The sequence below is a fragment of the Abrus precatorius genome, unplaced genomic scaffold, assembly GCF_003935025.1.
Source record: "Abrus precatorius isolate BTA unplaced genomic scaffold, Abrus_2018 Scaffold5, whole genome shotgun sequence".
NCBI lineage: Eukaryota > Viridiplantae > Streptophyta > Magnoliopsida > Fabales > Fabaceae > Abrus > Abrus precatorius.
In genome coordinates this window covers 18,886,628-18,958,716 of record NW_020874395.1, presented here as the reverse complement: position 1 = coordinate 18,958,716, position 72,089 = coordinate 18,886,628, and the positions used below count along the sequence as shown (strand labels likewise).

At 30.1% G+C, this 72,089-nt stretch overlaps 3 protein-coding genes and 1 pseudogene across 4 annotated transcripts; 3 read left to right on the top strand and 1 right to left on the bottom strand.

Annotated features, from left to right (window-relative positions):
* The first annotated feature begins 37,030 nt into the window (after nucleotides 1–37,030).
* On the top strand, nucleotides 37,031–41,360 carry LOC113867732. The gene is made up of 3 exons (XM_027503179.1): nucleotides 37,031–37,353; nucleotides 38,160–38,240; nucleotides 40,588–41,360. The coding sequence occupies exons 1-3, from the start codon at nucleotides 37,195–37,197 to the stop codon at nucleotides 40,969–40,971; spliced, it is 624 nt and encodes a 207-aa protein (XP_027358980.1). The 5' UTR covers nucleotides 37,031–37,194; the 3' UTR covers nucleotides 40,972–41,360.
* Nucleotides 41,361–53,314: 11,954 nt separating this feature from the next.
* On the top strand, nucleotides 53,315–60,766 carry LOC113867922. 2 transcript variants are annotated; one of them, XM_027503431.1, is made up of 3 exons: nucleotides 53,315–53,461; nucleotides 54,304–54,893; nucleotides 60,252–60,766. In XM_027503431.1, the coding sequence occupies exons 2-3, from the start codon at nucleotides 54,349–54,351 to the stop codon at nucleotides 60,319–60,321; spliced, it is 615 nt and encodes a 204-aa protein (XP_027359232.1). In that variant the 5' UTR covers nucleotides 53,315–53,461; nucleotides 54,304–54,348; the 3' UTR covers nucleotides 60,322–60,766. The 2 variants fall into 2 exon arrangements, with proteins under 2 accessions (XP_027359232.1, XP_027359233.1); XM_027503432.1 differs by having other exon boundaries at nucleotides 53,353–53,461; nucleotides 54,315–54,893.
* A 3,101-nt stretch (nucleotides 60,767–63,867) lies between these two features.
* LOC113867927 lies at nucleotides 63,868–65,313 on the top strand (annotated as a pseudogene).
* Nucleotides 65,314–69,599: 4,286 nt separating this feature from the next.
* LOC113868020 lies at nucleotides 69,600–70,200 on the bottom strand. The gene has a single exon (XM_027503571.1). It carries the CDS (start codon nucleotides 70,144–70,146, stop codon nucleotides 69,886–69,888), a length of 261 nt encoding a protein of 86 aa, XP_027359372.1. The 5' UTR covers nucleotides 70,147–70,200; the 3' UTR covers nucleotides 69,600–69,885.
* Between the last annotated feature and the right edge of the window lie 1,889 nt (nucleotides 70,201–72,089).

Sequence of the window (72,089 nt, the reverse complement as noted above, 5' to 3'; positions counted from 1 at the left end):
AGCACTTAAAAGGAGTACCTGAGACATGTGCAATGTATGTGGCAACTTTAAGTGACTAAAGTACCAACTTAATAGCTTTTGACCTTTGCACATGGTAACTTTAAGTGACTAAAGTACCAACATGGACATGGAACAGTTGCGTGTAGCAACTTTAAGTGGCTAAAGTTGTAATGTGCAGTTGCGCGTAGTAACTTTAAGTGACCAAAGTGTTAACGCGTAAACTATTTTCAAAACTTTTTCACTTGAATGTAATGCGTGTAAACACTTTAGGTGCCAAAAGTGATAACGCACAGGGTATAACAGTTGCGCGTAAACACTTCAAGTGCTGAAAATGTTAACGTGCAAGTCTTGGACTTGTAGCTTTAGGGAAACAGCTTTTCATAGCCACTTTAAATGCATAAAGTGTTAACTTCAAGGCAAGGTGCATAGTTATGAGCAATTGCGTGTTCACTTTGACTGCTTAAAGTGAACACTTAAATGGTGAACTCCATAAAAACAGTTTCTACGCCTCAACTTTGCTTCCTCAAAGTGAATACTTAGATAGTGAATACTCCTTTAGACATAATTGCACTTACTTTGTCTTATTCCTTGCTACTTAAATCAACACCTGCAAAACTTAAACTCAGATTATACATAATTATTTCTATGAAAACTCAAAACCAATTACTCCAACAAACTAAAAATTCAGAAGCATGCATAATTTTAAAAATTTAAATCTATACAAAATCAAAAATTCTAATCTAGTTTGTAATCACATGAAGAAATATACAAACAAAATATTTACTCAAAAATCAGAAACAAAGAAATGGAAGAAGGAATCTAAATTATTCATCACAAAATGAAAAACAAGAAGAACCTAATACACAAATAATTATGAATATATACATATTTTTATGTTTTCTTTGTTTAGTTAAGTAGGAAATATGATACAATGCAGCACATGAATCAAAAGGTAAACCACTAAGAATTCAATTTATCAAGAATTGACGGAATTCATGTATGAAAATTCCATGTGTTCATCAATTTCTATCAAATTCAGAAAACATGTTCCCTATAATCTCTCACATTCTCAACCAATTGCCCAATTTTAATTTCAGACATCATGCACTCAAGAGCAGCAATGAACATTTCTTTAATTCCCAAACATAAGAACTCTAAAATAAATAATGCAAGATTGGGTAGACATTTACCTGGACTGATGTAACGCCCCAAATTTTGGTAATATTAATTATTATTGTTCTTATATAAATGTAAATGTATATTCATGTGTGTATTTGACTTTGTGTGCGCTAGATATGATCCAAAGGCAAAATGAGCAGATCAAAATGATCAGAGATAAAATGAAGGCTGCACAAGATAGGCAAAAGAGCTACTATGATAAGAGGAGGAAACTGTTGGAGTTCCAAGTGGGGAACCATGTGTTTCTGAAGGTCTCGCCTGTGACCAGAGTTAGGAGGGCTCTAAAGTCTCGAAAGTTGTCTCCTAAGTTCATTGGGCCATTCGAAGTGCTAAGTAGAATTGTTCCTGCTGCATATCAGATAGCATTGCCTCCGAATCTCTCGAATCTACATCCGGTGTTCCATGTGTCACAGCTTAGGCAATATGTGTCAGATCCTTTCCATGTGATTGATCTTGACTCGGTTCAAGTGAGAGAGGACTTGTCGTATGACGTATACCCGGTGAGGATTGCGGATCACCGTGTTAAGCAACTGAGGGGCAAGGACATCTCATTGGTGAAGGTAATATAGAGCTCAAGTGATGAGGGAGATGCCACATGGGAAACAGAGAGTAAAATGAGAGAATTGTATCCGGGGTTGTTCTTGTAACTATGTATGTTTGGGTTAATTTCGGGGACAAAATTCCTTAAAGGTGGAGAGAGTTGTAATGCCCCGAATTTTGGTAATATTAATTATTATTGTTCTTATATGAATCTAAATGTATATTCATGTGTGTATTTTTAAATATATGTTGTCAATATGTATATATATATGTAGATGGGTGTATGCATGACTGATTAGGCTGAAATAGGCTAAGTACCTAAGTACAGGGCAAGATATTGGGCTGTTCTCGCTGCAGCAAGAGAGCCCTGGGAAGAAGGACTGGAACTGTTGCTTTCTCGCTGTAGCGACAGTTTGGGGTGCATTTTTTGGTACAGTCTCGCTGTAGCGAGATTCTGCAGAAACCAGAGTGCAGTTTTCTCTGGTTTTTTTGCTGTAGTGAGAGGGCGTGTTGCTGCAGCTAAGGGACCTCGCTGCAGCGAGAATATCTCGCTGTAACGAGAGTGTCGCAACCAGAAAAGGATTTAAAGGGTGTTAGAGTTCGGGGAGAGTTATTTCTCCCTCTCCTTTCAAAATTCCTTTGATCCTCTCATTCACTAAAGCCCTTTTTCACCGATTAATTGCCTCCAAAGTCGTTCGGGAGCAAGATTGGAGCTCGGATTTGTGTGGGGAACGCTTGTAGGTGAGTTTTAAATGGTTAGGGTTTTCGTTTTCCTTCCCTTTCTCTGTTCTTGGTGATTTTTGGGATTCTCATGGAATTCTTCCATGTGTTTAGGCCAAAATTCGTATGAGGAGCATTTCTGTGGTTGAGTTCAGACGTGGGTCTTCAATCCAAGGTAAGGGGGACTCTACCCTACTCCTTTATGTGTGATTTGCTGTTATTTTGTGTGATGTTGTGATGTGGCTGAGTAGAGGATAGGAAATTGCTGAGATATGTGGTGTGGGCACTTGTGCCGTTTGTACATGTGTGTATATCTGAATGTATATTGTGAAAAATGTGGGCCCAAGGGCCGTGTAATATGAATGGAAATAGGCTAAGGGTCATGTGTCTTGAATGAATTATGGGCTATGTGCTACGTGTGCTGTGAAAATGAAATGTGGGCCTAGTGCTGTAAAGTTGAACAAATATGTGCCTAGTGTCAGTTATTGTTAAATGTGGGCTATGTGCCATATACTGAAATGTGTGTGGCTGGGGCGTGTAATGCCGTTGTAATGTGCTGTGAATGGTTTAGCGATACACTGGGTGTGTGGGAGATGAGAACGGTAGAAATACCTTGGGGAAGAGAGAGTGGTGGTAACATCGACTGTGGAACGGGTGTACTGCAAGCCACACACTCTTTTTTTGACTAGACCTCTAACCATTATCTTTGTTGAATGACCCGTGACTGCCCACGTGGTATCCGTGAGGTGGGGGTAACTGGCAACCATTCATGGTGTAAATCTGTAATCACAGTGCTACAGTGAGTGTGGCTGGTGTGCGTATGCATGGATTTGTGTTTTGTAATTATGAATGTGAAATGTTGCCTGTGATTGTGATTGTGTAATGTGTTGGAAATGTGCTGGAGGTGAGACTCTATGTTTGATTGTGTTTTGGTAGCGTAGAGTACTCACCCTTACATTCATTTTTCAGGTAATCAAGACAATCAGCACTAGACTCAATGAAAGGGGTGGATGGAACTGCTATAGGACGAGGAGTTTAATTTGAAACTAATGTATTTGAATGGGTCCTGTAGTAGTGACTTGATAGAAATTGTAACTCCTTTCCTTATTTTAAAAATATTTGATGAAACCAAGGGTTGAGAATCTTATTTGAAATGAAATTTATTTTATTTCGAACTTGTGAAATTTTGATTTAATTGAAATTAAAATTAAGGTGTTACAACTGAAGGTAGAGGTGATGCAATTGATTTGACGCCTAAAAACATTTGGAATTAAATGCTTAATGTTAAGGGAAGAAATTTAGAAAGTAGCAAAAAAATGATGATGAAGTATCTTGGCAAGAAAAATGGATGTTCCAGCAATTATAACAACCCTTCCAGACCCTTTAAGCTTGTGCCTAACCACTTTTTAGGCTTAGAGTGGAAGTTCCAGCAAAATATAGCAAGCTACCAGTTTCACTGCCAAAAGAAATTGCAACCAGAAACTCAAATTATGCAAAAAAATAAAACTAAAATCTAGAAAATTGAAAAGAAATGAAAAGGAAAGAAGTGTGAGTTGCCTCTCACAAAGCTCTCTTTTAACGTTACTAGCTTGACACCTATTGATCTTTATCCTATTTGCATCTCCATCTTCTTCGTGGATGCCTCTTGATTCTTTAAACTTGATTGAGTAACTTCCATTAATTGGAGCAATTTTCCTTCAAGTTCATTCATTCTTTTTGGAAGAGTCTGTGAAGGTTGTTGTCCTTTTTGTGATTGAAAATATGATGCTTGAAAATAAGGCTGTGAAAACTGAGGACTAAAGAATGATGTTGTTGCAATTGACATTTGTTTATTCCAATCATAATATGGCTGACTCATACTGATATATATGAGGAAAGGTAGATTGAGGTCTTTGACAATTTTCTCCATAATTTATTTGTTCTTGAAATTCTAGTGCAACCACATCATAGGTTCTATGCATATAGTTTTCACTGTAAAAATCACATACCAAAGGGTTAGTTTTGACAACTCCAGCTCAAAAATTATTAATTTAAGGTTCAAAAGCATCTACTTCATAAGCTTCTGCTCTTACAACTTGGCTTTGGTGAAAATTCTGATACATGTTGGTTGCCATCAAACAATGGAGCAACTTATTTTTCTAGTTTTCTTTGCATACAAAAAGAAAGTAAATAAAATTCAAATGAAATCAGTAACAAAGAAAAATGAAATCTAAAATTATACAAAAAATTACAAAATAAAACATGCAAAAAATATAAAAAAAAAATTATGCTAAATGAAATTTACAACTATGCAAAAAAAAAAAATGCAAAATGAACTTATGCAGAAAATAGCAAAAAAAAAAAAATAGTACAGAAATTATGTAGAAAACTAGAATAAATGCAAAAAAAATTAGAAAGCAAAACAACAAAAAGAAATGCTCAATCTAGCTATCTCTCTGCTACTAATGATATTTAAATTAAATAATCTTCGACAACGGTGCCAAAAAGTTGTTACGCTTTTATTGCAGCAAAATGCTTTATGTAAAATCATTAACTAGCAAGTGTACTAGGTAGTTGTAGCAAGTAATAAAATTTGGAAATCAATGTGAGTACCAAGTATCATCCTCAGGGATTAAATCTATTAATTACCACTTCATAAATCAATAATTAGTTAAGCTAAATAAATTTGGAGAGATTTTGAATCATTTAACAAACAAAAGTAATAAAGTGTAGAAATAAAAAAATTACAATAAAATAGAGTGATGAATTTGGTAATGGAATGATATGTAAATGAAGTTAGGATTGATTTCACCTCTTTATCAGTTGCAAAACTGAAGTAGATATGAACTCTAAGTTCCTTAATTGATTGATGATTAATTTTATTAGATTAATCAAAGAATAATTTCTTGCCTCATTGATCCTAATATATAACTAAACTACCATAATTCCTTAGGTGTAATTTAGTCAAACATTGCATTAGGCATTAGAAACGAAGAGATCACAAATTCTTATCCCTAAGATATCCATAACCTTGACATTTAATTCAGAAATTAACTCAACTTCCGTTGATGAAAATCCTCTAAGATTAATTCAATTGAATAGCTAATTCAAGAATTGCATTAAGGAAAAAATTAAACTTTCAATACAATCAAGATCTTAAAATCCAAATCCACAATCAATTTACAGTATCAAAATTGGATCCATCAATCCTTAACAGAAAGAAATCAGAACATATTCCTAAAAGAAAAAGAGAAAGAGAGTGGAAGAAAAGGAGCTGCAAAATTTCTTCATAAATCCAATCTCAAGCCTGATTCCTCAAGGTTCAGGTTTGGAAGTCGTCCCCAATCTCCCTCTCTAATTCTCCTAAGGTGTAGAAATGAAAATATGAGAAAAGATCCCAAATCTGAACTTCCAACCACTTTTTATAATTTTTCCACCTTCTTCCACGTTGGCACTTTAATCACTGAGAGTTGTAACGTAAAAGGCCTTCCATAAGCTTCTAAGGCTGAAGTAGAAACTTTAAATACCCAAAGTTGACACTGAAAAGCAGTTTCCCAAATTCTGATGTTACGTGTAGACACTTTCAGTAGCAAGAGTTGCTACGTGCATGTGTTCTGTGTGAATTTGCCTTGCGCGTAGCTACTTTCAATAGCTAGAGTGGTTACGCGCAACTGCGTGTTGGTACTTTCACTGCCAAAAGTTGTTATGCGCAAGTCTGTTATGTGTTTAAACCTTGCGCATACCTACTTTCAGCACCAAGAGTTGCTACGTGCAGGCTTTCTGTGTGAATTATCCTTAGGCGTTGATACTCTCACTAGGTAAAGTGCTTACAACAAGTACCTTCATGAAATTTGCTGCTGGAGTGATAACTTTTAGTATTTAGAGTTGTTACGCAATTGATTTTCATGGATTTTCTTCTTCAAAGTGTTAAATCTATGGACCCAAAGTTGCTACGCCCGACACATATCACTTGATTCTTGATCTTTTAAGCTCAATTCTTTCACTTTCTTCTATTTTCTCTTATTCAATCTTTATTCTCAAGACTCTTAGCTTAGAATTTCTTGCAAAACTAACAATATTACATCAAAATTCTATTAAATTCACACAATTTGAATTACTAAAGACAATAATTTACTTTATTGAAAATTTATATATTTTTGGGCAATTTTTACTTTTCAAATTATATTTTCTATCAAAAACAACCTATTCCACTACCAAAATTAAAAAGAGAGTATTCACTTATGCACTGAATAAAGCCATGAGATTTCAAGGATGTAGAGAATCTCTTAAACCACAGTCTTGAGGCTTGCTTTAGGCCATATAGGGACCTATTCAGCTTGCACCCAAGATTAGCTTTATCCTATTGATTTATCTTATAACCTTATGGTATCTTTATATAAGCTTCTTCATTCAGATATCCATTCAAGAAAGCATTTTGGACATCCAGCTAAATGAAAGACCATTTCTTAATGGTTGCTAAGGATTAAAGGACTCTGACAGTAGTTATAGTGGCCATAAGTGAGAAAGTGTCAAGGAAGTCTATGCCAGCTTCTTGTGTAAAGCCTCTTGCAATAAGTCTAGCTTTTCTTTTGGCCAGAGTGCCATCATTGTATTTTTCCTTATAGATCCATTTCTAGCTTATAGCCTTTTTGTCTTTTGGTAATGGTATAATATCCCATGTGTTGTTGACATCTATAGCTTCTAATTTTGTAGCCATCGCTTCTCTCTATTCAGGGAATCTAACAGCCTGATGGTAGTAGGTTGGCTCATATACATTGCTAATTTGCATAGTAAAATCTCTGTGTTGAGTTGACAAGGTGTCATAGGAAATGAAGTTTTGTATAAAGTGTGAGGACTTGAGGTTAGGAATGGAGACTTGGTAATTGTTGAGGTATGATGGAAGGTTGGTTTGTCTAGATGATCTTTTTGTAGTATTATGTGTCTGTGAGTTGGATTAGAAGTGTGGGTCTTTCATGCTTCTGTGTTGGCATAACACAAAGAACCAAAGACTTTGAAGTTACGGTAGTCAGGTTCTTTGTCATAAAGGAGTTGATAAGGGCTATGCTTGTAACATCCTTATCTCAAAATCCGTATAATGTATGAATTATTCTTAATCATTTTAAAGTAATACATCTTTATCTCATAATTCAATGAATTTATTATATGTAATTACTAAATATTTTCCTTTAGTTTTGTGTGTAAACGAAAATCTTAAAATCTTGCAATACTTATATAACAACAATAATAAATATTAGAAAGAGTAAATAAATATCACAAATACAACTTAGTAACCTTCATAAGAAGTTTCTTTATAAGATATATATTTTGTTAACGTCACTTTTATTGACATATCTTTTATGACATTTTTTTTATTCTTGGACCTTAGTGGAAATGATATTTATGTTTCCTTTATCTATATTATGATTGAAATACAGGTTGTTTGTAGTGTGTGATATATATTCCTATCAGATATAATTGTATACTATTGAGAGCTTACTATTTTTTTGGTGATAATTAATAAGTTGTTACAATGACATAATTTGTGGATTTAGTAATTTAATGATACTATCCAAGTGGGAGAATGTTAGATTTTCTAACATTAATCTTAATATTTATATTAATTTTTGGATTAGCATTATTAAATTATTATAGCTATATTGTTATTAATTATGGCATAAAATAAATATGTATAATTATTTTTATTTATATAGATTTTGTGATTGGGCTCTTAGTGTGAATGACTCGTGATGAGTTAGGCTATTCTACGTGCTCAGTGAGAGGTTTCTGCTCTCATCTGATTAGACTTATATATAATAGCAATCAGAGAATAAAGTAGTACACGCTCACTTGAAAACAAAGATTGCTTATGACTCATAAATTCTCATCAGGTACACATTTAACGCAATTATTCAATTATATATCATTGGAATTATATTGAGATATTATGACGTGTGTTATATATGATCACTTGTACCTTTAATTTTATATATAAAATTTTGTAATTGATATTGGTATCTTTAATTATATATATAAAATTCTGCAAGGTCCTCAAGTGATGTTGGTACAGTGATTGCTCCATGATAGAGTTGCGGATAATTTTATTGTTTCTCATAGGCAACGCCAATGATGTGTATCAGACAATCGATATAGGATTCCTTTGGTACATGTTATCTTAGGTGGTTTTTAATAAAGCTATTTGGTTGTGAGTAAATTCCAATGGTCAGTGCACTTGCAAGAAATACCCTAACACCTAAGTTAGATGAAGTTTCTCAAGGTTATGGTAGAATATGATAGAATGTATACCTGAGTCATGAGAATTCCTTCCTATTGTATGGGATGTTTTGGAATTTTGTCGATTTGTACACTTGTCAGTGTGGTTGTTGGGTATCCTTCCCTTGTATGATACTCCATGATATGCCAATAAAGTTGTCATTCATCAAAGATGTAAGAACATGGCAATATACTGAATTATATAAAGATTAAGCACTCTTGGAATGGATAATAATCTGCGTCCAAGATCGCTTAAGATGTCTATTGTTTGTTCACGGTGGGTCTAGATTAGTATAAACAATTTTGATTGTTTAACTGCATTCTTAGGTTTGACACTGGATCAAACTTAATCTATCTAAAAGAGAATTAGAAACATTATAGATAAATCTATTGACTATTTATAGTTAAAAAAATATTTAGCCTTTTCAATACTTAAAGATACATAAAATTTTATCCAAATTAAGATTTAGCACAACTGTTCTAGTTAGTTATCTAAGTCATCAATCACTAAGGGAGTAATTTCAAATCAATTATATCATGCAGTAGTGTTTACAGTGAAATTTTTAGTAATTAAATAAATTCAAAAGTAATCTTAGATTGAATTTTATATTCTCTTTTACATGTTCTTTTATAGTAAGTTCTTAACATAATTTACTTAATAACATCATATAAAAAGGTTAAAATAAAATGAAAAGGGTAGAAGAAAGATTGCAAAAGAACCTTTAAGATAGAAAAATAAGAAATTGAAATGAATAGATGGATTGAAATTAAATTGAAAATAAATAAATATATAACTTCAATAATTATCAGTGCACTATTGATATCTTTTTTGTTGGGTTTAACTTGTATAGAACTTTGTTAATATAGAGATTTTGAGTAAAAATGTTTTATTGTAAAATTCATAACTCCTAAACTATGTTTTGAAATTCTATTTATAGATACAACCCCTTAGCAACATCCTAAAACACATTAATTTAAAATATAACTGCTTAAAATATGTTCTTGTAACAGCTCTTGCATGTCATTCAAGATCTTTGCCACCTAGCTTGATTTGCAACAACTCATAACCACTCTTGACACTTCAAATCTTCGAGACAAAACTTCAATTCTCTTTAAAGCCTTTGAATCGGAGACACTTTGTAAAAGATAACTTGATCTAGTTTTTAACATACCAGCCTTCGACAAATATTGCATTATCAATGGCTAGTCTCTAAAATATCTTGAAACATCATTTATTTATTAACTTTTGACGTTTTTATATCTTATAATTTTATTTGCCAACAATTCATGATTGTACTAAAAACTTGAAGAAATGTTATTTTTTGACTAAAAAATTATATTTCTTTAGTCATTATTTTCTTATAAAAATTAGTTAAAAATATCTCTTTATTCTGACTAAAAGCTTTACTTTCTCTTAGGACATAATTTATTCAATTTTTTTTTAAAAAAATCACTTCTTTTTCAACTAAAAGTCAACATTTTTGTGGCCGTTACTTTTCTGTAAAACTTGTCGAAAGAATGAAGAATCTTATAAAAATCAAGTTATTCAAAGTATCAGTCAAAATACACAGTTAGGGTATTTAATTCATACATTTTCACTTTATGCTTTTTTTATACTAAAAACAACTCAAATATATTTCCACTTATTTGAGAACCTTATGTTAGAATTTTCTTTAATCCATTATGTAATTTCATTATGCAATGACTATTATGAAATTACCTTTTCCTTTCAAGATCTTGAATTATGTTACTCTCACAACACAATATACGGTTCTCATACAATTAAGGGTTTAGAGAGCACTAACCTGAATCAATTGTTCCTTGATGTTACCTCTCTCTTTGATGTCGTTGATTCCTTGGTAATTTTCCCCAACTCTTCCTTCCTCTTTCAGCTCCTCTCGGATGGTTGAGAGAAAGTTCCTTTCTTGCATTTATCGTGAGCTCACTCAAAGACCATGAAAGTGAGAATAGAGAATGTCGTAACATATTTGGTAACCGCTCTTTAATTTATATGAAGGGAGAGGGGAGGGTTTCCTTATAATTATATTTACAATTATACCCTCAATGACTCTATATTTTATATTTAACCACCATTATATTAAATCATTAATTAGAGTCATGTTATAAGTTATATAGGCCACTATAATAAAATTATTAAAATAATCTAACAATCTCCCACTTGACCTATGTGATGACTTGAAGATTCAATGAACTGTAAGTGTGCATATCATTGATAATATCAAGTCATCATGTTTTAATGATTTAAGTTGATCGGATCATGGCGGTCACAAGTCATTTGACGACATAATTCCTTCCAAGTATCACAGAACCAACCCAAATCATAATAGCTTTAATCAGTCATACTACAGACTTTGGATTTTGAATCTTAATATGAGCAGGGCCATGTATCAGTGAGCAGGGCCAGGCATCAGGAACAAGCACGGCCATGCTTCAACGAAGCACGGCCTTGCATATTGTAAGCACGACCATGCTTCATCGAAGCACGACTATGCATTAAGTAAAAGCATAGCCGTGCATAGGAATTTTACGGCAGAATAAGGAATATAATTCATAAAATATATAGATAATTTTAGAATTACATCAAAGTAAATTTTACTCACCAAAGTGATTAAATTCTCAAGTTAATTAATTCTAAATTACATTATCATAATGAGAACTTCACAATTTAGTGCTTAATTTTAAGGGTAGCTTGTTAGTCACCAAAGTGGCTTAGCTTTAATTAAAAGTTCTTTAAGCATTTAATTGTGTGTTATAAATTGTTCAAAATTGTTTGATGCTATATGGAAACAAAGAGTGAACAATTTAGCTCATTAATTATAATACTAGGAGATCGCCCAAAGGTGTATCATTGCATATGATTAATGACATTAAGGAGACATGTAAGCACTTCATAATACATTTGTATATCCAAAGATGACTTGCATATTGGATTGAGTTACTGGTTGTCAATTAAAGTTATTTATTAGCATCATTATAGATAAATTGTGTGTTTAGGTGTTACCCAAAGGTAAACTTAGATGCATAATTGATGATAGTTGACTGTCAGAATCCATTAAGTTTATTCAAAGCATAAATGTTTAAGCATGTGTTAAATATTTCAATCTCTATGAATACGTATGGCATGAGCAATAGCGTAGTCAAGTTCAATGGGCTTAATTATGATGATTGGGCTGAACAAGTTCGATTCCAGCTAGGTGTTATGGACTTAGACCTAGCAATCATTATGGAACAAGAGCTCGCAGCCATCATAGAGACCAGTACTGAAGAGGAAAGAACTCTTTGTAAGGCTTGGGAAAGGTCGAATAAGCTAAGCTTGAGCTTGCTGAAGATGACTATGGCTGAAAATGTGAAGCCATCAATGCCAAAGACTAAAAAGGCTAGGGAATGTATGGCAAAGGTAAAAGAGTATGCACAATCAGACATTACTGACAAGTCCATTACAGGCACCCTATTAACTGAGCTAACTACTAAGAAGTTTGATTGGTCGCGGCCCATTCATGACCATGTGACTGACATGATCAATCAAGCGGGAAAGTTGAAATCAATAGGCATGGAAGTAAAGGAATTCTTTCTAGTACAGTTTATTTTAAACTCACTCCCTCCTGAGTTTGGTCAGTTCCAGGTGAATTACAACACCATTAAGGATAAATGGAACATACAGGAAATTAAGGCCATGCTGGTTCAGGAGGAAGGGAGGCTGAAGAAGGTGAAAGAATACTCCGTCCATCTCACATTTCATGAAGGGGCTAGTAGTAGCAAGGCTAAGCCAGGTAAGAAGGACAACAAGGACAAGAAGGATAAGGCCTTATTAAAGGTTCGTGAAGGCCGAATCCAGAAGGGTCAGAGGTGCTTCTTCTGCAAGAAGACTGGTCACTTCAAGAAAGATTGTCTGAAGAGAAAGGTTTGGTTTGAAAGGAAAGGTATATATTATGTTTCAGTATGCTTTGAATAAAATCTTATTGAGGTACCTAAAAATACCTGGTGGTTAGATTCTGGTGCAACTACTCATGTGTCACATGTAATGCAGGGATTTCTTTCGATCCAGCCCATAAGCAGAACTGAAAAGTTCTTGTACATGGGGAATAGAATGAAGGCACGGATAAAAGGAATAGGGACTTACAGATTGATCTTGCATACTAGTTGTTGCATAGATCTAGAAAAGTGTCTTTATGTTCCTGAATGTGCTAGAAATTTAGTTTCTGTTGCAAAGTTGGACGAATTTGATTTTAATTTTAAAATTGGAAACGATACATTTTCTTTGTATAAACACTCGTACTATTTTGGATCTGGTACATTAATTGATGGTTTATATCGTTTCAATCTTAATGTTAAATTTGCTGAATCTCTGTTTCATGTTGAGAATGCTATTAGTAGTAATTTGAATGTTTGTAATGAATGCTTTGCTTTCTTGTGGCATCAAAGGTTAGGTCACATATCCAAAGAAAGGATGATGAGGTTAATGAAAAGTGAAATTTTACCTCAATTGGATTTTGTTGACTGGGATGTATGTGTGGATTGTATTAAAGGGAAACAAACTAAACACACATCAAAGAATTCAGCCATAAGAAGCAGTCAACTCTTAGAGTTGATACACAGTGATATTTGTGGTCCTTTTGACATCCCATCTTAGGATGGTGAAAGATATTTCATTACCTTCATTGATGACTATTAACATTATTGTTATCTATATATGTTGCGTGAAAGATCTCAATCAGTGGATGTCTTACAGGTGTTCATTGATGAGGTGGAAAGACAACTGGATAAAAAGGTAAAGGTTGTGAGGTCAGATAGAGGTGGTGAATATTATAAAAAATCTGATGAAAGTGGACAATGTCCAGGTCTATTTGCGAAACTTCTGCAAAGTCGAGGCATATATGCACAGTATACTATGCCTGGTACACCACAACAAAATGATGTGGTTGAACGGCGGAATCGTACTATCATGGAAATGATTAGGAGTATGTTGAGTTACAGTTTATACCTATGTCTTTGTGGATGTACGCATTAAAGACCGCTGCGTATCTGCTTAATAGAGTTCCTAGTAAGGCAGTTCCAAAGACTCCTTATGAACTGTGGACAGGAAAGAAACCCAATTTAAGACATCTTCATGTCTGAGGTTGTCCAGCAGAAGTAAGAGTGTATAATCCACATGAAAAGAAGCTTGATGCTAGAACCATAAGTGGTTATTTCATCGGCTATCTTGAAAAATCAAAGGGGTACAGATTCTATTGTCCTAACCATAGTATAAGAATAGTTGAGTCTGGAAATGCAAGGTTCATTGAAAATGGCCAGTTTATTGGGAGTAGTGAAACACGAAAGGTGGAAATTAAAGAGACACGTGTAGAAACTCCTGTAGTTAGTGTCTCTTCTCCAGTTGCTGTTCCTCTTGTTGTATCATGGTCACACAACATAAGGAGACAACAAGTTAATGTTCCAAACCTACAAGAATAACATATAGAGGATGAACTAGCTGAAAATGCGCAAGTCACAAGTGAGCAAGAGGAAGGTGAACCACAAGAGATAGCATTAAGGAGGTCTGTGAGGCAGAAAAAACTGGCTATTTCGAATGACTATGTGGTTTACTCACTTGAGCATAAATGTGACTTGAATATTGATGAGGATCCAATCTCATTTAAGCAAGCCATGGAATGTTACAATTCTGAAAAGTGGTTGAATGCCATGAAAGAAGAGTTAAAATCAATGAGTGACAACAAGGTATGGGACCTAGTCAAGTTGCCTGAAGGTTCAAAACGAGTCGGTTGCAAGTGGGTCTTTAAGACCAAACGTGACTCAAAAGGCAACGTTGAGAGATATAAGGCTAGACTTGTTGCTAAAGGATACACTCAAAAGGATGACATAGACTATAAAGAGACCTTTTCTCCAGTTTCAAAGAAGGACTCTTTAAGAATTGTTATGGCTTTGGTGGCTCATTATGACTTAGAGCTCCACCAAATGGATGTAAAGACCGCCTTTCTGAATGATGACTTGGAAGAGGAAGTTTATATGGATAAGTCAGATGGCTTCTTGACCGCCGGTAAAGAAAGTATGGTGTGTATGTTAAAGAAATCAATGTATGGGTTGAAACAGACTTCCAAACAATAGTATCTTAAGTTCAATGATACCATCACGTCATATGGTTTTGTAGAAAACATTGTTGACTGGTGTATCTATATGAAGGTCAGTGGAGTAAGTTCATCATTTTAGTCCTGTATGTTAATGACATTCTTCTTGCTACTAATGATGTTGGGCTGTTGCATAATGTAAAGGAATTTCTCTCTAAGAACTTTGAGATGAAAGATATGGGTGAGGCTTTCTATGTGATTGGAATAGAAATATTTCGTAATAAATCATAAGGATTACTGGGATTGTTTCAGAAAGGCTACATCAACAAAGTATTAGAGAGATTCAAAATGAAAAAGTGCTCATTAGGGGTAGTTCCAATTCAAAAGGGAGACAAGTTTAGTGAAATGAAATGTCCCAAGAATGAGTTGGAGAAGAAAACAATGGAATCTATTGCCTATGCATCAGTGGTCAAGAGTTTAATGTATGCTCAGACATGCACTCGGCCTGATATCAGTTTTGCTGTTGGAATGTTAGGCCGATATTAAAGTAATCCCGAAATGGACCACTGGAAGGCTGCAAAGAAAGTCCTTAGGTATTTACAAGGCACCAAGGACTACATGCTTACTTATAGGAGATCTAGTCAACTGGAAGTGGTTGGCTACTCGGATTTAGACTATGCTGGATGTGTAGACTCAAGGAAATCGACCTTTGGCTACATCTTCTTGTTAGTTAGAGGTGCGATTTCATGGAAGAGCGGAAAGGAGTCCATTATTGCTATATCTACCATGGAAGCGGAATTTGTGGCATGCTTTGAGACCACTATTCATGCTTTGTGGTTGCGGAACTTTGTCTTAGGGCTTGGTATTATTGATAATATAGAAAAGCTGTTGAGAATGTACTGTGATAATTTCTCAGCCGTGTTCTTCTCTAAGAATGATAAGTATTCAAAGAGAGCAAAGCATATAGACTTAAAATACTTATCAGCAAAAGAAGAAGTGCGGAAATAAAAAGTGTCTATTGAGCATATTGGTACTGATTTAATGATAGCGGATCCGCTAACTAAGGGATTGCCCCCTAAAACGTTTTCTGGCCATGTTGGTAGAATGGGCATTATAGACAAGTCCTTGTTAGCATAATTGTGTGATTCATATATATGTATATATATTGTTTTACTCATATTATTGTAGACATTTTGAGAATTCAATAAAAGTATTGTTTCTGCTTGTTTACTTGTTATCTGAATTATGTTAATGTACATGTATGATTTGAGTATGTTAACAGGTTGAGTGTTAAAAACATATCAGAGTTACAATCTGTAGTATGACTGATTAAAGCTATTATGATTTGGGTTGGTTCTATGATACTTGGAAGGAATCATGTCGTCAAATGACTTGTGACCGCCATGATCCGATCAACTTAAATCATTAAAACATGATGACTTGATATTATCAATGATATGCACACTTACAGTTCATTGAATCTTCAAGTCGTCACATAGGTCAAGTGGGAGATTGTGAGATTATTTTAATAATCTTATTATAGTGGCCTATGTAACTTATAGCATGACTCTAATTAATGATTTAATGTGATGGTGGTTAAATATAAAATATAGAGTCATTGAGGGTATAATTGTAACTACAATTATAAGGAAACCTTCACTTTTTCCTTCATATAAATTAAAGAGCGGTTACCAAATAGGTTATGACATTCTCTATTCTTACTTTCACGGTCTTTGAGTGAACTCACGGTAAACGCAAGTAAGGAACTTTCTCTCAACCATCCGAGAGGAGCTGAAAGAGGAAGGAAGAGTTGGAGAAAATTATCAAGGAATCAACGACATCAAGGAGAGAAGTAACATCAAGGAACAATGGATTCAGGTTAGTGCTCTCTAAACTCTTAATTATATGAGAACTGTATATTGTGTTGTGAGAGCAGTAATTCAAGATCGTGAAGGAAAAAGGTAATTTCATAATAATCATTGCATAATGGAAATTACATAATGGATTAAAGAAAATTATAATACCTCGTTTTGAGCTCATGCTAAGGAAATTTTCCTTTTTCCAAACAAGCAGTTAACGTGAAGATTGTTATTCCGTTTATTTTCTCTTCATGTTCAGACTTATTTGTGTTCTTTTAATTTTGTAATTCATTTCCACTTAGATACTTTTTATGACATTACTGCTTCGCTGCATTTTTCACAACACAACCTATCTCAAATTCTATTTTGACCAAGAAGAATAATGTATTTAATTCAAGGTGGTTTGATAATTTGAAGTGTAGAAAAATTATTTCTCAATATCATAAATTCAATATGAATCAAGAATAAATTCGAAGTTTCAAACCAATTGCTCTGGTTTAGTAATTCTAAACAAGGAAAGCCTAAGATATTTTTGTCTTAGTAAAAATAAAATGTTCGGGTAAGCATAAGTTCAGTTGGGATTACCGATAAGTCAGGATTTAATATTAAGTCAAAACTTAAAAAAATTATAAGGATTAATATTGAAATAATATGCTAAGAGCATTTGGGAAGTTACATTTCCTTCTTATTAACAAAAAATTTGTCCAAAAAATTTCCTTACCATGTGAGAGAAGACATGGGTATAAATTTCCCTCTTCTTAAACGCTTAAATTCTTTTATCTTCAATATTTAAGGATTGTGTTTAATAAATTTTCTTTCAACTGTTCTAAGGCTCAATTTGAGTAAAATTATAAAGAAAATTCTATAGAAAAAAAATTCATATAAATTTGAATAAAACTTCTCTTATAAGTAAAAATAACTTATTTATTCAAATTTTAAATAAATTAAATGAAAAAACTTACTGGAACTTCTCAAATGTATATTTATTAACGAATATTTCATTTGTGTTTGAAGGCCCTTTTATACATGTTTCAATAAGTGATAAAAGAACTCATGGTTCATCCTAGTGATTGGTTGATTGATGGTACAAATTGAAAGGAGGAATATAATTATGATACGTAATTCCACATGGGTCTTCTTGCATGGTTTACTTATAATTCAATGATGAAGATATACATGGTTTATGAAATACCCTTATGTGCCCCAACAACTATGTGCAACGATTACATGTTACTTCCTAATAACATAAAAGTTGATTAAGTTGTTGTTTGACTTGGATTTTCAACTTTTTGTTTTCCATAATAATATATGTAGCCAAGCATCGGGCGTTTTGCTCTTCTTTTAAAAAAATTGTTCACATAAATAAACCCCTTTCACATGCATTACGAATCTCTAATTTCAAGTGAAACTCATTTCATACTACAAGGGATAATAATAACAATAGCCTATTGCCAGAATAATAATAATAATATAGTTCCGTTTGCAATTAATTTCGTAAATAAAACGGTTAAAAAACATAAAATATGCTACAGTCAAAAACTCGTATATTCTCTTTTCACATTATTAGTCTATTCTGATGAGTAATTATAACCGTTGCATTCACACGAGTAAATGTTATGCAATTCTAACATTGGAAGACAAATATAGATTGATATAGAGAAGAATAAATCTATCATTACATTATAAATGTAAATATAATATAATTTTGAATAAGAATATTTTGATAAATTACTTTTCATTAATTTATGCAATAATTTTTATTGTATTAAATATCTCATGTCATTTTTTTATTATATATATATATATATATATATATATAATTTTCTCAAATACTATTTCTCAATTTAAAATTTAATTTTGAAGCGGTATATCTCATTCTTTTTTATATATTCTCTTTCTTCTCATAAACAATTACCTTGAACATTAACTAGTAGCAGTCCTCTTTAATTAACGAAAATGTTTTTTAAACATCTTGAGAAGACATTCAAGGGGGACATTTTATGATGTCTCCGCTTTATTTTAGTGTAGATGTAAAAAGCATAGAGAAAAAATATATAAATATATATAACATAATATGAAAATAGTATTAGTAATCAAAATAGTAGTACACATAATGTAATCCTTAATTAACTGAGGATGAAAGCCACTTTCCACCTAACTTTCATATCATACAATGGGTGCCACTAATTTTTATATCTTTGAAACCATGTATATTTGTATGGGTTCTTTATTCCAAATTTTCTAGCTCTTATCAAATAAAGACACACAATTATTAATAAGTAATTGATTTAAATCATACAAACTTGATTTTCTTAAGTTTAATTTTTATGTATGGAAAACATAGTTTCATTAAAAAATTAAAATGCAATTAAAATGTAAAAGAGAAGGGGTGTAAAAAATTAAAAAAGAACAGACAAGACCGAGTCCAAATGTTGGTAGCATGATTCTTCGTATTATTATTTTATGCCAAACGAGTTGGGAAAACCACAAGTTGACTTGGGAAAGAAAAGGACCGGAAGTTTGACTGAACAAAAACTTGAGAATTATCAACTTTATAAATACCCACATGCTACATAAACAATAGACAAGAAAGTCTCAAGGTACAAAGCATATAGAACCATCGTCTTACAAAATGGTTTCATGTTTTGATTATTTTCTTTCACTCAACTTTGGCAAAATGGCAAAGCGTATCGTTTGGTGGATGGATAAGCCTCAATCTCACCCTCAAACTCAGGCTTCCAAGCCTCGTAAGTGCAACTCTTTTTATCAGCCAATTACTAATTCATTCACTTTTATAATTGTTATATTGTAGATTCCAAAAATAAGGTGTATAACTAACACTATTCTTTTTCTGCTTTAATTCATGGATTTTAGCTCATATCTCCAGCCATTTCGAACACTATTTCTTCTCGTCATCTTGAATATCTTTCAAAGTTCATTCGATGTTTATTCTTTTGAAATTAATCATTTTGTAGCATAAGTCAATTTCTATTTCAAGCCAATTTACGTCCAAAATTTTGAGTCACTAGTGCGTATTTCTGTAGTAAAAACACCCTAGTAGGTTTGAAAACAGTGATACTTGAAAATGTCTTATATAACTGATATTACATCGTGTTGAAATAAGAAAAGTAATATCTCAAATAAATAGAAAATATAATCCTTAGATATATAATTCTATGATTTTGAATAATATAAAATCAGCAATCTGAGATTTCCAAATAACAATCCAAAACACCATCATCAATACATATACATACATGCATGTGAGAGATGGGTTTCAAAATAATTAAAGTAATCTAAAAAAAGAAAAGAAAGGAAAAACGTCTAAAGCGTAATAAGCATTCAATTATATTTTGAAGTATTCGTTTGTTCCTTTGTTGCAGTTTCAATTGAAGAACGAGATCTTCCGTGGAATCACAATTTTAAGAGGAATTGATATCCAGCAGAGTCTATCATAATAATGACCACTCCCCGTAGTCAGTTACCATGTATTTCGTATATCTCTCTTCAAATGTTATCCTTTCTGTGATCGTTTAGGTGTTATAGTCACATAAGCTTTGGTTTCCTTTTTCCTGGTTTTGGTTTCTATTTGGCAGAAAATTTAGCTCACTAATGTTCAAGTGAAGTTGTATTCTGTTTTATCCATTGGGGTTTAGAAGTTGTGTTCTAAATTGTTATACCACACTAGTAGTTGTTTAGTATCCATTGGGCATCCTCTTCTTCCTCCAGCCCCATGTAACAATTAGTTTAACTATTGTGTATACGTTACTTCATTTGAATGTTAAGAAGATTTAGTGTTTAGCTTAGTTTGTATCAACTCTTTTTGTTAAAAGCATATGTTTCTCCATTTAATTTTTATGGAAGTTCCTTTGTATTAATTTTTCTTCATTAAAGAAATTAATTTATTGTTTGGAAAATCACGTTTGATCCAAAAGAGAATCAGGGTAAACATACATAAATTTATTTATGTATTTATAAAAATAAAAAATAAAAAATCTCTTTCTAAGTTTAAATAAACTTTTGTACCACATCTATTTTAAAATATTTTAGTTTAAAATTCATATATATGGAAGAAAAATATTATGTATTTTATTACTTTTTTTTCAAGATATTCTATTTCTCTTCAATATGTTTGTAAATAAAAAAAAAATATTTAAACAAGATTATATGAAATTAAAATATTTAAAAATACTAATAATAAATATAATAAATTTTTAGATTTATTTATTGAAGACACATGTCCTTTATCATAAAAGTCATTATACTTAAACTTTGAATCTTGTGAGAACTAAAAGATTAAATCTTTTTCTATAAATTATACTCTTAAATCATAACTCTTGATCGAACAAGTTAAAGTACAACTCACGTAATTTTATAATTTTTGGTAACTACATAGGTGATAGATATATAAAATACTAACTTAATTCCTTTTATCATGGACTTTTGGGCTAAAGACTACACTTTAAACAACACTAATCAATTATAGATATTCAAACCCAAACCAACGAATTACATAAATTAATTTAGGCTTATATATGAATTTTATTTAGATAATAAATTATCTTCTTTTTATTACAAAATAAAATAATAATTAATTTTAGTTCACAAATAATTATTAAATAATTCTAATATTCTCTCATTTAAACAAAATCAATTGCATAACTAATTTTAAAAAATACATTATCTATGTTGCAATAAGATGACACTATCTAATCAAAGTCAAATAATATCACATCATTGCAATTGTTATATCCTTTATTGATATAGGAATTTTTATGGTTACAAATATTACCAACTCTATAAGCTAGTCATTAATGCAAAATATAATGTAGCAAGAAAAATAACATGTCAATCAAAATTTAAATCACCATTTTCTTTTTCAGTTCTTATAATTTCTCTCAAATGCCTTAAAGACAAAGAAATTACATGGTCTATCAAAAAATTATCATGTCTCAATTCCAATTGACCACCAACATAGTGGTCCCAATGAAACTGAACTCAAAATTATAATTATGCATAAACTCTCATATAGTTTAGTCATAAGCACGGTAGCTCTAACAACATTGAATTTTAAATTTGATAATTGATATAATAAATATGCATGTATATATAAAAAAAATATGATAAAAGACGTAATATGAATTGTTCAAAATAAAGAATATATGTCAACCAAACATAAAAAGTATTCAAAATAAAAGGTCCAATATAATAAAACAATGAGATAAGAAATAAACTCCCACTAATATCTATTTTCTTAACCAGTCTTTTGAAGATAATGGGCATAAGTTGCTTGGCAATAAGATCAACCAACATGGAATCTGTGTCAATATGATCTATCATTATAGAACCATAAATCTCTAATAGTCAAATATTTCAATTTCAAATGCTTGGATCTATTAGAAGTTTTGTTATTCATTATATAAAATACTACAACAACTAACAAAGTTTACTATTGTAAATTTAATAAACTAGAATTTCAAATTTCAAGAACTAATTTTGGTCAAATTATATATTTTAAGAAATAAAGTAAATATTTATCTTTATATTAGGGGTTTATCCTTATATTAAAAAATGACGTCAACCACAACTATGATTTTTGCATTGAAATTTAATTTTTAACTAAAAAAATAATTTTTATTCTTGCTAATTATCTACTTTTCTTATGCAGCTTACATATTATAGGAAAATAATTATTTTTTTCTTAATTGGTAAATTTATTTATTTTTGTTTTAAACGCATTTTTTTAACAATTGCTTATACTCTTAAAGGATATTTTGAATTATGCGTCTTTCAATTGTTTTAAACTCACATTTGGCAATTGATTTTTTTTCATGTAAATATATTATTATTTTTACATTTTCTTAAATTTATATATGTTTGTCAATTTATCGTTCCTTTTTTGTAAGATGATATAGTAGAACATACAAGTACAACAAAAATTGTAAGAGGAAAAACTACTTGCTTAAATGCTGCAAGAAAGAAAAAGTGAATGCTACTGGTTAATTGTGTACCATTATTCAGACTAAGAAAAGAGTGACTGTTGGACCAGGAAATTCAATTTTTATTACTGAAATATCTGTTGTTATTAAAATAATACACCTTTGAATGTCATCAAGAAGAAATAAATCCTTCCATTTGCAAAAGAAGAAATAGTAATAAAAGATTTGATGATAAAAATATGTGTATAGACTAATTTTTATTTCAATATATAACATTATAATTATTTTCATTTTAATTGTTGAAAACAAGATTATTTTGATATTGATTATTAAGAGCATAATAAAGATGTTAGTATTGATGTCGCAAAGAGACTATATTGAAGTTGTAAAAAAAAAAAAAAAAAGACTCCATAATCAATTTTAACAATATAACATAAATGAGGAAGCTTTGCAACATAAGCTTGAATATGCAAGTGAAGAAGATTGAAAATACTTAATAAATTATTTTTGAAGCCCAACTATAAGGTACGTTGAGACTTAATCTAAAATAAATATAGATAAAAAAAATTATAAAATATTTCAATTTACTTATTATAAATATGGATAATTTTTTTCACTAATATTTTTTTATTTGTACTATCTTCAAGCAATTAGTGAGAGGAACAAAAAGCACAGAGCAAAGTAAGTCATTAATCATTGACGTGGAAGGAAATCATTTCAAGCTGTTAGTTATGATGTGGTAAAATTTAATAAATTATTATTGTTCAGAAGTATATCATCTGTTTAAGTAAATTTTATTAATATTATTTTTTTATCATTAAAAAATTAATTTTAGAGAGATCTTAAAACTAGAAATGAGTCAATTTTTTTAGAATTATAACAAATGACTCACATGAACAACAATGGTGCATGGGTAAATGAAGATTTTAGAGAAGTTCATATAAGTATTTCTTTACATTAGAAATTATGACTGAGTATTATTTTAAATTATAAAGTATAATTATTATTTTACATATTCCTCTTGGAAACAAAAATTCAAGAAACTAGTTTCTATAGAGATGTCACAAGGCATAGATGAAGAGGTAGAAAAGATTTTGTAATCAATGCAGTTTTTCAATTGTTGTAGGGGAGCAATCTAGATATTGTCATGGAATTGGAGTAAGAAATAAACCAACAAAGGAAAAGTCTTACACCAATTTGCATGAACAATTAACTATTGAACATTAAATAAGAAAAAAGTATAGAAATGAAATTATCGACTCAACTTCAAGTGTAGCTTAACATGAGAAAATAAATGACTATACAACTTGAAGAAAGTCAAAGGCAACTTGAAAAAAAAGGAGAGAAAAGCAACTTGAATAAATAATGACAGCTATATTTTTTTACAAGTGAAAATAAAGAAAAAATAATGGTTGAAAAATAAATAAATTTATTTTGTATTCTAAAATTCTATTATCTTCAAATTTAAATAATTAGTTTATTCCAAATACTTATTAGTTTATTATATTTATTTTTCACTATTTAATACTATGAACATTTATATAAATTGAGCAACTTATTGTTGGAATAAACATGACATTTAAACATGGTGTTAGAGTTGTAACATCTAAAAACATGATTGCAAAGAAATAAGTTTTGATAATGTTTTCTTTTTTGTTTTATTAGAATATAAGTTTATCAACTAGAGTTTTTATATTAAATGTTGTAATTAATCTCATCATTTTAATCTTGTAATTTTATTAGTTTTATAATAAAATACACGTTTCAATAATAAAATTTAAATTTGTATTTATATTGTATAGGTCTGTTAATGTTGTTTCAAGTATGTTACAAAGAAATCAAAGTAAAATTTGACAAAGAAATTAATGTTGGAAGTATATATTTTAATTTGCATCTATATTTGATTACAACTTTGTGCTTGAGAAACAAAAGCTTTTATATAATTGTATATTAATATCATTATTGTGTGACTTGTTTTAATATAAGCTTGATCTCTGCCATTTACGAAGGAAATAAGGATTAAGATGAATGATGATTTATTCGCGAAATAACACATTTGGCCTAGTAACATAAAATAATAAATGGCATGCACTATAGTGAATAGAACTTAAAAAAAAAAAACACTAATGTGACAAAGTTAACTTGATGATTAAATCTTTGACTTAATCTTTTTCTTTTAAGGTTTATTTGTTTACCAAAAATTATTTAAAACTTGTCACGTTTCAGAATAAAAAATTAAGTATATACTTTAATTTTAAATAATCATATCTTTCAAACTAATAAATATTAATAATATCAATTATAAAAAATATAATTTATATTGTAACAACATTAAATATGTATAAATGTTTTTAAAATGACAAAATTTAATTAAAAACTTATATAAAGTTAAATATTTATACCAACTATTTAAATAATTATAAAATAATAGTTTTTTACTACAACTTTTATTGTTGTTTAGAAAAATAATTTACAACAACAACTTTGATTATTATGATATATTAAACATGTCAACAACATGAATCATTCGTAAAAACTAATTATGATAATATTAATTATTATTGAAAAAACTTTTACAATAGTAAAATAATTTTCGATGTCTAACCATTAGAAATGACAACGGTAAGTATTATTGTGTTAATATATATAATTGCAACATTGCAAAACTTTTGCAACCATTTATCACCATGACCACGACATGCAATAATATTTTTTTACTATGATAAATAGTTTTTTTCAACGACTTTAAAATATTTACAACGATAAATATCATCACAATAAACCTTTAATCTATTGGTTACTTTTAGCATTTGTCAAACCAAAAATATTTCATAATCATTGTGCCTTTATTCGGTGGTGAAGGATGTTTTGGTTATATTTTGATTTTGAACTTTAATTTGTTAATATCCTCAACAGGACACTTCTTTACTATCTCATTATTCATTTATCAATAATATATGCAATCATTTTCTTTTCTTTAATAAAAGCACTATTGCTTCATAAGGAGAAACCTTTGGTGATGTATTGCTTGATTCTAATTAATTTTTTAGCATAAAATGTGACACCCATATCTCTAATCTAATAACTAGGCTTGTCTATTTAATAAAGAAAAGAATAAATCTTTAAATAAACATAGTGAAAAAAAGAGCTTAGTATAAATCACTCTTTCCAATGTTGATCACATTTTTGTTAAAATTGTTACGAAATACAAGCTCAAAAAATTTCTCTTTAAAACTCATTAACGCAAATCATAAATGCAAAAAAAATTAAAATTGTTAATTGACACCATTTTCATATAAACACCATACACATATATTCACCGTCATAATAAAGTTAATTATCATAGTAACCACCATGAACATGCCTCTTTGGTGAGGACATTATTATAAATACAGTCTAGAAATAACTCAAAATAACAAGTTGGAGAATAGATGTATAAAAATATATAACTCAACTAATTCTTATAGATACTAGTCTATCTATACAAAAGAATACGTTAATTGGCCACCTCACCATCTATACATCAACGTACAAACAAAAGTAAGGGTAACTCCTAACTTAGTTACAATTTACAAACTAGGCTAAGTTATCTATGCAAAATAGAAGTCCTATGGAACTATCATTAATCACTTATTTGTGATGAAGAATAAAGGGAGACAATGGAATGGAAATGAGAAAAAAATTGAAATAGTCACCATTGGGCTTGCAAAATCCGAACCGAAGTGAAAGTGAGGAGGAAATAATGAGCTTCGACTCTTAAGAACGTTAGGGTTTCAGTTTCAAATAAGTGGTGAAGGTTTGGCCACACCACCCCTTACTTTTTATGAGTACTTTTCCCTCCTTCAAGTCTTTAATCTAAAATTCTTAATCCTACGCTTAAACTAGTTTCAAATTCAATTTTTCTAATTGTACGGCTTATAAAAAGGTGCAGTGACTTTTACTTATTTCTAACGGTTTAATATTGTATGATAAATGTATAGAAAATAAATTAATAAATATATAAAATACTAAAATAATTTTTAATTTATTTTTAATATGAAAATAAAATTTTAAGCTATTTCATAATATTTTATTAATTTTTCATACATTTTGTAATTAAAGCTGACTATCAAAACTATTAGGTATTAATGATTAAAAATGACTAAATACCTTTTTCTCTAAAAAAAAGCTTTTAAAAACATATTTAAATATAATACTATTATTATCACTATCATTAATACACAATTTTTTGAGTAGCCAACTCTATAATTAGGTTAAATGCACTGCATAAGTCTTTGTGAAGCATCTTTTGTGATGTTCCTATTACTATTAATAGTTTTATCTTAATTATTACACTTAATTATATTATTTTATTATGTACATATATTTATAGATAGCTATGTTTAAAAGTGTGTAATATTATACAATATTCTGCATAATTACTAGAGTAATATGAGAATTATTAATACCAAGAGATAATTCACACATAGCTCTTCTGGTTCTATAAAGGAGGATCATCATTAAGACCTAGATAAGTGGTTACACAGTCTAGGAAAAAGGAAATTTCTATCCTCACAATATTTTGCATAATTATTATAACAATATAAGAATTATTAATAATGGTGATAGTTAAAATAATAACATGATCGATAAAGATAATGGTTTGGTTGACTGTATTATAGTCCCACCAGGCCCCATACTAAAAGTCATATTCTAGTAAGGAACAATAGGTATTCTCTCGTAACTCATTCTACACTCATAACATGGTTCGAAGACACAAAACAAGTAAAGGGTGAATATAAATATTCATAAATCATATCATAAGGCAAACACTAAATGGGTAATGAATAAAGTAAAAATCAATCAATCAGTCAATTCAATATCTTTTTAATTGTTTTTCTTCATAAAATAATTAATTATCCACTTCTGATTAAAGATTGAGAATTTTGTGAATGCAATCCAGATAGTGTCACAGGTACAAACATCCCTTCCTAAGAACTTTTAATGCACTATTTTTATTATGATCACTTCTAGCGGTTCACACTCACACCAATCATGGAATGCTCAAGCATTAGTCAAGATAGTCAAGCATTTGCCCCTTACTTTGACACAGAGGAGCTATCGTGATTTCTTGCTAGTGCTCAGATACCTTACTATCTCCATTGGTAGTTACGTTAATCAAACATTTTTTGCCACACACTTGTACCTAGTGTTTTTAACCACTTTTCTTAAAAAATCAATTCACAATCACAAACCATTCATAACTACATTCTTTGACTCAAAAGGTTTGTGATTTATTCCAATTGAGATTCAACCTTCAAAGAATGTAATTTCATCTCTAATTTGATCTCTACGAACTTTTTATCATTCCTTTCAATATGTTGACCCAACTTAGATTCAAGCTCTGTTATCCTGTTATCAGAATAGTGGACATATTGTATCATTTTCTCTTGAAGTTTGACTGAGATCTAATAGTCTCCTTCCCTTTTAGTCTTGCTCCTTGATTTTGCACGTGGAGAAGGCGATAAACATTCAAATTTTGGCTTCCCAAGCTATTTCTCCCAAGATTTAGAAAGGTTGTTTTGCCATCCTAAGTTGTAATTACTGCCATAAATTTAGCTTCTTCCTTAATTTTTGCAGCTAAACAGTTGCTATTATCATAGCCTAAGGAGCTGCAGTGCTCACACAAAGAAGCTGCAGGTGGTTTTGTTGATTTTTCTTGTATTTTCAATAAGAATTTCACTTGTTTGGTCAAAGCTTCTAACAGAGTTGTAAGAAGATTGTTACCCTCTACTAAGAATACTATAGCAGTCTCCCTCTTCCCACTCGTATAACGGTATGTTGTGTGCCATTGAAAACTAGTAAATGTCATCTCATCCACCAATTTATATGCCTCATCTTGGTCTTTTCTCATGAGGGCTCGTCCAGTCGATGCATTAATTGTGACTCTGTTAGAGATTGATAATCCACTGTAAAAAATTTGCATTTGTCTTCATACAGGAAAACCATGATGAAGGCACCTCCTCAAAAATTCTCCAAATCATTCCCACACTTCAAAAAGGGATTTTAACTCATGTTGCTAGAAGTTGGATATTTCTATCATCAACTTAGTAGAACAAGATGGGGAAAATACATACCCAAAAATTGTTGAGTCAAATCCTCCCATGTTGTGATAGAGTTTGTTGGGAGCATAGCGAACCATGCATTCACCTTTTTCATGACAAAAAATGAGAAAAGGCAAAGTCTAATTACATCAGTTGTGACCTCGTTGTACTTTATAGTGTCTGTAAGCTAGAGAAATTTTGTCAGATAGAGGTTAGGATCTTCATAAGGAATTCTTCCAAAGTGTGTAGAGTTTTGGACCATGGTTATCAATGATGGCTTTATTTCAAAATTGTTGGCTTCCACATTAGGGGCCATGATGCTTCCAAAAGCACCTTTAGTAGTAGGTGTGATATAATCTTAAATTGATTTTCTTTCTTTTGTCATTCTTTGTTCTCTTAGCCTTTTCTTTTGTCTTCACACAATTCTCTTAATCTCCAAATCAAATAAGTAAGTTGTAAAAGATGTAACACCCTTATTTTTATTTCTTTTATTTTTAGAAAAATAGTAATTTTGGTGCAAGGTTTCTCGGTCAAGTGAGATAGAGTCTTTCTAAACTAGGCTTTCTGGACATTCTCGCTCAAGGGAGGTAAGTATTGCTCAAGCGAAAAAAGAATAATATTGCCTCAACTATCCTCTGACCCAAGCGAGAAGGGTCTCACCCAGGTGGCCTTGCAGGAAAATTTGGAGAACGCTTTGGACCTATTCTTGCTTAGATGAGAATGTCAGAAAAAGGCTAGAAAACGGTTTTCTCGCTTAAGCGAGAAAGAGCTCACTTAAGCGAAAAATCACAGGTTTTGAAGGGTATTTAAGGAAGTTCACAATGAGAAATTTCATTATTCATCAAACCACCTCTCCTCATCAGTCTCTCTATTTTTTTCCCTCTCTCTTCATAGAGAAAAATCTCCTCTAACTCTAAATCTCTCTTAGATCTGAATTCAAACATCTATTCTACTCAAATTCAAGTAAGTTTACGAAGCTTAGCTCTTGAATCTCATTCCTATTTCTCTATTTTTTTTTCATAATAATACTCTACTTTGTGATGTTAGGAATAACTTTGGTCTTTAGGTAGTATCTTTGGTCAAAACGTGGAGCTTCTCTCTAGAGCTCATAAAGAACTTAGTCGCAGAGACCTATTTCCAGGTAAAGGGAGTTGATCCTAAACCCTAAGTGCTATTTTTAGCTTTAAGTTAAAAAACTCACAATATCTCATTTTGAATAATAGATCTGAAATACTTTCTTGAAAGAATAATGTTAAGAATGAAAATTTTGGACATGAAAAACCTATGAGTGTTTTCAGAACTATCTAAATGCAATTTTAAAGTAAACATTTAGAATAAAACCATTTTAATAACTTACATGATTTTATTAATGACCATTATGTATGTATAGTAATGTTATAGATTATTATTTTGAACAAATATGTGTACTATAAATAATGTTAAACTCTAGGATAGGAGATTTTACTAAGACCGAGAGAGTGTGATCTCCGACAATATACTATGAACTATATGATTGGTTTGAGTCTGGAGATGTCCGACCTTTGGTATATTGTATTGAATTGTTTGATTATATGTTTCATTATTTTATCAATATGGGCTTGAATGAGATCTTTGACTGTCATGAAAAGTTGACAATGTATGATTGATTAATCTATCTTGATTAAAATGCTTCCTTTCAATATATGTAAAGAGGACTAAGTTCGAGTATGCTTTAATTGATACATGATTCATTAAAATGAATGAGGAAAAAGAAATCAATGAAATTGATGTGAATATCTATGAATTACTGAGAAAATATAAGTAAAAGAAAATGAGTGACTACTATGTGTCATAAAAACATTGATTGGTGTTATTATAATATATGTGTTGTAATACTCACATTTATAAATATTTTTAGGTAATAAAGAGATAAAAGAAGATAGATTCATCCTGTAATCATACTCACAATGGATTATACGAAAGAGAATTGTTCTGTCAGAATTAGTATATTTTTCAGGAATGTAATAATATTAGTTAAGTTTCTATTTAAAATTTATAATACTTTGATAAGCCCTATTGTAAATGGTGATTTAAAGGTGTATGTGTAATACTTAATACTTAATGGTTATCCCACAATGATTGTTTTTCAAGTACTAAGAATTTCCTAATCCAGTTGTTTGAGTTTAAAGGATATGAGATTAATTAAAATAAGAATTTATAAAATTAATTATAAAACTAAGAATAAGAAATACACTGCATGTTTTGGTTAAACTTATCAAAGAGAAACCTAGGGCATATGTGTTTTTTTATTCAATCCTTTATGTTATTTTTCTGTTTAATTCTAAATTCAATTTCCTTGTGATTATCAATCTTCATACAATTACTATTAATACCCAATAGTCATGCAATATTAATATTCTTTTCTCTAAATTAGCATTCGCAATGGTTATGCAAGACATCAATTAGCATAAAGCACTTATGAATTTGAACTTGTTAATTTAATAATGATTGGAAGAGAAAGATTGGTTTAGTTTACCTAATCCTTTGTCTTATTTTATCCTATAAATCCATTAACTAACTGAGGTATAGTCTCCTAACGATATAATCAATTAGGATTAATAAAGAAGTGCAAAAGGATAAAAAAATAATCATGAACGGAAACCAAATTTAGATTCAAATATTAAAATCCCTTAAATTCATGAACAAGTATTCGCATAGTCCTAGTTATAAATGTATGTTAAAGAAAAGAATTGAAACAACCATAAGTAAAGTCATAATCAAAAGAAATAATAAACTAGATATGAGATGATTTCCTAGTCTTTGAGTATAGTGACTCAAAGTTCCATGCTCCAAGCTCCACCAAGAATGTGCTAGGAGAAATCAAAGACAAAGTGTAGTGTAAAAATGAGGTGTAAATGGTGTAGAATAAGATGCCCAAATACTGCCCCCAAGGTTACTTTAAATAGGGTTTTGAAAACCCTAAAACCGTTTCATAGTTGGACTTCTCCCAGGTGACTATGACTATGTTTAAACTTGATACATAGGCATGCTGGTCAATATGCATGATCATGCATGTATTCAAAGTACCTCGGTGCTTGTTAATAGGGTATGGGCCTGCTGACTGCTGTGAAACTCTATTTTGCAACCAATTTGAGCCCAAAACACGCCTTAATCCCTATTGTGGCTTTTTTATGTTAAACTGCACAATATACAAATAAATCAATGTAAAACTCAAATAAAATAAAGGTCAAACATCAATATATGAGCTGTTAAGGAGGGCCTAATTATAAACTTATCACCAATTACTAAGAGTTTCTTAATTCAATTATTTGAAATTAAAGGATACGAAAATAAAAACAAGTATTATAATTAAATCAATTTTCAATGGAATTAAAAACAAGTAACGTAACACAATTCTTGGTTAAAGTTATAGAAGAGAAACTTTGGACATATGAGTTTACTCATTTAATCCTTTATGTTATTCTTTTTTTTAACTTTAAATTTAATTTCTTTGTGATTACCATCATTCATACAAATAATATCAATACTCAATAATCATGTAATATTAATATTATTTTCTCTAAATTAACATCCACAATGGTTATCCAAGATATCAATTTAAGAAAACATAAAGCACCTATGAACTTATTAATTTAATAACGATAAGAAGAGAAATATTGGTTTGGTCTACCTAATCATTTGTCTCATTTTATCTTAGAAATCCATTAACTAATTGAGATACAGTCGACTAATGATACAATTAATTATAGTTATGTTATGAGTGATCAATTCACAATATATAATTATGTGCAATAAGATAAATACTAATCACAGACGGAAATCAAAGTTAGATTCAAACATCAAAATCTCATAAATTCATGAATAAGAATTCTTGTAGCTCCAGCTATGGACTTAATTACTCATGCTAAAGAAAAGAACTAAAACAATCATAAATAAAACATAGTCAAAAGGAAATAGTTCTCGGTCTTCAAGTACGATTGCTCAAAGCTCTAAGTTCCGTCAAGAAAATGATGAAAGAGATGACTCAGAGGCACAGAAAGTATTAGGTAGAAACAAAGTCAAAACAACATGTAAAACATGATCAAAACAGTGTCTCCAATCACTGCCCCAAGGTTACTATTAATAGGGTTTTGAAAACTCTAAAATCTCTTCATAATTGGGCTTGCTGCGGATGAACACAGTCGTGCAAGGTCAAAAACACGACCATACATGTGCTTGAAGCACTCTCATGCTTGCTGCTAGGGTATAGGTGTGATGACTACTGTAAAGTTCTGTTTTTTAACCAATTTAGGCCCAATAACACCTAAAAACTCAACTATGATTTTTTTATGCTAAATGCACAATTAATATATAAATCAGTATAAAACTCAATTAAAATAATGACCACACATAAATATTTAGGCTATAAAAGTATGTCAAAATACAGACTTATTAATTGGATCTACATACATCTTGCTCTCTTGTTCAAGGTTTTGTTCATTATGTTTGCAACATCATTTTGCTTAGGTGTTGATGAAAATCAATGAAGGTTCGTTGAAGAAAAAGATTCGAAGGCATTAGAAAGGCTTTAAGGATCAATGACAAGGATAAAGACAAAGAAGATAAAGGAAAATCTAGAGAAGAAGGTTGTTGTCCTATTTGAAAGTAAACCCAATTTAGAGTTAAATGAACCTAAGATGGTCAATTATATATACTTAAAGAACTTAAACTCTAATGGGTCCCATTAGAATTTTATTATTATGTTTAATTTAGTTATTTTAGTATTAGTCATGACTTGCTTTGAGCTTTTATTTAAGATAAAATCTGTTATTTTATTTAGTTTATTTAGATTTGGGCCTGTTGGCACAGAAAGCGCATTACTGTTGTATTTCTGTTGGTTTATAAGCGTTAGAGATATATATACTTTTGTAGACACATTTTTAATTAGTTTTGAATGTAATTTGAGATTAAACACTCTTATGAGAGCGTCTAACTCTAAGTTCTTGAGGGAGCCAATTTTTCTTGATCTTATTAAGAGGCCAAAATTCTTATGGCAATCGTTCTTTTGACTTATTAATCTTGCAGTTGTGACGCCATCTTTCATCTCTATTTTATTTTTGCTTTATTATTTTCTTGTAATTTCAATTTTTGTTCTTACCCTAATAATTCTATTCTTTTGTTGTATGGAAATCAATTAAAGATCATTTAATTTGGCAACACGAATCGTGTTTGTCATCAAGTGTTTCTGATATTGTTTTGATCATTTTGATCTCAATTTTTGAATAGAAATCCTTAAACTCTTGGTTATTATATTCTCCATCATTATCATATTTTTAGACTTTTAACCTTTAAACTTATTTGATTTCAACTTCTTTTTTCCACCTTTTAAACACAGAAAATACATCATAAAATGAATTCATACCTTTCTTGTAAAGTCATCAATGAAGGTGACACAATAGCATAAGTCTCTAAGGGATTTTATTGGAGTTGACTCCTAAGCATCTATATGCACCAATTCCTACTTTTCAATTTTAGATTTTTTCTTGACTTTGCGAAGTTGACCTTCTTCTCTTTTCCAAAGATACAATGTTCATAAACACCAATATCAACATGTTTCAGATTTGATAGTTTATGCTTTGACACCATGAAGTTTATTCCTTTATTACTCATGTGTCTAAATCTTTGATGCTTCAAAGAGGAACTATTGGCAGGTTCAATAACTACTACCATATCCTCTCATGTAACCATATAGAGAGACTCTTGCTTTTTTCCCACTAGCTACAACTAGATTACCTTATGTTACTTTTCATGCACCATCTCCAAAAGCGTGTAATGACCCTCATTATCCAATTTCTCTATAGATATTAAATTTCTCTTTAAGGCAAGGATATGACTGATTTTGTGTAATATCCATGAGGTCCCGCATAGAGGTTCTAATGTCAATGCCACCTTTCAATAATTCAAGAGATTTGTCATTTGTAAGGTAAACCTTTCCAAACTTTCAAAGAAACATAGATAATAATTTTATGGAAGGAGGAGTGTAGAATGATGCACCTGAGTCCATAACCCATAAGTTAATAAGACTATCTAAACTAGAAATTAGTGCATTTGCAAGTTCATCAATTGTTGAATATGCAAATTCATAATTATCATGCTTCTTATTTTTATCGTTCTTCCTTTTCTTTCAAACTTTGCATTGATCGATAAAGTGACTTTTTTTGTCACAAATCTAATAGATAATATCATTCTAATCTTTATCTACCTTTTTTCTAGACTTTAATTTGTGTCGCCTTAATTTTGACATTTTTGGCTATTTCTTCCTTTGCTTTTAGTATTTAATTTTGAATTGGAAGAAAGACTAAAAAGCTCCCCTAAATCTCTCCTACAAACATCTTCATTTAATATCAATTCACGAATGTCATAAAGTTTTAACTTTTATCCTTGCAAAACTATTGACTATGATAACAATTACAATACAATATTTGGAAGGGATGATAGTAGAATTAAACACTATCATTAAACACTATATGCACTAACACCAACTAGGCAAGAATTGTATTAAATTCATTAATGTGATAAGTTACAGAATTATCTTCTACCATCTTGCGGTTGAATAGTCGACGCATTAAATATACTTTGGGTGTAGATGACTTCTCATACATATTTGATAATGCCTTCATAAAATCTATAATAGTCTTCTTGTTCATAATGTTAAATGCAACATTCTTAGCCAGCATCAATCTCATCACACTAAGAGTATGTCGATCCAACAATTCTCATTTAATGTAATATAATATTTGTTATTAATAATCATAATATTTACACTTTCATTGTTTTTGTTGATTATTTTGACAACTAATCCATTGTCATTATTAGTTATCGTCACTGCCAACTACCATATTCATTGGTGTCCTCTCCACTAATCACTATAATCATTGTTGTCATTATCACTATTACTATTCACCATCAATAAAATAATATTATTGACATGTCTATATCACCCTTACATTGTCATTGTTATAACATTATCACCATTAATTATTATTTTCGTTATTGTTATTATTACCATAATTATTATTAATAGTTATCATCTTTATCATTTTTCTTTGGTCGCTCTTATTATCTATCGTTAACATTGTAGTTGTTATTATTATTTGTTGTTAATGTCACTACCACTATTATCATTACTATCACTTTGATCATCCATCATCATCACTATTATCTTACTACCATCCACTATCATTATTGTTATCCTATTACTACCACTAATAACTTAACTTTGATATTACTATCACTTTTACCACCACATTTAATTGTGATTATTATTATTAATAGTATCATTATAGTCATTACTTTTATTGTTATCCTTGTTCATACTAATTATTTATCATTGTCATTATTGTTATTTCGTCTAATAATTTTTATTTTAACAAATAAATTTAAATGAGTATTTTGTTTATTTTAAATTTAAAGCATAAAATTTATAAACTATAAATAAATTAAAATCAAATTCATAAAATTGAAAATTAATTTTAATTTAAAAATTTTTAAAACTTAGAATTAAAAATTATACTGAATCTCTTATACTCAGATTAGTAAAAAAAAAAGTTTATATAAATTAATTGATAGGTTAGAAATAAACTTATACCAAATCATAAACTAAATTTTAAATTATAAATTAATATAGATTTTTTAGGGTTTAATGAGATGATTTTAAAAATAATCTATTTAAATTTGAAATTAAAACTTTAAATAAGATATTATTTTTATTTATTTAAATAAGTTGAACAAAAGTAGATTTATAGATCAAATTAAAATGTGTTTTAATTTATATTTTTAATATTCTTTTGATGATTAATTTATTATTATATTATAAATGATTATGCAAAATAAATTGAATATCTAGATATGATCTATAAAATTGTAGTTTTAAAATAACCTATTCAGTTTGAATTATCTAAAATAACTAACTTGTATAATAAATTTATAAAAAATTATAGAATTATTTGTTATAGTTGATTATATATTTAAATCTATTAATTAACCACTTTTTAATATGTATGAAATAATATATAAAAACATTTTATTTATATTAAATTTTAATTAAAAATAATATAACAGTTTAATATATTAATAATATTAAATATTATATTATTTTAATAAAAAGTTATTATTTATCTTTAGATATACATTAAAAAATTTAATTAATTAATTATTAGAGATAAAATAAAAACAAATTTAACTTAAAAACCAATCTATTATTCACACAGATAGTAATATTTAAATCTTGAATTCATCAATCAAATTACAATAATCTTAAAAAATAATCACATCTAATCTCCAAATATCCTGATTGAGTAGTCACTAAGTAGCCATTAAGCAATTATAACATGGCTCTCATGCTTACCATAGTTACCATGAGTCCCTTACCTTCGTTCTCTTCTCATCTCTCCCACCCTTTGGTTGTTCCATAAAAGCACAACCAAACAACACCCTCTCCTTCTTACACAGCTAACGACACCAACCCAAACATCCAAAGGCCTTCATCGATTCACCAATCATCATGGCAAAGAAGAGAAAGTCCATCGCCACAAGCCTCGACGAGGTCGATCGAACCCTATACGCATCGTTTTGCACCGCTGCTAATTCTCTCTCCCAGCTCTACACCCACGCCATGAACCACCAGAAGCTCTCCTTCCATGCTGGGGAACGCCACTCCCTCGTAATAAAGCTTCCTCCTTTTCCAGATTCTCCTTTTGGGTTTTCGATTTTTCTTCAGAAAAGGGTTTTTTTTTTTTTAATAGAAAGTTAGAATTGGAATTTTAGATTTGTTTTTTTATTTGTTTGTTGTGGCTTTAGATGGGTGTCTCTCGTTATGATGTGTTGGTTAAATATCCTGTTAATCGGACAAAAGTAGGTATTTTATTCTGTTTTCTTTTTTAATTTTATTAAAAAATTAACTTTTTTTTATTAAAGAATGTTTTTTTATTTGTGGAAGTGCATCGATGCTCAATTTTCTGTTAAGATAGATTTGGATGGAAAATATGGGCTTTTTTTTTTTTTTTGGTGTGTGTGCGGGATCTTTTTCGTAATTGTGAGGGATTTGAAAATGTGGGAGTTTCTGTTCTGTGATGCTTGAATCAACGTTGTGTGCTGATTACTTGAACAAGTAGTAGCTGATTCCGGGATGCTGGCATTTGTGGAATTTTGCTTTGTTACTCGTTTCTAGTTGTTTGGAGCTGATTTTGTTTCATTTTCTTTGGATTTTGTGTTAAACTGCTACTTTTTTATAATTGTTGGGTTAGTTTTCACTCTCTTATTGACCTCATTTTCAGTTCATGGATTTTCACTGTTCTGTCTCATCTTTTATGTAGCTGCAAGTGGTTTTGATATATTTTTTTCCTTTCCCCTTTTTCTTGTTGTGAATAAAACCTTTGGCATTTGCATCTAATATGGGCTTTGCTCTTTTGTTTGGGTTTTTTCGATCATGTGTTGATATTTTGTTGTGGGATGTTGTTCTTGTGTCAGGAAAAACTTTATCAATGGATTTGGAGACAACAAGAAGGAGGATCAAGAGTTGCAACAGTTGATGTACTTAGCTACATTCAGGTTGGTTTGACATTTCTCTCTTTTGCATATATTGTAGTATCACGGATGCTTGCTTCTGCTGATTCGGATATGTTGCAAACAAACACACAACACACAATTACTTTGAAAGAGAGAGAGAGATGGACTATAGGCTATAGCACCACCACCACCAACAACAACCAAGCCTTATCTCATTAGGTGAGGTTGGCTACATAGATCACACAACGCCATTGTGTTCGGTAGAAAACCAAAATTTTAAAAATCTAGTTAATGAAATGGTCTCTATTTATAACCTTGTCTAAGGTTCTTATGGGTCTCTCTCATAGTTGTTACTAGTGCGCTATTGCATTGGCACAGTGTGGCTGTCAGCTGCCACTGCTGTCACATCGCGGTGCATTTGTCATGTCTCAGCGATTGCGGGGTTTGCGGCCAGAACAGGGAGAAATTTGCGGGTGTGATTGTGCAAATTTGGGAAAGCAAGAAACCCTATTCTGATTTTTCTAAAACGGAGCGTTTTAATTATTTTTAAGGGTAGAAAGGTCATTTACCTTTTATAAAACATATATATATCGATTTCATTTTCTCCACACCTCTCTGCATGAAAAGTCAGGGACTCAACATGGCGGTTTCTCCCCTCTTCACCGGCTCACCCATTCCATTTCACCAGATAAATCAGCTTTTCTGTGTTTCTGTTCACGGGAAAATCAGCTTTTCCAACGTCTGCTCTATTTTTCTGTTTACTCATCACTTTTGCTTCAAGCTCTGTTTTGTTTGCTGAAGGAGATAAAGCTCTGTTTTTCTGTTCATTAAACACTCCTATATATATATATATATATATATATATATATATATATATATATATATGCATATTAGAAATTTTTAAATAGCGGTCATCCCACTATACGCTATTCTACTATAGTGTTTTAGGGGTCAGCTGCTATTTGTCGCTATCTTAGATGGTCTCCCTTGATTCCTCTTTACCGGACTAAGAGTCATCCAATCTACTGTCTTTGTTGGTGCCTCCATAGGTCTTCTTTGCATATAACTGAACCACCTTAGACTATAGGCTGTAGCAATGGATGTAAATTAGTGACAAGGAAGCGAATTATTGGAAATGTATTATATATGAATTATGAAAGGGAAGCAGGTTTGTGAAGGTGTCAATTATATTTCTTAATATCACAATTTTCTTAGAATTGTGGTTGCTTTGCAAATGCAGAAAGAATTTGGACAATTGCAGGTCAAAATGGATGAGGCAACTGCAATTGTGGTTGTGGACTGCAATTTTAAACCATTAACCATGTGGTGGACTATTAATCTGATGGTCCTGATCTTGGGCTGTATTTGTTTGTCCTTGAGGTTGTCAATTTTTGTGCTGCCTTACAAAAGGCTTTATAAATTATGTTTATAGTTCACCTATGAGTAGGAGTGAGTTATTTTACTGAACTGGGGAAGAAACTGGTGGGTGTACTTGCTTAATTAATCAGGCATGTTTATTTTCCACTGCCAGGGTCAGTGTGAGTAAACTTTCTTCCGCCACTGGCTTTGGTTTAACAAGCCTTTTATTTTTCTCATATCTTTTTATTCGTTTTGGTGTTGTACTTATTTTGCTCTCCCTGGTCTTTTTGACATGTCCAATGGAAAATTTTACCTGGTAATGTTATTCTTTATAATATATTGTTATTGATTCAATCATTAAATTTTATCTAATATGAGATAGTCAGGTTGATGCCTTATTTGAATTTAAAATCTTGCATATTATGATTCATTATCTGATTCTTTCAGTAAAAAAAACTTTCAACTCAAAGTTTTGGTCAGTTGATTTTGTAAAAATCTAAGTGTAAAATTCTAAGATTCCTCTGATGGATAAAAGCCATTCCATTCTCCCCGTTTCATTTTCCATATTATATAGTAGGTGAAATGGATTAGCTTAAATGTAACATTCTAAATTTTGGCTTACACGATTGCATGGATTCTTTAATCCACCTGTGGGCTTTAGAAGGTACAAATTGCCTCAGGACTGGTCATTGACAAAGAGTACAGGGTAGAAAAGATAGTAAAGTTTCTTCTTTTTTTAAGCCTTGTTCAACATTTGGGGTGCAGGATTGTGATTGACAATATCCCATAAAATAAAAGTTAGATTTTGTAACTTTTGGGTTCATGCTGCAATTTAGATCATTTGAAGTTTTAAAAAGGGCAACCCAATTTAGGTATCTTCCACCTAGTTGGGTCTAAAGAGGGTAGGTGTACACATCCTGCAAGCTGAGGGCTAAATGTGCTATTTGGGAAGCTTAGTTCTTCAAAATAATGGTCTCTGTTGTTTTTGGTAACAAGATATATGTATTGAAGTTCATTCATGATCTTGCAGAACGAGCTGGATTACTGTGGAGAGGAGCCATCCATGTCACCTAGAGCACCACCGCAACACCAGCAACCCCTACCAGCAATGCATCTCAGTAGTTCAGGCTTTCCCGTTACTACAGGATCTTCTGGCCAAACAATTGCTGGGCAAGGACTCCGCTCTGAGAACTGTGAAAATCAACCAAAGAATTCTGTGTTTTCAAATGCTTTGTCAAGTCCAGTGCGTCGTAGCCTTCAACATTATCAAATTGGTGATGGAGGGTACTACACCAATGGTCTGTCAATGGTCAATGGAAACCGGAACACAGAACCTGGCTTACTTCACCAGCAAGGCAGAGATTCAACTGCAGTGAGCTCAAACGATTCTGCCATGGATATGCATGCAGACTAGTCCTTTGTATTGGTTTATTAATTGGGATTTCTTAACTCACCAGCCTTCTGAAGAAGCTACAAAAGGAGCCAACAACCTTCGGAATTTCGTGTCTCAGGTTTGCTTGTTGGATGCTGCAAGAAAAGAGAGGAGGGGTGGAGCCAATTCTGTTAAGATTTTACTATGCTTTGTCAACCGAGTGATTGGTTTGGGGTCTCAACAAGTGTTTTTGTAAAGTCTTTTTATTGATTAGCTTTAAAGCATTTTAATTTTGTACCTTAAATTGTTTTACCCCCATCATTAAAATGATTGCCTTTTCAAGGTAGGGGATTCTATCTGAAGTTCTATATGTAAATCTGCTCTGCAGATTTTCTCTATATGGCAATTTATAGCATCGTCTTTGTTGATGCCTACTTTTCTTCCCTTTACTCTCTATTTTCAAAGATCTTTGCGGGGTTACTTAGAGAAAAAAGTTTATAGTATACAAAGAAAAAACAATGAAGACAGAAACTAGGGTGTGTTTTATATTTGTTTATATAGTTAATTTCATACTTTGCACGATAATGTGGTAAAGAAAATGTTTATATAAGATTAAGATTGTGTCTAAATATTTTAAATTTAGATTTTAGCCTTGTGAGAAATGAGTCTCTAGTCTCTTATAATTAGTTTAAAAAAATAAATGACATGCTATAAAATATGTAAACCGTTTAGAATTAAAAGTTTACAACTGAGGGTTATTTAGAGGGTGAAAGGGACTATTTGATAAAAGTGTCAATTGAGTTGGTTTTGCAATCTATTGAGTTAGTTAACACAGTGAATAACAAAATATACAAGTACATGGGAAAAAGTTTTGAATAAAACGATGAATATCTTGTAAAATAAAACAGTTCAAAAATACGTTTACACAAAATAACTCTAACCCACTATATCTCTTCATACAGAGCCATGATCTTTGTTTAAAGCTTAAAGTTGTATGCATGAGATAATTGGTGACCAAGAAACAATAAATTTAGAGATTTTGTGCAAATATGTTTTATTATATCGATAAAAAGATGGGAGATGTAGACAAATAAAACCTTTTCTAAGGAATTATTTTTTTATATGTCGAATTATTTTTCGTATATCGTTTTAAATAATATGATTACAAGGAGTTATTCATATAAAAATTATGCTTTTATGATATTTATAAGATATGAAAATATTTTTAACGTGACTGATAGAAATCTCATGGATGTTAATTTTCGGCCTATCAGTTGCTAGTTATTGTAATTTTCTGACTTAATTATCATCGCTTAGTTAGCATTTTTTTTTTTTTTTTGTTTAGCTTCCATGTGATCTCTTGTGTTTTTATTATGTTTCTTTAAAAATAAATTAAGTGAAATTTGTCTTCTTCTTTTTTTTCTCTTTCAATAATAGTATTAAAAGTCTATTTCTGTGGGATGTTGCCTTTTATGTGTGTTTTGTGATTGTAGGATTGTTTGATATTGCATTTTAGAAGGAAAAAATAAAAATCGTGACGTTGTGTGAGTGTTATTTAGGAAATGTTTTAGCTAAGAGAGAATCAATATTTAAATATGTCTATTGTAACTTACCTTTCCTTCCTAGAGATCTACTGATATGGTTAAGATTACACATTTTGTTTGTTGAATAATTTAAATAAATAAATTAATATCTCTCTTGTTTTAGGAGGTTATCTTCTGTTAAAGATGTGCATGAATTGGATTTAAAAATATTAATTATATAAATTGAATTTTAAATCAATTCATTTTAATTTTTTTAAACTATTTTAAATTTAGTTTTAAAATTTAGACTTGTTTAAAAGCAATTTTAAATTTAGTAAAAATATGTTATAAATATTTTTTATATTATTAGTAAATTATTATATTAAAAAATATTTAAATTTTATAATAACTAATATAAAATTATATTTGTATATATTTTAATCTATTAATAATATAATTTTTTTATTTTTATATTGTATTAAACTAATAAACATTTGCATATATTTTACTTTTATCATATATCCACTACATAAACTAATTATACAAATTAAATTCTAAATTATTTTATTTTATTTTTTAATTAGTTTTAATATTATTTTTTTAAAACTAGTTTTAAATTTAGTTTTACATTAAATTAATTTTAAATCCAATTTTAAATTAAATTTTTAAGGCAAAATTGATTTTAATACATTTGTGAATTGAATTTTTAAGATAAATTTAATTTGTTGTACACATCGTGTATTAAATTAATGCGTTTTAAGAAAATTTTAGTAATATTTACTAATTATATTATATTTTGTAGAAGATTATAAAATATTTATTATCATTTTTAACTTATTTTTAATAAACGGAGTTTATGATGAAAGTTTAAATTAAAACCTATAAAAATAAAAATTAATAATATAAATAATAATGAAATTATTATGTTATAATATTTTAAAAATTAAAAAATAAATATAAATATAAAAATAACAATAGTAATTAACTTAAAATTATTTGTTATATTACAATATCTTTAATATAATAATATTTTTAAAATATTATTTTAAATATTTAATTTTAATTATAAAAATTAAGATTAATAAAAAGTATTAGTCATAAAATGTAGACAAAATAAAATTTTATGAACTGATATAGTACAAAGATTTAATAAGACATAAGGTAGTATTTCCATACATATAAATTTGGATAAATAAAAAATATATATAGTTTTAAATAGTGGATTTAGAACACTAAAACAGTTACACATATATATTGCTCATAAAAAATTAGTTTAATATGGATCTAGATTTTTAAAATCAATTTAACATTGGTTATGGATTAGACTTGTAAAACTAGATTTTTTTGTCCAGCCTTATCTTGTGTAAGATATGAAAAATGTATCATTAGAAAAATATAGTTATTGCTAGTGGATGCACAATAGCACATGCCAACGATACAAAATGTGTGATAATAAAATATGAGCATTGGTTGATAATAATACAATATGTGATGATAACACACAAACATTAGTTGGCTTTTATATAAGATGTGGTGATAATACACAAACATTATTTTACATTAATGTAATGTGTGTAGTATACTCTTCACAGCAGAGTGTTATGGTTCTGTCTAACTATGATTGTCAACATACATAATGAAAGCAAAAGATGTGTCAATTTTAATTAAGGTCAAGATTGTTGGAATTTGTCAAAATAAAACATCATGGAACAAGTACCATATTTCCAAATGTATATTAAGGCCTAGTTTGTAACACTTTCGTTTTTATTTTCCTTATTTTTGAAAAAATAAGAATTTTGGTGCAGGTTTTCTCGCTCAAGCGAGACAGAGTCGTGCTAAACCAAACGTTCTAGAATATTCCTGCTCAAGCGAGGTGAGTCTCGCTTAAAAAAGAGAGGATAATATCGCCTCAACTTTCCTATCATGCAGGCGTGCAATGGCTCGCACAAGTGAGAAGGGGTCTTGCCCAAGCAGCCTCACAGGAAAAGTTGAAAGCTCTTTGGACCTATTTTTGCTTGGGCGAGAATACCTCTTGCCCCTAGGCGAGAATACCTCTTGCCCCTAGGCGAGAATATCAGAAAAAGCTAGAAAATTATGATCTAGTTTTCTCGCTCAAGTGAGAGTCCGCTCACTCAAGCGAGAACTCGCAAGTTTGAAGGGTATTTAAGAGAGTTTGCATTGAGAAATTTTATTTTTCACCAAAACCATCTTTCCCTCTCTGTCCTCTTTGTTCTCTCATTCTCCCTTCTTAAAGAAAGTCTCCTTTAATCCTAAATCTCTCTTGGATCTAAGCTCGAACGTCCATTTCACTCAAATCTAAGTTTCTAGTTCTTAACTCTTAAATCTCGCTCCAATTTCTCTGTTTTCTCTTTTTATAATAGTACTCTACTATGTGATATTAGGAAGAACTCTAGTGTTTGGGTAGTGTCTCTGGTCAAAATGTGGAGTTTCTCTTTAGGGCTCACGAAGAACTTAGTTTCAAAGACTTATTTCCAAGTAATGGGAGTTATTCCCGAACCCTAGATTCTATCTAAATATGTATATTGATCTTAAAAGAACCAAATTACCTTATTCTAAATAGCAAATCCATAGAGTTATCTTGAAACTATATGGTGAAAATGCAGTTTTGATGTAAAAAGGGTTTTTGATTTGTCTAAAATCATTTAAGACAAAGTTTATCGTAAAAGTCACGAATAAGAATGAGTTTAAGAATATATATATATATATATATATATATATGATAGTCCCCTGGTGAATATTATGACCAAGGAATCTAATGTTGGTTTGGAAAAGATTGATTTTTGATTTAGAAACAACTAGACCATTCTGTTTGACAGCATTTATAAAGACATTTATATGTTTGAAACACTGGTCAATAGAATGAGAAAAAATTAATACATCATCAATGTAGTCAATGACAAATTTGAAATAAGGATTGAAGATATCATTCATGATCTTCTAGAATTCAGAAGGAGTATTTTTAAGACCAAAGAGCATTACGTTCCATTCGTATTGCTTAAAGGGGACAGTGAAGACAGTTTTGTACCTATCTTCTTCACAGATTTGGATTTACCAAAATCTGAATTTCATATCAAATTTAGATAAAATCTTAGTAGAATTGAGTCTGTTAAGATGACCTTTTTTTTGTTAGAAATAGGATATCTAATCTATTAAAGAGCTTGGTTGAGAGACTTGTAGTTAATCAAATTATCATTTAGGTAAGCAAATAACATTTAAATTCTCTAGCAAACATTTTACTAGAAATATTAATTTCATTCAAAACAAAATTAATCAAATTAATTTTCTGAAAGAAGAAGTTTCTGTTGCTAATATTGATAATCAATTAAAGAACTCATCACTTCAAAAAATGATTCAATCTCTTTTAGAATCTATTTAATTTTCCATTTGTTCTGACCTTCCTAATGCTTTCTAGAATAGAAAAAAAGCATATTGTTAGTCTTCCCTATAAAACAGACTTTAAAGAAAGTCAGATTCCTACCAAGGCGAGGCCTATTCAAATGAATGAGAAATTCCTCCATATTGTCAAAAGAGATCAAAGATCTCTTAGACAAAAAACTTATCAGGAAAAGTAAAAGTCCATGGTCCTATTCCGTGTTCTATGTTAATAAACAAGCAGAATTAAAAAGAGGTACTCCTAGATTAGTTATCAACTACAAGCCTCTTAACCAAGCTCTTCAATGGATTATATATCCTATTCCTAGCAAAAAAAGATCTTCTTAACAGATTCAATTCTGCTAAGATTTTCTCTAAATTTGATATGAAATCTGTATTTTGGCAAATCTAAATCTTTGAAGAAGATAGGTACAAGACTGCTTTCACTGTTCCCTTTAGGCAATACGAATGGAACGTAATGCCCTTTGGTCTTAAAAATGCTCCTTCTAAATTCCAGAAGATCATGAATGATATCTTCAATCCTTAATCCAAATTTGTCATTGTCTACATTGATGATGTATTAATTTTTTCTCATTCTATTGACTAGCATTTCAAACATATAAATGTCTCTATAAATGTTGTCAAACATAATGGTCTAGTTATTTCCAAATCAAAAATCAATCTTTTCCAAACCAACATTAGATTCCTTGGTCATAATATTCGCCGAGGGACTCTCATCCCTATTAACATATCTATTGAATTTGCTAATAAATTTTCTGATAGAATCCTTGACAAAACCCAGTTACAAAGGCTTTTAGAATGTCTCAATTATATAGGTGATTTTATCCCTCACCTTAACAATATTATTAAGCCTTTACATGACCGGTTTAAAAAGAATCCTCCTTCCTGGACTGATGTTCATACTAATATCGTTAAGGAAATCAAAACCAAAGTAAAAGAGATAAAGTGTCTTTATCTTCCAATTCCTTAAGCTTTCAAAATTATCGAAACTGATGCCTCTAACATAGGTTATGGTGACATTCTCAAACAAAGAGTCGACTCCCATGAGCATATCATTGCATATACTTCAAAACATTGAAATTCTGCACAACAGAATTATTCAACTGTTAGAAAAGAAGTTTTAGCAATTAATTTATGCGTCTCAAAGTTTCAATCAGATTTATTAAATCAGAAATTTCTTATTAGAGTAGACTGTAAGTCTGCTAAAGAAATTTTACAAAAAGATGTTAAAAACCTTGCCTCTAAACAAATTTTTACAAGATGGTAAGCAATTTTAAGTGTTTTTTATTTTGAAATTGAATATCTCAAAGGCACTTCAAATTCTCTTCCTGATTACCTTACCTGTAAATTCTTACAGGACAAGTGATATGCCTAAAAAGGCCACAGCCCCTTCACGGGGTGGAGGAACTTCAAAAGGAAGAGTCAGGTTAGCTCTAACTCTTAATAAAACAAAAGCAAAGTCTGTTTCGACAGACTCCCAATCAGATTCTTCGGAGTCATCTACTCCGGCTGGGTCATCAACCCAGAAAGTTATATAAATTGTTGAGTCATCTACCCAACAATATGGAATTCCTAAAAATAAATCAACCAACAAGGCTGATTCTTCCCAAACCAAAATATCCAAACAAACAAAGGCAGACTATGCTTTACCCGTTAGTACACTCCTAGCTATCCAATAAGGGAGCTTGAGTAGTTTACCTAAAAAATCATGGGCAGATATTGCCTCTGAAGACAAAATGAAATTAGACTTAACTAGCCTAAACACCATTGTCCAATCATTAACCCAAACAGTTAACCCCCTAGTAAGGATAGTAAAACTGCTCTCCTCCAGAAAGATAAACAAATTCAAACTTCTAAAAAACCCCAAAATCCATCACACTATCTTGCTAAAGAAAAAATTTCCTCAGTAATACAGAGGGAACCTGAATTTTGGGATAAAAATCCTTACAAAGCCATTTCTAAAGTATTTCCTCCTGATTTTCATTTTAAACCATACACTTTAAATAAAACCAGACAATTTTATGAATTTATCCTTGTGGATTCAGATTTTATTTCCATTAAACATAACAAAGATCAAGCGAGATACTAACGTGTACACGATTAATAGTGAGATGCATTTACGGGCCTCACATTCATTTCCTGTGTGAACTTCTAACTATACCTTTGTTGTGAGGGTCGTGAACGCACACATTATATCCATGTGTGGTTTGGCTAATTGGCGACTATCTGTAACACCCTCAATTTTGTTGCTCTTGTGTAGGAAAAATAGGAATTTGGATAAAACGTATCTCGCTCAAACGAGATAGATCTCGTTCAAGCAAGGTAGGATTTCCTAAAAAAAAGCGTTCTAGAACTCTCTCGCTCAAGCGAGACAAATCTTACTCAAGTGAGATGAGATAAAGTTGACCTAACTATCCTTTCGCCCATGCAAGAAAAGGGTCTTGCTCAGGCTGGGAGCATCTCGCCCAAGTGAGATAGAGTTCGCTCAGGCGAGGAGTCGTAGGAAAGATAGGGTGTTTTCTGGACTCAATCTCGCTCAGGCGAGGTAGAGCTCGCTCTAGCGAGATTGTATCTCACTCAAGCGAGAATATCAGAAAGATGAGTAGTTTCACTGTCTGGTTATTTCGCTCAGGCGAGAAAGGCTTGCCCAGGTGAGGATGAAGCTCGCTCAAGCAAGAATCTTATCGCTCAGAAGAGGTCGTGCAAGTTTGGAAGGATATTTAAGGAACCCTAGCTTAAAAAACATTAATTTCTCACCAAACGACCTTTTCTCTTTGTTTTCTCTGTTATTTCTCCTTTCTCTCTCAAGGGAGAACTCTCCCGAACTTCAAATCTCTTCTAGATTAGAGCTCAAACATCGATTTCATTCGGATTCAAGTAAGTTTCTCGGAGCTTAGATCTCTATTTTATTCCTTTCCTTCAGTTTTCTTCTCATATTAAGATATCTATCTCAAAATACTTTGAAAAATTCATCTGTGGACGATATTCTAGTTAATATCGTGGAATTCTCTATTAAATATCTCAAAGAACTCATTTTTAGGAACCATTTCCAGGTAAGGGAAGTATTCTCGAGCCTTAGTTTATATATATATATATATATATATATATATATATATATAGTGATCCCATGAGAATCTGAGTAACCTATTTTAGTAAAAATCTATAAATTTTTATGAAATCATATGGTGAAAGTATATTTTTGGTATAAAGAAAGGTTTTGGGTTTATTTGAAATTAATGAAATCAGATTCTTAGAAAAAGTTATAGGTTAGAACAACATTAAGAAGTTTTAGAACTAAGTTACTTAGAACGTATATGAGTTAAGTCATAAAAGACACAAAATACTGAACTTTAGCTTAGAAGACCATATTGAAATTGTACGAATTGGATTGAGTCCGAAGTGTTCGACCTTCAGCATATTGTACTGATTGTATGGTGTGATATTGTGTGATATTTTATGTGTTAATTGTGACACCCTTACTACTTATTACGCCATCAATATAAATATAATATTAATATAATCCAAGCAGTAAGAAAGCCACATGTATGAGTTTACGTCTGTTCACATTAATAGAAACTAAATACATCATCTGCACCAGTTATCCAAATACATATATATATATATATATATATATATATATTATCTGTAAAAATATACAGTCGTGCAGTCATATAAACATATACACATAGCTGATTTATATACAAAATAAAGTGGGGTCACGATATCAGAGACAACAACAACAAAAATGACCTCACAAGCTTTCTCCTTAGACCCATGATTATCAAAAATACCATTTCCTCCAAAAGTTAACAGTACTCTAGGAGTAAATGAAAAAGTGAGTCTCATGGGTACCCTGATGGGGATGGGGTATACCCGTGAGCCTGGTCCATTTCTATCTAACAAAAAGGTAATAGTGCCAGTATGGGTGGACTGTTGTTGTTCCCAATCGTGCGCCCATCTTCCTTCAGGATCATATCTGACTGTGACGCTGAACTGGTATGGTGGTCAGGCCATTTGTGTCCTCACTTACTAAACATATTCACATACAACACACATAACAACTAAAAGGGTGAGACAAACCCATTTCAACCAAAGTACAGTAGAAAACACGTCAAGATATTTACAATCATTATAGCAATTAGCACCAACTCAACACATAATGTACATGCCATGTATGATTCTGTGCATCACCTAATTAATTGCTATACTGACACATGCATGTGGGCCTAAATCATTTTCTTTTTCTTTTTCTCTTTCTTTTTCTCTTTCTTTCTTTCTGGGAAGGATCAGGAGTTCACTATCACCAACCATTCTTGGTCATAACCATCTCATTAGATAGTTTTAAAGATATAGCTCAACTGATTCTGATAATCCATCGGGTTCTGTCAGGATAGTCCAGTTTTGCAGTGAGAACCGACAGCACAGGGTTGCGAGCCCTGACCTTTGCCCGGCTCAATCACACCCAACTATCCCCAAGACTAACCTGGAGTCTCCCCTAGATTTCGTATACTTCCCATCCAACACCATCATCATTACATGCTTATGATGCATGAACCTAATTTCAGTCTTTTAATTAGGTATTAAACATTTCTTTTTAATCAACAACATATATTTCAAAATTTCACTGACAATCCGGCAGAGTTTCCTCTATAATTCAGATATTTCTAAATTTTCTTCTCTCTGCAAAATAGCCTGAAAATTTCAATACACTTCGAATTTTAAACAGAGTCTCACCACCACCACATTTCACAACTTTTCTTTTATTTCAATGGCTCTCAAATACCTTTTTCCAATTATCACCACATTTCAAAATACCCATTTAAAATAATTCTTTAAAATGAATTAAAATCCTTTAAATTATTTAAATATGTATATAGGTATATTTTAAATATATAAAAACTATTAAATAAATTTTGATCAAACCACTTGAAATTAAAGAAGATTTTTTTTAATATCTTTATTTCACAATTCTCTAATTCTTTTCAACTTTCAACAGACCTTCTATATGCTCACTCCACATGAATGATAGTTCATTCCTCAAGTATTTTAGGTAATCAATTATTTATACTGAATTCAACAAACAATTATCATAGAAACATTATCACACATAAAATCAATTTCAAAAAGGAATATCAAACAATTGTACACTAAGTATGGAAATAATTATAAATTCTTTCAAATAATTCATATATACATAGCAAAGAATAAAACACTCATTTCTCAACGTTTTTCTACTATACCCGTGAAAATAGATATGTCCCCCCTTACCTTGAAATGTATACCGATTTTTTTCTCACCAACGACTTCTTTTCACCACTTCTCAAACCACGATCCTAACCAAATAATCACACATAATCATGATCAATGTTAAGAGGCATTAATCACCCAACCCACTACTAGTGAGTTGAAACTATCATTTTCTAATTTTCGTAAAAATGGCTTACGGGTCTTACAATTGTTTTCTATGATGTAAATGGAATACTATAAGCCTAAAGGTGATTAAAAATAATTATTTTTCCTTCATAACACTCTTGGGACAGCACCTCTAGACCAAGGGTTTTAAACCCCCAAATGTATTTTTAACAAAACAAAAAGCACCAAAATTATTTATTATAAAATATAGAAAGATTAAGCTAATTAAAACATAATTTCGAAATAAAATTTTTGGACAAAATCTCACCCTCATGCAACTGTTCCAGCACCCAAAAAGTGGGAGAAAATAAAAAAATTAATCGGTTAAAAGTGTTCAAAATGATGAAAATAGATGGAATATTAAAAAAATTTAATGAACTTACTTGAAAAATCAAAAGATTAGAGCCAAAGAAGTTTCAAAGCTTTTGGAAGGAGAAGAAGACACTTACGGCAGCCAAGAGAGAAGAAAATGAATTGGATGAATTGATCTTATCTTAAATAGTAAAAATAATAATATAATATTAGAATTTTCACTAATTCTTTTGTAATTAATTGAAATAATTAGATAAAAATTCCAAAATTTAAAAATAATCATGAAATATATTAAACATAATTATAAAATAATTTTTGACACTATTGGTCCTTTAGTTGGTGTCCAAAATTTTTACAAGCAATTTCTGCTTGAGCATATAACTAATTTACGTAAAATTAATCAGAAAATTCACAAATGCTCATTAATTACAAAAAAATTATTTTTATATTTCAAATAATATTTATAAATAAAATATAAATTTTTTTATAATTATTATTATTATTATTGTTATTTTTAAAATAAAATGTTATTTTTAGTATTATACAGCAATTTTAACCAATACAAATTGACATTTTTTGAAACTTAAAAATATAAAAATTAAAAATTACCAAAAATTTCTTAAAAATATACCTAACAATTTTGTCTAAAGCATCTCATGCTAATTCTATCTCAATTTTTTCCAAAAAATCAAGTACTATATATTAACTTAAAACTATATTAATAAATTAATCGTTTAGAAAAAACGAGGATGTTACATTAATTTTCTATGTTAGATTGACATGATGCAATAAGTATAGATATAATTTAATAGCCAATATGTGTCCAAATTGGGTAAATGCACGTGAATAATTGAAGTAGTGATTTATTTCAAAAGTATGTGATATATTAAAGTAGAATATAACTGAGAAAGAATGAGATGCATGATTATTATGCGTGAGTCAAAACAACTTGAAAAGGGTGATTATAATATATATCGTGGCATATTGAAAGGTGTATTATAATATATATATTGTGATCCACAAATTTATATAAATCATAACTCACATATTATGACATATTGATTGATAGAAAGAATATAGAAAAAAAAATGAGAAATAATTAGAAAGAGGTATATACATGACTTTATATAATTTATTTCTAAATTATGAGAGAATTTTTATTATTTTTTATACTGATTTTTTTTTATAAAAATCGTTAAATGTTTATGCAAATTGAACTTGAATCTTAAAATCTATTTTTTAATAACTAATTTTAAAATAACAACTTTATAAAAATAAAAATTATTAAATATTTCATTTTAAAAAATATTTTAACATATGTATTAATTAATATTAAGGTTTGCCATATGTCATTACATATGGTAATACTAAATTAAAACTGATTAATTAACTTAATACTTATAAAAAATATATTCTTTCATTCTCTTAATTTGTTAATAGATAAATCATAATAAATTATTTTTAAAATTAATTAATTTTTAAACATCAGAACTTTTGTGGAAATCAATATCATATTCAAAACTTAAATAAATATCCAAATTTTAAGGATGCTGAAACTAACACAAAGGACGCATGGCATGGCCTCGTGTCCACCTTGAAATAGGGCCCCACGCCTAGTATTATGCGCCTGTGTCACATTCTTACCATCTTCCTTTAAAACAATTCGAAACTGAATAAAATAAAAATATTAAACAAACCTTTTTCTCTTTTTCTTTCTTTTTATTCATCTCTTTTCCTTCCCTACAGGCCTACCCTAATTGAATTCCTCGCCGAGTTCTTATTGTTCCTACGTGCCGATCGAAATGCTGCACCCGCCGATTCAACGCTCCGACGCCGGTGATCTCCGTCGCTGATTCTCCGACAACGTTTTGGTATTGCCAATTCGCCTCTTCCTTTAATTTCATTTTTCCGTTTGTTTCCGGAGAAAGTGAAGGAAACCGACACTATTGAATCTCGCTTGTTATCTAAGTGTGGAACACAGTAGAGTGACCAAAACATGTTTCTGGGTGTAATTATTATTATTATTATTATTATTATTATTATTATTTATGTGAAATTGGGCTTTTATGTGTGTGTGTGAGAGAGAGAGAGAGAAAGAGAGAGACAGAGAGAGAATTGCACGCTAAAATGTGTTTTGGGTGTGGCTGCCTTGAAGGTGAGATCCCCTTCTTTTGCCATTTCTCCCTATGGATTTTAATATTTTATTTGTTATTTTACTATCCTTTTCTGACGAATCAATCGGAATTGTCTTAAGATTTTTTAAGAAAGTGTACGACAGTTTAAAGTGGTTGGATGTAGTGATTAAGTGAGTTAAGTTTTATGTATAACTTTTTTTCAATAATGATTTCGAACAGTTTTGATAATTTTGGCAAAATACAAAAGCTTATTCCTTTTGGCCTGTTTTAACTGTTCGAGCTTTTCTACAACAGTTTCAACACATTATTGGAGCATAAAAAACAATAGGAGGTCTTAAAGTTGTTTTGATACTGTGTTTGTCCTAGTGTATTCCAAGTATGCATCTTGACTGTTATCTGTGTTTGTTATCTTACAAACATTGAACTTGTTCAACTGAGCATATTCTGTTGTTTAATAATTGAACTAGAATAAGTGGAATGGAAAATATTTTAAAAAATTGCTGTAGAGATAACTAGATAAAATTTTGACTCTGTGGAAGCCGTGCTCATGTTGATAAATAATTAACTTTTGGTGAAAGGCCATATATAGATATTGTTTTCTGGAGCACCGATGAGCAGAACTGATGTTATTGGCAGTAGAAGGGGGAGGATTCTTCTCTTCTTCAGCTTTGGGGTATAGTAAGGGCCTGACCTTTCTCCTCTTGGGTCAGAGGAGTAATGATAAACCCATGAGAGTTTTGCCTTGGAACCAGTACGAATTGGTAGACCAAGAATCCGAACAGGAGCTCCCGCTGGCACCCAGAAAAAGCAGCCTATTCAGCAGGTGCGCTTCCTTCATTTGTGTTGGTTGTGCTTCTGCAAGGATTGACACTCCATCTCATCTTAAAGTGGGCCCTGCCAAACATCATGATGTCTCTTCAGGGCCACTGGTTTCCAACAGGGGCAAGCATCCTTCTGCTAATTTAAATGACGATAGGAGAAAAGTTGGACTTAAAAGTAGCCTGAAAAGGCAAGAAAATAAGAAACCAGCTCCTGTTGAGGCTGCTACTGAACATGAGGCATCAGGGGAACTGGGGAGTGATGCTCCTGGTCTAAGAGAGAGAAGGAAAGTGCAGTGGACAGATGCTTGTGGTAGTGAGCTTGTTGCAATACGAGAATTTGAGCCCAGGTATATCAATTTTATTTTCTTATGAAAATACTCCGTGAATATACTTTCTCTGCTTTTGTGTTCTTTATCAGGCTTCCTTTTCCATGATCAAATGTAAAACTTAAAGGTCTTGTCTCTTGTGTGTCAAATTTTATCACTAGGAACTCTTGGTACTTTTATTTGCGTGATTGACAGTGAATCACATATGCTTTTATAGTCTTCTTTCTCCTTTCTTTTATTCTTACTGATTTAACTGTCTGATATTTATTGTTAGAAAAGGTCTAAGAAATGTTTCACAATTTGGCTCAGGGCTTGAGTGAAAATGGTTTACATTTTTGTGACGCAAAGTTTGAGCTGATTTATGAATACATGAGGCACATACATGGCTTCACTTTTCAGAGACTTCTACATCTAAACAATTTTAGATATTCTGAATCTTAAAAAATTTTATATTTTGTTCTTTCCAATTGCTATTAGGTCCATCTGATACTGTTCTAGAAACTAGTTTGAAGTTTGACCAAACCTATCTGTTGGTCCAAATGATTAAATACAGCTGCATATTTCCCAGGCCATTTGAATGAATAATATAACTGTACTCAAGACACAGATTACTTATTCTTCAAATAGGTATTTCTGATCTTATGATAAATTGGAGACCCCTTCCCTCACCTTGTTCTCACCACTCATTGACTGCAACATTTTGAAGCATTTTTCCATTGATTATTAGTGTATGGACTTCCCTTAGATGTAATAGAAGTTCAATGGCAGTGTAGGGCCAAGGAAGTCTTTCACTAAAAATTTCTTATGGTGTTTAATTTTGTTAGTCCTATTTCCTTAGTGCCACTGCATTCCTAGGTAATTAATTCTTGGTTTAATTATGTGATAATATGTTTCATTAGTACTAAATGAGTGTTTGGATTAGTTTATGTTGAACTGATGGGGTTTTAGGTACTATTGAGAGAGGAAGAGAGATAAAAGATGATGAAACACTAAATTAATATTGATTGAGATATATTGCAATGTATTGATGTCTTTGATATGTGCATGAAACGTATAACCCTAATCCTTATTTAATAATCCAAGTTAACTCGGGTAACCAATCCTAAGAAATAGGGAGAAAATAGGGAAAGTAATCCTAGAAGATAATCTAAGATATAATAAGCTATTTTCATATATTCTAATAGTTTATTTTTGGAAAAAATAATCATTTTATTTTGAAGCTTGCTAGGAGAGCTTTCAGAAAAAAAAAATGTTTCTAAAGTTACTCTTTCTAAGAGAGCTTTTGAGAAATTAAAAGTAATTATTTAGTTAACCTGTTATACAATAAGAACTAAGCCTTTCCTCATCGTGTCGAGATGGATACATGGATCATATGATACAATTTTCTCTATATCTCTCTCTTCATGGTTTGACTTATAGTTTTTTGCAGTCTCCCTTTACCTCTAAATATTTGGACTGTCTTCCATTTGTTCAAGTTCAACATTCATTACTGGTACTGCTTTAATGGGTTTCTCCTTGCATGCCCAAATCACCATCTTTGATGGGATTCTACCATTTTTATTACAATGGGAGCTACCTTAACTACCATTGTTAAACATGCTGTAAGTATAAGAACTGAAATCTAATTAGATTTCTTTGATGTTTGACCAAGCAAAGACTAATAAGACTATGTCATTTTCATGACATAGTTGCTCATGGTTTTCCTTTGTGATCATTCTCAAATCTCACTGCCATCATTTCATTGATGTGGCTGGCTGCCACAAGCATCTTCATTCCTATTACCTTGATGTTTGCAGCTCCAGCTTCACCAACTACACTACCATTTCCCAAATATTGCACTCACCCCTCCCACAAGATTATCATAACAGTGTCATATTAATTTCCTTCAATCCTCTTCTGTGTGAAACCTCCTAGAGCTATTGTTTTCTCTCCATGATTTGCAACAAACTGATGTTCATTTTGTGCAAATTGTGGAAGTAGTTTCCCCATATTTAAGCTGAACTAAACATCCTATTACTCCAAATTGGGCAATAATGCAAAAAATCAGACAATGTATTAGTATGTTAGAAATGAGACAAGAAAAATTGTTAGTGAGACACAATCTAAGGCTTTTGAAGAGTGTTACAGAGATGTTGGGACCAAAAAAATTGAGAACGGAAGATATATAAGCTTATCAAGAATAAGAAATTGAAATCAAGAGATTTAGATAAAGTAAAATATATCAAAGATGAAGAAGGAAAAGTTTTTGATACAGATCAAGATATTAAAGAGAGATAGAAAAAAATTATAAATTTTTCAATGATGGACTAGGATCAATCACTAGTATAGAAGCTTTAGAAACCTAAGTGAAGGATTAAAATATGGCATATCATTGCAAAATTGAAGTTGAAGAGGTAAAAAAAGCCTTTAAAAGGATGAATATTGGTAAAGTTGTTGGCATTGATAGTATTTCTAATGAAGTTTGTAAATGAATAGGAGAATAAGGTGTCATTTGGCTCAGCAAGCTATTGAAGGAGATTCTGCCATTTAAGAAAAGCCAAAAGAGTGAAAGAAAAGTATTTTGGTTTTTATATATAAGAACAATTGAGATATTCATAATTGTGTTAGCTACAAAAGGATAAAACTGATTAGTGACCCTGCAATTACAAGAAAAGATAATTGAGCATAGATTAAGTGAAGAGACCAAGATTGTAGAAAATCAATTTTTAATTTTATGTTAGGAAGGTTTACAATAGAAAATATCTATCATCTAAGGAAGTTGATGGAAAGATATCAAAGCAAAGAAAAAGATATATATATATATATATATATATATATATATAATTTTTATTAATATGGAAAAATTAATATCATCGTGTGTAGAAAAGTGTTTTCGAAGGCTTTGGAAAGCAAATATGTTTGTGTGACTTATACTCAGGCTATACAATAGGCCTACATCAAGACTCATCCTTCAGTCCTTATATAATTAACTTAGTCTTGAATGTACTTACTAAGGATATACAAAAGAATATCTTTAAACGTGTGTTTTTTGTGGGTAACATGGAGTTGATGGAAATATATCACAGCAAAGAAAAAGATGTATGTATGATTTTTATTATATGAAAAAAAATACCATCATGTGCAAAGGAAAGTATTGTGGAAGGCTTTGGACAGGAAAGTTGTTCACGTGACTTATATTCAAGTTATATAAAATATGTATATTTGAGAGGTGCGACTAAGGACTTTTGGATAAAGATAAGTTTACATCAAGACTTATTCTTGAGTCCCTATGTGATTAACTTAGTCTTGAATGTACTTACTAGAGACATAAAAAAGATTATTTTTAAATGCGTATGTTTTATGGGTAATATAATTTTAAATGGAGTCAATGAAAGGGTTTAACTCTAAAATTGAGTTGTGGAGATAGATGTTGGAATTATAGGGTTTGCTTGAGTAAGAATAAAACATAATATATGCATTGCATTGCAATTTTAACATGAAACGAAATGAAAATAATTTGAAGGTTAAAATTGGAGATGATATCATACGTTAAGTTTTTAAGTTTAAGTACTTGGGATCTATTTTATGGAACAATGGGAAATGAATGATAATGTTACACACATAATACAAGCAAGATGGTTAAGATGAAAAAAGACATAAATAGTTATTTGTGATCATAAAATATATATCAAACTTAAAGAGAAGTTTAATCGAATTGTTATACAACCAAGTATCATATATGATAATGAAAGTTGGATTTTGAAGGGACTACACAAGAAATAAGTGGTAGAAGCAAAATTGAGAATGTTAAGATGAATGTATAGCTATATAAAACGAAAGGATAAGAAATGATTGTACATGGAAAAAGATTATGGTAATACCTAGTGAGGAAAAGATGATAGAAAATAAGTTAAGGTATATAGATATATGTAAAGAAAGTACTAGAAGCACCAGTAAGCAGGGTTAATTTTAGGGTTTTTGGTCCTATGAAAAAAGAGTAGAGGGGGACAAAAAGATAACTTTGGAGGAAATCATGAAAAGGGATCTCATGATAATAATATCTTCAAAAAACTTGATTTTTTATCAAGTTCTGTGGCATTGTGTAATCCATGTAGTTAACCTCATCTAGTGAATAAGGCTTTGTTTTTGTTGTTATATGATAAATTTGATTACCAATATGTAGCTTCAAAGGAAATGCCATAAGAAAAAAAAATCTCCCACTTCCAAACACATACAAAAGAAGTGTTGTAGGTTTGGAAACTCAAAGCTTTTCATGTGTGTCTTACATGTTTTGTTAAATTTGAAATAAACTAACTTTTCTTGCATTAGTTGTCTACCTTATATCTTGTTGTAGACTTGTTGGTGCATTTTGAATATGACTTGAATATTCTTGTTGCAAATTTGGTGAGTTCTCTTCAGTCTTCAGGCTAGTTTTAGAGGTTATGATATAGTAAGGAGGAACATCTTAATAGGCATCCTTATACCATCGGTTTGGTGTGAAATGTAAATAGTTTGTTTCTTGGTTTGTCAGATTTCTTACAAACCAACATTGTAACTTTCTTTGGAATTTTCATACTTCATGCTATGAAGGTAGTGAAAAGCAACACTGCAATAAACTACTTCCCTCTGTTGTAAGGGGAGCTGAGCTCCCATTTTATTGGATAAATAATATTCCAAGATTTTCAGTTTCTATCAATAACCGAATAAGTAGAGGTAGAAGAAGAGAAATAAAAACTCTAGATGAAAATAATAAATGAGATTCAAATGTAAATGGTCGTATTGTTTTTATGTAACATAATGGTGTTTGTTCAACCAGTGTAGTAGATTTCACATAGTGAAAAGAGGCATCAGCTTTTGCTTTTTGATGTAACAATTGTAAAATTCTTCCTAAAGAATGGCTTGTCCCCATATGCAATTGACATCTATATCAATATGTTTTTGGGTCTCATGCAAGGTTTTGTTGATCGTTGCCAGTTTTCTCTCTTTTTGATATTTAGGCTTCAATCTCTGCCTGGCCGGCAAGTGGTTCAACCTCTGTTTGGCAGCTTTGATCTCTCCGTCTGTCTCATGATTCCTGTTTCTTCCCCTAAACAAATATTAAAGTTAACATATAACCATGGTATTCATTACAAATAGCAAAATATGTGTCTTCTCCATATCACATATTAAAGTATGTTTCAAATTAAGCTAATCTTCCGTTAATATATTTTTTAATCTCTCATCCTTTACCATATTGGTTGACAACCATTAGTTTTATTTATTCTGTGCAGAACTTTCTGTTATGCTTTATGTATGAGATGCATGTAATGGAAGTTTCTAACCTTTCCCCTTGCCATATTTATGTTTTCTTTGCCTTGTTTTGTTAACTTATTTGAGATTGGGATTGTCATTCAACTGCAGTGAAACAGATGGTTCAGATGATGAATTTGATAATGGGAATCATAAAACTTGTTCCTGTGGAATTATGTAACCTGGTTTTTCATGAGATGACGCTGACCCATTTTTGAGGTGTCAAGTCGCTGATTGCCATTATTTTCCATCACTCAGCTTGAGGAAAAGGAGCAAAAGTTTCCAGTCTAATGGAGATTTATGCACCATCTTTTATCTGAGCGATCATTTGTGTCTATAAATGCTTGCTGGGTGCCTTCAATTTTGTTCCTCTGTTTATAATGAATTTGTTGTGTTGTCTTTGTCATGTGTATTCTTTGCCTTTTGATTCACGACTTTTTGTACTTTTCTGAGGTTCTTAGTTTTTATATGGATCAAACAAAATTCTAGTTTATTGCTCTGGCCCTGTTATCTATAAAAAACAAGATAACATAGATGTAATGTACCTTTATTTATAAATTGATTCTTAACTTTTAAATGAGAGTATTTTTAAGAGATATTTTAAATATGGTGCAACCACTTTTAGGAGTTAATTTTCTTTCTCTTCATGCCCAGTGACTTTTCTTACATTAAGCATTTGTTTTTTTAATTTGAATTTAATTTTTTCTTATAATTCTTTAATTTTAAAAAATCTATATTTAATATAATTAAATATTTATTATTAATCATTATAATATTTATTTTTTAAACATGATGCCAGTCTGTATACAACATAAACATAGTTCCTTTATTGCTCTTGCTCTGTCTTATTTTAGAGCAATCCAAGCTCATGAGCCATGCTAATTTTAGAGGGGTACAACTTTTCTTGCGATTTGAACTTTGGAATAACTGTTGGGATTATATTCTGGATATAATTTTAGGCTTTTACTTTTATGTTAAATGTTTTCTTTGATGTATTTAACAATTTTCCATTTAGCCTAATCATCTTTAAAATAAATGTGTGAATTTGAAATATGATATACTATAATGTGGTCCTGATATAGATATAATGGATATTGATGTATTAAACATATGCTTTGACCCCCTGGATTGAATATAGTTAGTCCATTTTATATCTGGATATATATGGGTAATTTGGTCTTTCAATACATTAAATTCCAACCTTAGTCATTAATCCTTGGTCTGGGTAAGTGTGAAGTGCTAAAATTGTGTGTGTAGACGAACGACATCGATAGAAGGTTTAAAATGTCATAAGAATGAAAACACACCTTATACAAGTGTGTTTTTTTCTTAATGTTTTATCCCCTTTCCTCTAACACCATCAACACATTTGTAAACCAAAAAAAGAAAAAAAAAAGCATTTAAAAATATTTACTTAGGTAAAAAAACTAATCATTTTAGAGATCGAATTTAAAAAAATTATTAAGTATATGGACTAAATTTATTCTAGTTGATGTGAGATTAATTTCAACACTATATACTTAAGATTGAATATCTATAGCAAGAAAATTATAACACTGAATTTTTTAATATTGCACTGAAAATTCGTAGAGTAAGATAGGTTGCATTTAAAAATTCATGTTAATTGCACAGGAAAAATATAAATATAGGATTGATTTTTTTAATATTATACTAGAAATTTCGAGGAGTTAGGTAGATTTTGCCATAGAAAATTCGTAGGGGTAGGGTAATTTTACTAGAAAAAATTGTGACTAGGTTTTTTAGTTGATGGCGGTCTAATATCTGATGTACAAAAGATTTTAATATCATCTTAAATTTTGAGTTTAAAACTAACTCAACTATAAAAATTAGCTCCTAAGGTGAAAATTATTTTATTTTAGTCTTTATAAATTTTACTTTAATTATATATGTAGTTGATATTAGACTTCAACACACCTCACCCTCTCACGCTCAATGTTAAATATTTAGAGTGTGAAAATTATAAGACTAATATATATATTTTTTAAAAATATATTACATTAGAAAAGCTATGAGATCAAGCGGGCTGCACTAAAAAGTTGCAATTCAAAAATTGACTAAAGTAAAGATTATTCTAACATTTATTAGTTTACTTTAGTTATAAGAAGGGATTTCGAAAAATTTAATTTATATTTAATAATAAATGTAGTAATATAAAGATATATACAAATGACATTGTATAAAATTTTTAGTATGTTGTTGAATTTAAATGTAACTTCAATTATTAGGGATAATAGTGAATTCAACGAAAAAGAGGAAGAGTAAGACGTTGATCATGTGAACAAGAGAAAGTAAAGCTGAAAATATAAATTCATCTCGTTGTGTGTCATGTTTTTCATTAACATCAATACACAAACAAGTAATTATTGATGCAATTAATTAATGTCGCATTTAATATTCATTAATTACATGGTGGAATAATCCACCTCAACAGGTAAAGAACAATAGTTTGAGCTTAAGCACAAATATGAAAATACACTGGGCCTAAGGATTGTTGAGCTTAAGCATCGATAGATGAATTTGCAATTTTATTTTATTTAACAAATTTAATCCATAAATTAGTTTTTCTTTTCATAACTCTTCACTATTACATACTTTTGGAATTATTAAAAATTAAATAAATACTTATTTAACAATTGAACATCATAATATAATTTCTTACAATAATTTAAAAATATCTTAAAATTCTTCAAATACATCAACAAGTTAACTTCAAATTTTAATTATATCTTATTTTTCTATAATCTTATATTTTGTAAATTTTAGACACTAATTTTTATACGATTATTTAATATAATATAAAAATGATATTTAGTAAATCATAGATGTGATGTATGATAAACTTATTTTTTAGTTTACAAAATAGTAATATAAATTATTTATGACTAAAATTTTTAAATTAAGAAATTAAACTATATTAATTATATACGACTATTTTATTTGCATAAAAAATAAAAATTACACTAATTCTATAATTTTTTTTATCTAGTTTGACTATAAGAGTCAATCAACATATATTATAAGTATTATCTTCTTCTGAAGAAATATTTACAGCCTAATGAAAGTTTTCTCTCTCCTAATCCCAGTTTTAAATATAGAGTCCGATTCCTTAGTCAGTAAATTTCGATATACTATCATTTTTCACCCATTTAGCCAAAATCTTTTAATATAATACTATAATAATTTATTTTAGTGAATAAATTATAATTTAATCATTGATCTAAACACAACATATAATTTTAACTCTAAAATCTTCAAATATAACTCTTCCAAAGTTACCAGCCAAAAGAAAAAACCAACAATGGTGGGCGCTGGGCATATATTCTAAAAGCAACAGGTATCTATTATTATCCTTTGTGTTTGAGAAATTTTACCATGAAATATCAACACAACACGTGTGGATCTTTATAGAAAAAGTTGACACCAACTACAAAAAAATTTCTCCTTGTGTTTTCTTAAACCACAACACTCCAAAATCTAGTGGCTGAAGACACCAAGGTTCTGACCCTGGTGAAGTAATAAACGACACATTTTTTAAAGCTTCGTGTGGTTAAGCCACTCACAACTCCACATAACTAGCCTTTTTCTGAGGAAACTTGGTCATACCTTATCCACACACAACTATTCTCTGATTTTGATAAGATACTACATAGTACAAGCCAATATAGAGGGAAAATGCTAAAACAGAAAAAACATAAAATAAAATCTGAAACACAATTAGTTAGCATCAGGATAAAAGAAAACAAAAGAAAAATGTCTATGGCATTTTCAATTCCATGCATCAAAATCCCAACATGTTCCTCTTCTACTTCTTCATCAACTTCATGTAGATTCTCTTCTTTCAAACCTCACAGTGTCACCATAAGAATTCTCAAGCTGAAGGGCCTTTGAGAAGACCAGTGGCTCCCCCAATAAGAGAACCATCATCAAGTAGTGTCCCTCAGCCCTTGAAGCCAACACCTCCTACTCAGTCCCCACCATCTCCTACAGTGAAGTCTCCCCCACAGAATCTAGTCACTTTTGTTGGATATGATAAGAATGTCATTACATTAGAGTTTCAGAGGCAAAAGGCTAAGGAGCTTCAGGAATACTTCAAACAGAAGAAGCTTGAAGAAGCAGATCAAGGTCCTTTGTTTGGATTCATTGGGAAAAATGAGATTAACAATGGAAGGTAAAAGTTGTTATTGGTAAAAATAAAATTGGAGCAATTATTCTATGTGTGGAGTTTATGTTAAATGTATTTTCTTTATGATGGTACAACTGGTAAACTGTGACTAGATACATGATTCATTGGTTCTTTTTTATTATTATGTCTTCTTTTCTCCCTCAACTTCAAGGGAGATTGTCATATTGCTAACCATTTTTTCCCCTTTAATGTTGGCCTAATTGAATTGCATGAGTTAGAGCAAAAAATTGGGCCTTTTTGGGAAGCTTTGGCAAAGAACTAATCAAGGTTCAGAATTCCCAATATAGCAAACAATGACATTACATTTACATTTTCAGATGGTGAAATTTTACATTTTAATTAAATGGCTTTGTGAAGAGTCACAACTGATAAGATGGAGTTATGTCAATAACATTGTGAAAGATTGTTGTCACAATCTACTGGAAACAAAGTTTTATGCATTGTGGGTGTAATTGAAGTAGCTAACACACTATTTCCATCCATACCAATGAGTTGAAATGTATGTAGCTCAGAATCAAAGAAGCATCTACTCAGCTACTTGAGTTTAATAATTGTCATTCTATATATTGAACAATTTTCTTAATATGTTTGAAGATATTGTATGTCCTAAGCCATATATTAACAAAACTCAAATTTTTATTGTTTGTCCTCATGCACTTTAAAAAACTATTCATCAAATACTTGCCATTAAATTGAATATGCAGTTTTAGTGCAAGCTCTCCTGTATTTGACTTAATATTTTGATTCTACAGATGGGCAATGTTTGGTTTTGCTGTAGGATTGCTAACAGAGTATGCAACAGGCTCAGACTTGGTTGATCAAGTAAAGATCCTTCTCTCAAATTTTGGGATAGTAGATTTGGAATGAATACATTAAGATAAAAATGCTGTCATTATTTCTTGCTCTCATCGCTGGTGTATACAATGTTGAGTAATTTGTTTTTTGTAATTCATTCGGAGCTTTAGCAAACAAGCTTTGTCTTCACATTGATGAAACCTCAAGGTTGTGATTTTCCCTTTTCAGTGCTAGTTTTATTTTTGTCACTGATGAGAACGGAAATCGTGTTCAACATGTGTCATAGAGAAAAAAAAATTGTAAAAACAAAAAGACACGAACAAAGAGAGTGAAAGAAAAAAGTCGTAGTGAATGGCGTTGGGAATAGGAGAAGGGAGGAAGAGAGGAATATCGAGTTGGAAGAGCAGAGGAAGAAGGAAAAATATTAATAAAATAATGATTTAAGCGATTATTTAAGCAAATCAAATGATTTCCCCTCATAATGTTGCTCTAAAACCATGTAAGGATCTCAGGTTTGAGTATTTAGTATTTAAGTGTGTTGTAAGATAATTTTGTTATTTACAGTGATCTTATTTAACTTAAATAGAATCCTTTCTAATAAAAATATTTAAGGTATAATAAAAAAAAGTGAAGAATAAAGTTGTGCATAGATTGCATTCATACTCAATTTAAATTTATTTTAACTTTAATTTCATAGATTTAATAATAAACTATTTTATTTTTAAAAAACTAATTTAAAATTTAAAATTGATTTAAAATCAGTTTTAAATTTATGTTTTGTTGAAACTATTTTTAAATATAATATTTTATATTAAATTCATTTAAATATAAGGTAAAAATGTTTTTAATATAGTTGTAAATTTAATTTATAAGATAAAACCAATCTATTATACTTTACTGTTGCATTGAATTAATAAGTTTTAAAAAAATTTAGTAGTCTTTATTAATTATATTAAACTTTATAAAAGTTTTTATAAAATATCTTTTATTATGTTTAACTTATTTTTAATAAAGATGAAAGTTTAAATTAAAACTTATAAAATAAATATTAATAATATTAAATAATAATAAAAATATTATGTTATAATATTTTTTAAAAATTAAAAAGTAAATTTAAATATAAAATAAAAATAATAATTAATTTTAAAATATTTATTATATTCTATATCTTTAGTATAATAACTATACTTTAAAAAATATTATTTAAAGTAAATATCCTCACGTACAATATAGATTTAGATGAATAAAGACAAATTTAGTTTTGAAAAAGTGAATTAAAACACTAACTCAATTAAAAAAATATAGGGAACCAAAAAACTAACTTAACATATGTAGTTGTTTTAAAATTAGTTATAGGTTGGACTTGCATAATTAGATTTTTTTGCCCAACCTTAATGAATAATTTTTTCATGTTCACTTACTTTGGTCTACGTGTTTGAAGAGGATGGTAGAGGATTTATTTGACTTGTTAAAGAGATTAGAAAAGCAATATGTTTGTGTTAGTGTTATCAAAAGATTTCCTGCAATTCTTTCTAGTATGGAATGAGTCAATCATCTACTTTGGTATCTTATTGAACAAAAATGGTGATATTGTTCTTCCATTGATCAAAAATACTCCAAAAAAAGTAATGTTGATAAATTTTTTTTTGAAAAATACATTACACAGACAAGAGATCCAAAAATAACAGAAAAAAAAATTATAATTTACTTGTTCCTGAAAATATTTTATCTGCTAGACGTCGTAGAGAGTTGAGAATTGTAATTTGTTTTCAGTGGGCAGAAAAAACTAGAGATAATGGGAGAAAAAAAAAAGATGCTTAAGAGAAAGATAGAGAAAAGTTTTGTAATTGAAAATAAAAAATTATAAGAGTTTAGTTTTTTTTTTTTTTAAAAAGAAGAAATTTCATATGATAGTTATTTTTATTTGAAAGTTTTTAGATGAAAGGATAAGTATTTATAAACTCTCATAATTATATATTTTTAAATTCTTTTAATTTGGTGAATTTTATATTAATTTTTCTTTTTCCTTCCTTACACTTCAAACTATTTTTTTCTTTCTCAATCGAAACTTTCGAACAAAGCCTTCAAAATATGGCCAAAGAAGTTGAAAACTCAATTAAATGAGAAATTAACTTGCAATAGCATTTGCTTACCCATGGCGTGAAATAAACATAAATAAAAATTGACATGCTGTTACTTAAATTTGTTTATTTAACTTTTTTAAACTTGAAAGTTATAAATTATTTCTATTTTATGAGAAAAATTTTATTATTTTATATTAATTTTTTTTAAATACTTTGTGAAAAGCTTATCCAAACTAGCATTTATAAATACTTATTTAAAGACACCTTTTTTTAACCTTAACTTTCTTTTTATAATAATTTATATTTCTTAGAAAAATTAAATAAAAATATCTAACATTTATGTACATATAAATCTAAATTTAAGTGTTTAGTATAATATGGTTGATATTTTTTTTCTTTATTACATATACACGCACACATGTTTGCTAAATGTATTTCAACTTGTTAGCTTTGAATTTGTTAAAATAATCCATGGTAGGAAAAATGAAAGGAAACGTGTAAGTTTTAAGAAATGAAAATAAATTAATTTAAGTTTGAATGGTTCACTTGTCTAAAATATTTTAGGTTATTTTAAAGTTTTCTTATTTATAACCTTTGATTTGTAGCAATCCACCGACTTAGGATGAGACATCTCAATACGTTTTTAATATTTTAGTTTTAGCTTATACATGTAACTTTAAGTTTTGAGTTTCTATTTTAATTTTTTTTTCCTTTTTATTGCCTGAAACCTGAATTTGTGCTTTTTTTATTTTTATTTTTTGCCATAAATTTCAGTTTTTTTATACTTGACTTTTTTTTGTAATTTTAGGTATTATTTTTTTTATTTTAGACTCTAATACCGAACTTTAAAATGTGAATCCAATTCAAAAGTAAGAAAAAGTGATCGAGCTATAATTTAGACTTGAAATTCTCTACTTTACCAATATTAAACTTTATATCTTGAAAAGTTCATTATTTTAAAAGCAAAACTTCGATAAACCTAAAATGTCAATTTGATAAATGATTTTATCTTCCATAATTAATACAACATTGTTTACAAGCTATTGCATTCAAGGCTGGAAGACATGAAGTCTCACAAATTGTGTTTGAAGGGAATGAAAATAGAAGAAAATAAGTGAAGAGGTAATACATTTTTTTTTCGCAATTCAATCCAAAGAAAATTAATGACAATAATACTGTGCTTGCTTAATGTGCTTCTAGACATTGTCAATGGGTTTGAAAGTGTTAAATATTTTGCAAAGGATAAAAATAAATAATGTGTTTAATGCATATTACGCCCCTAAAATGTTAATAAAGATCCAAAATATTTTGACACAACTATCAATCACATTGATTGTTGGAACTTTTTATTCAATAAAATGATTTAAATGTTATTTCATAGGATACGACTTTTGACATAATAAAAACCTTTAGGTTTTTTAGAGTTAAGTAACGTGGAACTAAATAGAATTGAAAACTTGCTTGTTGTGATTACACTAACAATTACATAGGTGATAATGTATTATTTCTTATTTGTCTTAAGGAAGACTTATATTCCTTCTTCTTATTCTTTATACAAGGTACTTTTAATTAAATTACATAAATCAATAACATTAGTTAAAGTTCGTTATTATTTTGTTTTTCAACTATTATAATATGACAATGTTATCCTTAATTAATATCATTGACTCTATCTCTACTATCAAAATTTATCCTTATTAATTTTATGATTTCTTTTTATTTACATGGAGACAAGTTATAAATAAAATACTTTTATTGAAAATCAAAATATTTATCATCCCAAAATATATACATGAAGAGTTCCATCCATTAGCTTGTAAGTTAGCGTGTACTTATTTAATTTTTTTAATTTCTTTTAACGTATGTTTGACAAATTAATAAATTTTATAATATTTACTATTATCACTATATTAAAATTTTCAATATATTGTGATTACTAATAAAATTTATTATACATATATTTTTATTTTATACTCTTAAACACACGTCACAAAAGCCGTTATATATTATCAAATATATTTTCATTAAAAGTATATTAAAGAATAAAAAGATTCAATGTGAATTGAATTTGTACTCGTCGTTTAGAAGAACTTGTTAGACTTTTGTCAAAATTTAATTTCTTAAAGCTAATCCTGATTTAGACTTGTACACAGCCTCAACTATCTAGATGAAAGGAAGAGTCAATTGTAAAAATATGTAGAAAACCTTAAGAGGATTTTAACCACCTCAAATCGTTTGTTGGATAAATAATAGCTTGAACGAAGAACATAAACGATCAAGAAAACAAAAGAACAAAAAACAGAAAAGGAGTTTAGTACTGCTCTCAATTCTTAGATACATACTAAACTCTTGCCTGTTTGATACATATAGCATGCTAGTTTAGTTTCCTTTTATACAAGACCAACCTAGAAAACCCTTAATAACACTTTGATTGAAGAAAACATCTTACACACTTAATTGTTTTTTTCTGTGTAAAACATTGTACTTGAAAGAAGTACCTTTGAAGATAAATATTGTATACAAGAAAAAAATATTGTTTTCATTTTCTTTTACAAAGGAAAGCTTTTTTCCCTTTTAATTTCATACCTTCATAAAAGCTGAGATTACTGAGCATGCAAGACGAGGTTGTACTTGCCCACTTTTATTCTAAGGGTGTCATAGTTCACACGCCACTGCGAATATCACCAAACTTGCTTTTGATCCACTTGAAGCTGTTTCTTACACTTGTTTTAAGCTTTCCCTCCACTGTGAACACGTTATATGCCTTGATTCTCTTCTTCCTCTTAAGCTCTGGATCATTTGCTGCACAAAACCCACTTCCCTTTTGGCATGGCCCATTAAAATTGTATGAGTTTGATTGTTCTCTGAACCCAAATTCAGTGTAAGAGCAAGAATATTCAGGGAATGAATTGTTTTTCTCCATGACCAAAAACCTCCCTTTGGTCTTTCAACACTGCATGAAACAGGAAATGTTTGTATTACATGAGAAAATTAAAATGTACAAGCTTGCTTGGTTATGGGTTTTAGAAGAAGGGTTGTATCATGATCCAGTGTGGTGGCACCCATGTGTGATGTTGGACTATTGCTATTCAGGTTGTGGGAATCATGAGGGTCCATGGTATTGATGGGGTGGTGGGGCCTACTTGTAGGGAAGAAGATGCCACCATCTATTTGTGGAGACACAATATGGATTCACGTGGGAGTGCAGTGGACCCACCTTGTTTAGTGGGAGGGCCAAGTTTGCTTCTTGGTTTAGTGATTGGTAGAAGATAAGGGGCAAGTCTTTGTTTTCTTTTAACTTAATTGCTATTTTTCATTTACAAGTTCTGTTACATGCATGTTATTATTAATAATTGATACTTAATGTGACATTATATATATATATATATATATATATATATATATATTTCAGACACACATTTTTAAAATACATCTAAAATGTAAAAGAGATGTTTAGAAATATTCTCTTATGGCGATACAAAAAATGTTTCCCTCTGTGTTGTTTGCTCATGGGGAACTTCTAGTGTCCCAACCATTTCTTTATGAAAAGCTAAAAGAAGTGATTATCTCCTTTATGTCAAACTTGGTGGCTCAGTGCTCCGTGGGCCTTGTATTTTCATGCAGATCAAGTCTTGAAAAGATTACCTTGATCCCCCTGCTTTAAGATATTATGGCAGAAATAATCCTATACTTTATGATCTGTTATGTATGATTGACCAAATTGATAACAAATTTAGCTTTTAAAATGGGAAAATATATACCAATTGTTCTCTGCATTTCTTATCAATTAATGTTTGATGAATGGATATCATAAATCCCTTTCCTTGGAAACTTCCATGTATATCTAACCTCAGAAAAAAATAAAATTGGGATAGTCTTCAGGTTGTACTATTACATATCTGGATCTTGTTCAAATCCAACTTTCCGTATTGGAATTTAATATAATACCTTGGAGAAAGGGAAATATAAGTAACCTATTATAGATTTGTAGGGGATACCTAAAATATTGAACTGAGAATAGAGAGATGTGGGATACATGTGGACCTACATGTACGGCACCAAGAGTACCAGTGCAAATGACCTAGTAACATCTTTAGTTATCCTATTGCTGTAGAGTCCAAAAAGTGTAGTTTCTGATAGTGGGTCGGTAGGTGAATTTGGTCCATTAATCAACTTAATGAATCTCTCAAAGTTGAAAATATTGAAAAGATGGACAAAGGAAAATGCAAGTGGAGAAGCAAAAATTGTGAGCTCTGTGATGGGATCGGAGCATCTTATCAATTTTTAGTCCAAACCCCAAAACTGGGGAAAGCCTGCTTGCCATCTAACAAAGAGATTCTCAAGATAAGGGACCATGCTGATTCTTCATTAGTATTACCATCATGGATCAATTCATCAACAATATAACATCATGACATTTTCTTTTTTCATTCTCTGTATAATAAGCGCGCATGTTATGCAATAGTTACCCTCACAAGAAGTTAATATATTTTGTACTAATGATTTTTAGTTTAACTTGTATATTTTGAACTTTTTTTTTTTTTTCAACATTTTGAAATTTTTTTAATAATATATTAATTTCTCTAAATAATCTTGAAGGAGTGAATTTTGTTAACTTTCTTTGGAGCTTTCAAAATCTTTTAACAAAAGTTAATACATTTTTGTACTTTGTAGAGGTCTTGAGTAAAATTATGGATAAACATTTGTAAGAAAAGAAAAATAATATAAAAATAAATAAACTTCTTTCATAAATTAAAAATAATTTATTTTTTTAAATTTCAGAGAAATTAAATAAGATTAACTTTTAAGAAATAGAAAAGTATAAGTTAATTTTAACTTATGAGAAGAGTTTTATTGATTTTTTAT

Excerpts from the sequence above, each read along its gene's own strand:
- LOC113868020 (XM_027503571.1), bottom strand. The coding sequence starts at position 70,146 with ATGGAGAAAAACAATTCATTCCCTGAATATTCTTGCTCTTACACTGAA.
- LOC113867922 (XM_027503431.1), top strand. The coding sequence starts at position 54,349 with ATGTTATTGGCAGTAGAAGGGGGAGGATTCTTCTCTTCTTCAGCTTTG. Across the intron at positions 54,894-60,251 it reads ATACGAGAATTTGAGCCCAG|TGAAACAGATGGTTCAGATG; the intron begins GTATATCAATTT and ends ATTCAACTGCAG.
- LOC113867732 (XM_027503179.1), top strand. The coding sequence starts at position 37,195 with ATGGCAAAGAAGAGAAAGTCCATCGCCACAAGCCTCGACGAGGTCGAT. Across the intron at positions 37,354-38,159 it reads CTGGGGAACGCCACTCCCTC|GAAAAACTTTATCAATGGAT; the intron begins GTAATAAAGCTT and ends TTCTTGTGTCAG. Across the intron at positions 38,241-40,587 it reads ATGTACTTAGCTACATTCAG|AACGAGCTGGATTACTGTGG; the intron begins GTTGGTTTGACA and ends ATGATCTTGCAG.